Source organism: Cydia amplana, chromosome 5, assembly GCF_948474715.1.
Source record: "Cydia amplana chromosome 5, ilCydAmpl1.1, whole genome shotgun sequence".
NCBI lineage: Eukaryota > Metazoa > Arthropoda > Insecta > Lepidoptera > Tortricidae > Cydia > Cydia amplana.
The window spans coordinates 5,859,829-5,931,535 of record NC_086073.1 but is presented as its reverse complement, the minus strand read 5'-3'; the positions used below and the strand labels follow the sequence as shown (position 1 = coordinate 5,931,535).

The window sequence follows — 71,707 nt, the reverse complement described above, 5'->3', positions numbered from 1 at the left end:
TCAGTGTTAATTGTCTGTACAAAATACTATTTAGGCGCAGTTAATTTAAAGATTTCAAACTACGATTCGGGAAGTTTTTTTTATAACAACGTCTAAGTGCGATGTTAAACTCTACCTCTACTACATTATTAGTATAATTACTGATTTGTAATCAACAAATATGCTAAAACACGGTAATTCAAATTTTCAGACATTAATAAAAATATTAGGTTTTTGCCAACTAATATGACGAGTGAAACGGTAGAATGTGTGGGTTAACACTGGAATATTGTTATTAATAGAGCAAATTTGATATCTACAACGAAATTAAATGCCACAATGGGATCTGCCATAACGTTAATCCCCACCCATTTACGTGTAAATGTAAATCGAAAAACGATAACTATCGAATTGCCTTTTTTATAGCCTAGACATTTTCTTACGCATAGATTAGTACTTAAATATACTTATGTTATTATTCGTACAACTGAAATATTAAGTCCATTACAACTCCATAACAATTTCGAAGGTTACTGATTAACTCAGTATGTGCGAAGTGTGTTGATGGTCGCACTTGACAGCAAAGTTCACCTGAACTTTCGTGTGCTAACATTTTCATACTGTTTGACATCTGCACCACTACCATCAGTTTGACACTGCTAAAAGGCAGTCGTGGTAAGGCTACTTACTAGGTACATCAAATAACTAACGTCGGCCGCAACTAACACATACATTTCTTGTATACATATATAGGTACCTACATAAAAAATCATGGCTTTACAATTTCTCTGATGATTACAGAAAACTACATAGTCAGAGGTTACTCTACTTTTACTAAAATGTTGGTAATGCAGAATATCTATGAGATTCTGTAATAATTTCCAGTCCAGGCGGAAATAGTTGAGACTACCAAATAAACATGCCGCCGCTCAGTTTATGAACACCGCGAGGTTATCACGTGCTCTACGCGCTGAATACTTGGTTAATGAAGAACCCACTGTCATCATGCAAAGCAATCGCCTCAGGAGTTGCCTGCTTATTTTTCATGGCGAAAAGTTGGCAGCGTTAGCGAGATAATATGCTCCATCTAGTAGTAAGTGATCTGAGAGGCTAGTGTCACCTCGGCGTGCGGCCGTAATCCGGCAGCCATGAATCACTGCGAATACCACAATTTATCGCCGCGCGACGCGCACGCCACGCAGCACAGAACATATTAAAGAGGTTAGAATGGCTATCGCGCGCAGTTAGTATCGGAACCGGTGTCGCCGCTCGTTCCTCTCCACATTTCCACATTTCTCGCGCAACGGTAGTAAAAACTTGTGTGCCTGGTGAATGGATACGCCTCCTTTAGACAGTTTTGATGTCTGGCTTCTTAATCTGAACGTTATTGTGGCGCAAAAGGCATGTTTACGTTTTTCGGTCAGCGCGGGCGAGTACTAGCATGCGAGCGTTTGCTCATAACCAGCGGCGACACGTACCCTGCTCGCATCGCCATTCTACTTGTTCTGTGGCCACGCAGCGTGTCTTTTATTATAATATGTGTTGACGTATGACTTGAATAATATGGTGTCTGATAATCAGACTGGATATCCAATCCAATTATGCACTTGATTTATTTGTATTGTAGTTTTCTGGCCTCATGCGAGATTCAGCGGTTCTGGAACACTGGCCCATCGAGCAACATATTAAGCTACCGAAACTTATTCGAAACGAAATTACAACCTACTGCAATGAATATTTCATTATATCTTTAATTGTTTTGCTTGCTCAAGAAGGGCATTGCATTCTTGATTGACGTCTTGAATCGCAATGAATCAGTCACATCATCATAAGTAAGTATAGGCTATAACTATAACTTATTATAGCTACCCCACACTAAAGTAACTTTTATGTACCTCTTGGAAAATTGATTGCTAGTTACAAATATAAAACTTAAATTTAAATTTAAATAAACAATGAGTATAAAATTAACATTATCGAAAATTATGTAACACAACATTTTTTTTTTTAATTAAGTAGATGTTTTTGTTATACATATTTAGGCTGAATTGTAATACAGTATGTAGGTATATTGTCGTGGCCATATCATAGAATTTGATCATTTCATTAAATGCTATTTTAGAATTGATCACTTCGTGATATGGGTTTGATTTTTTTCATTCATGATGTGGCCAACCGATCATTAAATTTCATGACATTATTGCCACATCGTAAAATGATTAATTCTAAGATCTGGCTTAAGACATCCAGTTGTTATAAGAAACTTTAAACAAAAACAAAAGCTCCGATCTCATGATTAAACATGGCATATTTGCTCTAACGCCACAATCGGGCAAGGCGATCACCGCAATAGCGCGAAACGTCTATAGAGCGTCGATTGAAAGACCTCAAACGCCGCGCGTGTCCTCTCCTCTTTGTACCCGCTCTTTTGATCTCGACTAAATGTATAGCTACTTTCATTCCCTTTTAGCTTTTACCAATCTTTTCTTTCACTTTTATTTTCCCGCTACAAGGTGCGAATGTGTGATTTCGGGACCCGTTCAATCACGGTGCCCGGATATTCATCTATCTTCCTTTTACATATTTTTCATCAAATGTAGCAATCAAAGATATTATGTACGATTGAAATCAACAATACCATATAACAAAGTCATAAAGATAATATAAAATACAACGTATCATTCAGAACGTAGAATACAGAAAGTTACTTTTAGTAAAACACGTAGTATTAAAAACAACGTCGCTTGCGTAGGTATGTAAACATCACACATGTTGCATCACACAAAGCATATTTAGCGTTTTTGCAAATAAACAAAGTGTTTATTGTAGCACAGTAAAATTTCTAATTCAGTCTGAGAATAACTAAGAAGATAGCCCACGTAGTTTAAAAAATATTAAATACAAAGCCAGGAGGTTTTTATTGACTTAGCACTGGATTTTATTCATACTGGTACTCTACCTACATAACCTACATACGAAATAAATGTTTCGCAAGTCAAATTCGAATTCTGTTTCAGCAGGATCAGCAGGATGAAGTAACACAGCGCCTATATGTAGTTAGTAATGAACATCGAGTACCTACCTGTTTGTGTTTTTTAAAAATGCAAACTAGGTACAACTTCTACTTTATAGTGTAGCTTGCATACAACTAACTCTTGCTAATGCAATGAGTTAAAATGGCTTCGAGTACGTTACACCTGCGCTTTGTCTGGAGTGTTCGGAGTGTTCCGCAGCTACCAACCCTGGACGTAATTGAATAAGAAGGTGAGATGGGGTGGAGTAGCTGTATAAACTACAGCAGCAACTACGTATAAACAATGGTCTAAAGTTTGTAAGCTGAATATACTTAGTGCATGATCTTGGAAAAGTAACTAAAATGGCTATTATGTACAGTCAGCTGCAGAGATTGTTGATCCCAATGAAAATAACTTTTTATTCAGTTGGGGTCAGTTATCTCTGCTGCTGGCTATACATATGTAGGTATATCTACATACGCCTACGCCTACACGTAGGTAGTTTATTTTAGAACGTTTGTGTAATCTAATCTACGTATGTTACGATATTAAAGGAAAATACAATGACAATAACAACAACATGTAGGTCGGTTTTCTTACACTCATCATGCAGGCTAACCAAACGAGATCTTTGAAAGGAATAATATAAGTACCCCAGGCAAAATTTTTACATGTTATTGCACGAACGAATTTTTGGACAATAAAGTATTTGACCTAGAATAGTTTAAGCCACATTATAATTGGAAGCATTAACGAGGAAGTTTTCCCAGGGCCTCGAATCTTACAAAGGCTGCGTCAGCCGCGCTGCGCTCAGCCTGACAGTTACTTCTTCGCTTAGCAGGAAGCTAAGGCTGGTTTACACTGAGTGTATTTTCATTACAGCCTCTTGTTTAAATTTATTTGAATGGTGGCTTTAGTTGAATGCGGAAAGTTGATAAAAATAATTGTAAATTGCGCTCTCGATGATATTTAATTTGACACTTCTTTTAGGTATATTGGGATTTTGAAAGCGGACACAGTATTTACCTGTAAGTACAGCGAGCTATCGACGATGGTTTTATTTTATGGAGACAATTCGATCAATTAATTAGTTAAAAAAATGTGGGACTAGGTGGTTCGAATGTCGAATCATTTTATTTTTATTCCAATAGTACGAGTACCTACTACCTAATATAACCTCCTTTATGTTACAGAGAATGTGAAACTATTATTTCGTGGTAAGCCATATTATTGTAATGTCAGCAAAATCGACATGCTTGTCAGAACCATTAAATCGTTTTCGGATAGTACTTTAGTTGCCTTGCGGAACATAAATTCTGCACAGATTTTACAGGTCCTTGGCACTAAAACGTGCTTTGCTTATTTTGTTCCGTACAAAGGATTGAGAGAAACACCGTTAACCGTTGTTTAATGTAATTAAACTCGTCCAAGTATTCTGTAGTCTTTATCTCGGGCTTTAATTGAACAAACAACTCCCTTTTATTATCCTTAGTTTGTATGGGACCTTCTAAAAAGTGTTGTTTTGATAATTATCGCGAGTAAAGTGTTCGATGCAAATAATTTCGGTCCAGTTAAGCCGTTCGCGGCGGCTTTACTGGTTGGCCGGTCTTTAATGGGAGTTAGCTTCCCTCAAAAATGTTGATTTTATATTTAATAATTAATTAGCTTGTTACATTGCAGCTGTGCGATATTTTCCTCTTTCAAGTGTTTTTTTGTGCATTTCTTCCATAAATTATGAGTTGAAAGGTTTTCATTTTGCGTATTGGAGATGAATCTTTTAAAAGGCGGCATCGTCAAACAGCGGTCTTGACATCACTACGAGAACCGGGTATAGAGCAACACTATGACGTCTGTCATCTAGAGATCGGTTTTTGCGCGTGATCGGCGTCGCGTATTACCTAAGTCCAAAACTCTGATTATTATTGTGATTCCCTAATAAATATTGTTTAAAATGGTGCTCTGGTGTTTTTACCCTTACAGCTTCAGAAGTGCGATAGTGGATTCCCGCCTACTACGATATAATTTGTCGAAATTGACATTACGAAATTTACCGCGCGTAGTCCTTCCTTGTTTCATTGTTCTGATCGTTAATCTGATTGTAATGAGTAAATGCACCAACACCACTCATGAGAATCATGATTTAGGGACTTAAATATACAAAGTCCAAGATTGGTGTCAAAATCATACCTACAAGAATAGCCTACAAAACTAACCTGTGCCGGCTATTGGCTGACGTATCGTACCTTTGCCGTGTGTTTTGTGTGTTTTGTGTTTGATTTCAGATACCTATTTCAGTTTATGTACATCAGTGATCATGACTGTCAAAAATAATACATATTGACAGTGTAATAAAGCTGCTGGCATGTATGTATTACAATATTCACAGCAGAAGATCACAAGACATAAGCTGACAGATACCATTAGGTACTCTTGAATTTTGATATTGGTATGAATGAAATAAATCCTTGGGATTACAGAGTAACTCAGGTAAAAGTTAACTCAGGTAAGAAGTCTGTGTTGATCCAACACCTAACAGTGCTCCGGGGCCAAAGTGGTAAATATTCACTGCCTCACTTATATGTTGTGTTATTTTGGTAATCCATGTGCTTTCAGATACATAACATAATGTGATTAAGTATGTCTACATGACATAATAACAAAATGCTATAAACATTTTCTAAAGTTTGTGTTGTGGTGAGATTTACATTCAAGTAAAAAGCATATAAAACAAGTTTGGTAATGTAAATTTAGCCTTGATTGATGCTATATGTATGGTGGTATTATGCTTTCATGATTAACAATGAGTGCTATTTAATACTTTATCCTTTCAGTCAAATTAAAATAGATTTCATGTTTTCAAAAACACTGGAACAACGACAATGAGGAGAAATTACTTGTTGTTTCATATGTGTGTGTGTGATATTACACATGCTTATTGCAACTGAAATAATGCTTTGTTGGTATGTTTTTGGTTTGTGTAATTTCCAGAAATTTGACAGCAATGATTCTTGAATTGAACGGCCATACCGTCGTTGAACACACTAGAGTGACTATCGGGTCAGGCCTCTATAATGAACCCGAATGGACATGGGTAATATTTCAAAGTTAATTGGTTATGGATGCCAGGTATATTATGTCCTAGTGCTCATAATTCATATATGGAGAAAATATGTTGATAAGTGGCTAATCTCCGATGTCATGGAAAATGAGGTATTTATTTAGAAATAAAATGTTTGTTCATGTTGTACATGTATACTAACGGTCAGTATGTGTTACATTGACTGTGTGTGGTTAGTAAAATGCGCTTTGTGAATAAGCGAAAGGTGACATTTATTTCAAGCTGGTTAGTAGTATCTGTGACAAATGTAGTCACTCCATGTATCCGGAGCCTCCTCGGACTGAATATTTTAAAAGACAGTTCATATCACATATAACCTCCTGCATCTTTGCAATTAACATTAAGCTGCAGACATACTGATAAATAAGGCAGTAAATCATTTGAGATGTTGAGAAAATTTCTGTCTGTACATATTATTGATTGGTTCTATGTATGAAAAATCTTATGAATGTTTATACAAATTAATTGCATACAGCTTATAGTATGTTGTGGTTGTTGTTTTGTTCATTGGGATGTTGGTTAAAGTTTGCATTGCAAATATTTTTCACAAAATGTCATATTATAAAATGAACCAAAGACATATATTTAAACAGACTTACCAAACTAATGAAAGTTTTATTGGCATGACATTGTCAAGTGTTTGAGTTATTGACAATGATAATCATTTGTGTTCTAACAGTATGTTTCAGATGCATTTCATTATAACAAAACTTTATTACTGATGAAGTTTGATGAATTTCCAAGGTTAAAATCTTGTCAAAGAGATGGACATATTGAACAAGATATTTACTGAGCTGAGTATGACACTGGTAAAGCAGGTTGTTGCTAATGGTAAGCGAGGTAAATACTTTCAGGAGTCAATATGGATATTGACGGTCTACATGATACATGTCTTTTACATACAAGTGCGACTGGACTCTAAACGTTCCAGTCCGATAAGTGTTTTATGGGTGAATATTAAACGAAGGTAAATAGCTTGGTTAAAGCTTTCCAAATGACTATTTTAACCCATTCACTGCTAATGAACATTGACCGAAGAATATCATGTCACGAGCTACTGTTTGAAGTTATTGACGGTTTTCGTCTGAACTTGTAGTGTGTTATGGTACCGTTTGCATTAATAAACAGTACACTTTTATTACTTCTGGGTTTCATAAATCAGAAGTTATAAATAATAATATGTTTCACAAATTTTGTGGGTTCACTAAGTATGTATTTCATTGTTTTGAAAAATGCATAAATTGTGGTTTATTATGTTATGAACTCATTTATCTTACAATGTGTGCTTGCATGGCACATTTAACAAAATTATTTAGTTTTGTGCAGGTATAAGTTAACCTGGATGATGATGTGTTGAGTTATCTACACATAAAATGCACATGCACAGCTGGAGAAAATCAACCATGTGTGTCTTGGGATTGGAAGCTTTATGGTTTAAGCATATGTGCCATGATTTGACTGATTGGTCATTATCAATATACACTTCATGATGGTTGAAAAATACAATTTGTGAAACCTCGATAAGGCGAACCTGGGTAAGAGAGGAACCTCGATAACATGAACTTCTGTTCAGGCTCTACTGTAGTTCAATGTGGTATAGTAAGAGTGTTGCCTTTATTTAGGGGCACGGAAGAGGCAAGCCAAGTTGCACATGATCATTTACAATTGGTTGCATAGTAGCAACTGCTTATTATTTTATATTTCCCATGTTAAGGGCAAATGCTGTTATTTCAGGTACCGTTTTCAGATTAAGAACTGACTACGAGTATATTCTCAGATTAGGAACTGAGATATAATTTTATGAGACACTCGGATTGAGAACTGAGTGATTATTTTATTTATATTACTTACTCTCGAGTTCGGAATCGAGTTGTGATTTTGTTTTATCCCAGATTTAGAACTGGGTTACTGTTGTCATACTTATGTGTTTTGTTAACAGGTTTGCCGACTAAAATAAACACATTGTGCTTGATTAATTTTATTAGACGCTCGGATTGAGAACTGAGTGATTATTTTATTTATATTACTTACTCTCTTCAATGTCTGCTATAGAGCTTTAATTATTATGTGCTCTTTAAGAAGGGCTGTTACTTTAGTCTTGGCAAGGGATGCTATCCTTAATAGGCTACTTCCTGGCGCCGGTAATCGCAACAGAGGCTTTAAGGAGCGGCCTGTTGCTTGTCACTATCCTTGAAAGGGTGGTTGTTGCTGATATTTGCAGTGTAGGCCTTAAGAGGCGGACCATTGCATGTGATATAAGACTATCCTTCAGAGGATGGTTGTTACTGGTATTTGCAGTGTAGGCCTTAAGAGGCGGACCATTGCATGTGATATAAGACTATCCTTCAGAGGATGGTTGTTACTGGTATTTGCAGTGTAGGCCTTAAGAGGCGGACCATTGCATGTGATATAAGACTATCCTTCAGAGGATGGTTGTTACTGGTATTTGCAGTGTAGGCCTTAAGAGGCGGACCATTGCATGTGATATAAGACTATCCTTAAGAGGATGGTTGTTACTTGTATTTGCGGTGTAGGCCTTAAGAGGCGGACCATTGCATGTGATATAAGACATCCTTAATAGGATGGATGTTACTGGTATTTGCGGTGTAGGCCTTAAGAGGCGGACCATTGCATGTGATATAAGACATCCTTAAGAGGATGGTTGTTACTGGTATTTGCAGTGTAGGCCTTAAGAGGCGGACCATTGCATGTGATATAAAACAATCCTTAAGAGGATGGTTGTTTACTGGTATTTGCAGTGTAGGCTTTAAGAGGCGGACCATTGCATGTCATATAAGACTATCTTTAAGAGGATGGTTGTTACTGGTGTTTGTTTGCAGTGTAGGCCTTAAGAGGCGGACCATAGCATGTGATATAAGACTTTCCTTAAGAGGATGGTTGTTACTGGTATTTGCAGTGTAGGCCTTAAGAGGTGGACCATTGCATGTGATATAAGACTATCCTTAAGAGGATGGTTGTTACTGGTATTTGCTGCAATGCAGGCCTTAAAAGGCGGACCGTTGCATGTGAGCTTATTTTATCCTTAATAGGCTAATTTTGTTACTGGTATATCTGCAGTGCAGGCCTTAAGAGGCGGACCATTGCATGTGATACAAGACTATCTTTAACAGTCTAGTTTGTTCCTGGTATCTGCAGTGCAGGCTTGAAGAGGCGGACCATTGCATGTGATATGATATTATCCTTAAGAGGAACATTATTTCTACTACCGATAAATGTTTTATCTATATCGTATCGTACTATTTGTTGTTGACCTTGAGAGGTTGGCTTGAGACCTTGTTTACAAAAGGATATTTTAATGACCTTAAGACTGATGATCTCAAGGTTACCTTGAAAGGGTTGCTTGCACTTATACCTTCTAGGGATCGCTGGCGAAGTACCGGATCCAGTAGAGTTGGAGGGAGTGCCTGTTCGAAATACCCAGTTGGAGCGAGTGCGTGCACCGGGCTCCGTGACAACCTTATCGTGAAGGGCCGACTTCTACGGTCGTTGCGCCTACAAGGGCAGTGGTGTCCTAGCCTAGGCAGCTCCGCACATGCATGAGACGTGTCCCATGTTAGCCTCTCACGAGTTGTACGCATTTTTGTGCGTGCATGCGAGGGAGTCTTACATCCTACAACGGAGAAGCCAATTGTGAGTTTGTTCCAAGTCTTTGCTTTTAAAACGACCAAATCATTGTTACGTTAAGCGGTCAGTATGAACGCACCGCTCAATGGAAGGTTTGGGTTAGCTGCATGGGTATACATGCTAGAAATTTATCAAAATCTAATAAATCCTTCAAAGTTATATGACGTTATTCACAAGAAAATAATTTATGTTAGATGGTGTTACAAAAAAAAGGGGGTGGTTTATCTACCTGCCGCTAGATGTCACGCTCATCGCAATATTTTATTATTTTGCATAATTAATTAATTGGTATTTATATCCTCTTGGTGTCATATGCACGTGAATTAAGCCTTTTGTGTATTTCAAGCAAGTGCTGAGCAGACTTGCATATCCTAACACCTCTCATACCACGGATTATTTGGTACCTAGCCTGGTCATGCTTTCTTACATTTGGTTCAGTCGGCTTAAGCCCTTACTCCAATTCGACTGAAATAGAACTAAATATCTTGGTGTAAGTTGACAATAACGAAATAGACCGTTTCAACGGAACTCAAGTCGAATTACTCAAAAGGACCAAGGCTTGTATATCGGCTGAGCGTAAAAGGTGCTTGTTCAATTCGCAGAATATTGAACTGGTGGAGGCTACATCCACCTGGTGAAAAACCCAGCTTGCTGCGACTGCGTTGGCTGTGGCAGACTTCAGTGGCTGCACTGATGACAGTGACCTGCGGGGCGCTGGTCGGGTCAGGCGATGGCCGAGCTAAAAGGCGGCATCGTCAAACAGCGGTCTTGACATCACTACGAGAACCGGGTATAGAGCAACACTATGACGTCTGTCATCTAGAGATCGGTTTTTGCGCGTGATCGGCGTCGCGTATTACCTAAGTCCAAAACTCTGATTATTATTGTGATTCCCTAATAAATATTGTTTAAAATGGTGCTCTGGTGTTTTTACCCTTACACTTTTTACGAGTCTTTTTTTTTGCTGTTTAAGTATCTTTCAACATTTAGATGGTCCACTTCACAGAATACCTGCTACTGACTGCCTCACAAAGGCCTTCACAATCCCATTTTATGCGGTCACTAATCAAGGATTGCCCCATTAACCATCGATTCTATCGGCAATTGAACTCTAGTACGTACTCAATACAACGAATTTAGTAACAAATATAACAGAAATAAATAAATTCCAGAAGAAAACTTACTCAGGACTTAACCTACACTAAAAAGGTCGCTGTTGAAAGCAGACCAAGAAAGATGCGAGTACAAAGGACTTACTGCCTCTCTATTGCTCTTGCATCTTCAGCGATAGAGAGGTAGATAAAGAAATTTCAAAATTCGTTATTCGCGGTAGGGCCTCCTGGATACACTTTCGTCTATGAATTCCCGCCTTAGATTTTGCGGCCGCTAGCGCTGCCGCGCGGCCTGTCACTTTGATACTAATGCCGTTTAGCATCGCCTCGGGAAACAGACGTGACATTCAAAGTACACTTTAGCTAACGCTGATTCGCAAAGCCGATATTTCAGCCATGAAACGAAGACATTCGTACCCTTGAGAGTCAGCTAAGAACCTTTAAAAGCATTTGGTCGCTCCAGTAAGCAAAACTAAATAAAAACAGACTAAATTTCTGTGTCTCTCTTATTGTACTGTATCATAGAATATTTTAGAATTTATTACAAGACAATTTAAATCTAAGGAAGGTAGTTACGGAAGAAAGCTATCTAAAACCATTAACATTTTAACTTCGAGTAAAAGCTGTGTTTTGGACTATGTTTTGGACTATGTTAGTAAAACAATAGAATAAGTAATCTCTATTTTAGATAAATGTACTGAAACAAACAATAACAGAATGAGGAATATTCATGGAAACAACAGATATTCTGCAAGACTGTCAGATAACGAAAATTTAAGCCAAAAATTTACGTAAATGAAAATTTTCCGTACAAAAATAAACAGTCACTCATGCAAATAACTCTCGCCTTGCAAAAAAACGGATGAAAAAGTCGAGCGAGACAGCGCCTTCGCTTGTTTTAATTTTATAGTGGAGATATAAAGCCATAACTTTAATAGTGCGGTCACGTCTGGAGCGACGTCGCTAAAGACCGCGCGGCTTCTAACTCGGCAAATAATATCCATTTTGCTTCGTAGCCGCTAGTTCCCATAAGTTACTTGCTAAGCTAGCCTTTGTGGAATTTTCTCTTCAAGGTGCTGAGCGTGGTAAGTTCAAAGAGCACGTAAGTATCTGAAAATAGGTAGGTATAATACTTACTTAAATGCTATTGGCGTGGTTTTCGTACCACGTTTGAAAGGTATGCGTCTTGTACCTAAAGTGTAATTCTATGGAACTTGCTAACTATGTAAACAAGAGTCACTAGTAAATTGACATCCAAAGACAATTTTAATATGGCGGTTTGTTTACATAGTTAGCCAGTTCCATAGAATGTCATTTTATCTCAGAGTAGTCTCCTGGCTAAAGGGGTTTAAAATTAAGCAACCTCAATCCCATTTTAAATTATTTATAACGGTTTAAAACTTATTGAAAGTATGTAAATACATACAATCAACTTAAGTTTTATAGCCTGAAGTTGACGTTAATTCCTGTTTTGAATGGTACTAATAAACTACATTTCGAACTAAATATTTATCCAAAAATTGTATAATTTTTTTTAAACCACGACAAATGACAAACAAGCGTGCAGCCTAGTGTACCTAGTAGTAACAAGGATTCTTCCTAACCTAACTGTTCAGGAACACAACACTGCATACCTATACAGAGTAAGAAGTAACAGTGCTATTATGGATGTGGCCTTCTGTAGGGTTGAGGTATCCCTCCACTTGGGCTGCCCCAGATTCGAACGAGATGACATTTCGGTGCACTTTACCTCTCTTTTGGTTGGACCTAGTTAAAGGACATACACAAGTCTGGTAAATCAATTAAAAGTATACAAACAGAGGCATCAGGTGTATAAAAAGTGCGCCTTTTAAATATTACAATGAATGGATCCTAAGGCCCACACGCCAACCAAAATTTAAAATTCGTTATATTATGCACAGTGTGGCGTAAAGGTTAATTGACTTAGTATGCGCCGAGCAAGTTCCGGGTTCGTGTTTTATTACTTTTATGCCACATTTGCTAGCTTCCTAATTGGCCTACTTCACTCATTCTACATTCTACGTAATTCCGTTTGAGAATTGCATTATGTTTTACGCTGAGGGAAACAATAAATGCAAGCATTGCAACATTATGCAAAACTATTTGTCACTGAAGTTCTTAAAAATACCATATTGTATAATAAAATATTCCTCGTCGTTTATATGTCTGCAAGAAACTAAATGGCGGAGTAAATTGAAATACCTTGAAGCTAAGACGTTACAATGTAAATAAATTGTATTGAAGGAAACTTTGTTATTAAGATCTGGCTGCATAATATTTTTAGAAGGCGCCGTGAATATTTCCAGTGTTTTATTCACCAGCTAAGAGAGCTTGAAGTAAAGTGATGAATATTGAAGCCGCCGGGTGGTTAAATAAAACATTGTGGCGTGGCTGAATATTACAAGAGCGGCATACCCTCGGGCCGACCCTTCCGCACCAGAACAATACACGGATTGTAAATAAAATTAAAAATATATCTAGTATCCCAACATTTTACGAAAAAGGCTCATTGTTTTACGGAGATTAATCTTCGTTTACCATAGAAACGTACATGGCTTGTTGGGTCACACACAGGCTGTTTGTGTCAAGTGCACAAGTCACTTTCGAAAAACAAAAAAGCGCCCTTCAAATATTGAGACCATTATAGACACTAAGCGGTGCATGTTAAGGCTGATGTTTCGATGGATTTTATTCTGGATTTAATGTAGTATAGATTTGTATGCCGGCCTATGTGGGGATGTTTTCGAGCCCCGCTAGTGCGGACTTTGCGCTGCCATTAGGCATTCCCTCTCGCTATGCACGTTCGTCACGCTCTGGCGTGGCACGTAGCGGGAAGCGAGGCCGATAGCTACCAACCGTACCATCTCATTTCACATTAATTCGAATTGAATATATTACTTCTAGAGTTAGATACTAAACCACCACTTTATCGTGACTGTATTTAAAGGTTTCTTTCTAATATAGGTTTTGACAGGGGTTTATGAAAATTATGAAACAACAGTAAGTCTTAACTGTATTAGCTATGGTAGGGTGGAAGGTAAGTATAGGTGGGTCACAATCGGAGCTTATTGACTATCTAAAATTGTATATAACATATATACTGTACCTAGCTACTTGTTTTCAGACTTCGTTGTAACACGTGTAACAATAGTAATAAAACATTTCAGACAGTTCGAAACCAATCAAGACGTACAAACAACATCTATCTCACTGTTGAACGTAAATTCCAACACCAACGAAAGAGAACGATAAAGCTCGTGATACTTGCTCCAATACAAATATTTGTCTTTGTACGATAATCGAATCGGATCCATGGGAAACTTTTATAGCAAATGGCTCGTACAGATCTCTATATTTCATTTCGTCCGGGCGGAAAATAAAAACATTATCCTCTGCGACAACCGAGCGTGAATGTAAGTATACCTACCAGCGAAAAAACAAATAGAAGTTAATCAAACTTCGTGTTTATGGTTAATTTCATGAAAAAACAACATACTTAGTTTTGTTTACTTAGTAGGTTCGGCTTTATGTAGAAATAAGACACCGTATAGTAGATATTTACTTCTACTTCAGAAAAAAACAAAATTAGTATTAGGTACAGTCGACGTCAAATATATGTTTACACATTTTATTTTGCCCTTACTTCTTAGTTCCAAAAAATAATATAATTAATGCGGTTATATACCCAACCCATTTCGTACAAAAACCAAGCGGAATAGAAAGCAAAACCGTCAGTCAGCAGCTATAATAAAACTAGTTATGAAACTCCAATTCGATTTAGTTGCAAGCGAAACGGATGCAGTGCATCGTGGAATACCTTAGAAAATTGCTTTATAAATGTCAAATGTTGTTATAGTCGAGCGAGATATGAAACGAAATGGAAGGGAGGCACTGGCCGTGAGCTAGATGGAAATTGCAATATCCGAGCACTCGAATTAGACCGTCTGGAAATGCCATCGAAAATGTGTACCTGCCTTAATCCGCCGCGGATTGAAATGCGCTGGATGACGTCGCGCGGACTGTCAAAGAGAAACACCCGTTTCATCCACAATGCGGTTCATTTGAATGGAGCACGTACGTAGTGTAAGTGTCACTGCGAATGCAAAGCATAGGTAGGTAAGTACCTATACATAGTATGACATAGGTAGTGTACTTACTCAAGTAACTCTAATTTCACTTGATCGAGGGATAATGTATATGTACTTATTTATCGCCCTTTCATATAATTTCCTTTGAACGTATTGAAATTTGACGTATTTAAGGACGTATTTCGATTATATTTATAAAATTAAACTCGAATACTATATCAGATGGTACGTAGTTGGCAGGCAACCTCGGTAACAAACGGCCAGGGTAGGTACCGGTACCGGTCCTACACGCTATTACTAGCCTACCTTGTACCTTGTTACCAACAGAAAGAATAAAAGTAAGTCGAAACCATTGCCAACGCCTCTTGCTAAAGGGCTCGAATGCGACGTATCAGTATAACTTTAGCAATTTAGTCAGCATATCTAGGGGTGCACTCCTACATCCAGGATATTAGGCCTGGGGGGAGATTGGATCCCGAGCCGGCTTAACTAAACTTCATTAGTCAAGTTTGGATAACAGTGCGACGGCGGATTACGTCGTTAGTGTTGCGATGGACGCACGGTAACGTTATCATTAACGACATGCATTATATTGATATGTCTGAACGAAATTTTCATAAATGATAAATTATTGAAACAACGCCTTCTCCGTGACATTTGATACTTTCACATACAGAGTATCTCTACATTTGGGGGGCTTTGAATGCAAACTAAGGGATTGCCGGTCAGGTGTTATGTTATGTTAAACCTTTGCTTTTAGCGAAGTTGCTTTAAAATACAAAGATGGCATATCAGTTCAACCGAAGGTCTTTACCTTTACTAATACCTTTTTTTCTCAAAAATTCCGGGAGATAACATAAAAATAAAAAATAAAATCCAACTCAAGTCTCTGTAACGCATATAAAATTGCTCAAATGTTATATCAGTTTCAGGATAACTTTATGGATACCTAGTAAATCTGTCAGCATATCTAGGAGCCCACTCCTACATTCAAGACATTAGACCTTGTGGGAGATTAGATCGAGAGCCGGCTTAACTAAACTTCATTATACTAACGTTATCATTAGCGACATGTGTTATTTAACTGAACGAAATTTGAATTAATGATGAATAATTGAATCAACGTGCGCCGTGGTGTGACATTCGATACCTCGTTCATCAACACCCTCAGACCCTGAAAAGAGGTGGGAGGAGTGAGTGTGATTGTTAAATTATGGAATTTCTATGATTATAAAAAAAGTTTTGATTAGTACCCACCTATCAATAAGCAGCCTTCAATAGCTAAAATGTTGTATCTACTTTATTAATTCAAATATTTCTTTATCGTTAAAGTAAAGTATAATGCTGGGCAGGAAAGGCTGTACATGTAACGCAGCTTTTTCTATTGAGAACATAACTCCATATTTGAATTTTAACCCTCATGGTTAGAGGAACCTATATACTTGAAACTTTGTTATTGCAAAAAAGTTATTGCTTTTAGCCAGGCATTATCATACTCAACCCTTTCCTCACAGGGGCTAAAACATATATTAACATTTTTAGGATAATTAATGAGAGCGCCAATATGATTTTCGCGCTATTAAATATTTTCATATCATACAAGCGGATTTTGCTGAACCAGCATTGTAACGTGATTAATTGCTGGTAAATTAATTTTGCAATACAATTACCCAGCCGTTGCTAATCTGTGCTTAAAATAACCCCTGTTATAATTTCTATAATAAACTTAACATATCACATATTCTCGGTTAAAGTCGCCAACCTCTTAACTCCCCTTGTATTTCAAACAAAATAAAAAGGTTGAACTTGTCTTTGTATTATCTCTGTATTATTAAGCCAAGGGTTATACATTAAATTGAACATTTCCTTGCCAAACTGCTAAACAGTTAGACTACTATAAGTAACTTGGCCCACGATGCCATATGGCAGGTGAAGTCCGTTCCTCAAATCACTGTGAAACTAAAACAGTGTTAAATCGCGAGGAGGCTAGCCATCCAGATTTCGGACATGTTTATGAATAAGTTTCGAAGATATCTTCAACCATCCTGATTTTGGACACCTCGCAGCAGATGGCGTGGGGGCTGATGTTCATGCAGTGGTCATTCCTTAGGTCCAACATCTTGTTCTTCGGACAGGACTCACTCGTGAGGCAAACTCCCCGCTCCCCGAAGCAGTAGGGGAACAGATTTACAGGTTTTGGGTATGCTGAAGTTTAAAAAAAAGGTCAATGTAGTATTTTTTATAACAAATCCACTGTGAGACACAGACATTATACCTATTAAATATATTAAAACGTATAACTTTCGCATTTTAAGTTGAAGATTGCTTCATATATTTGGATAAATAACGAGGAGCTTCATTGTAGTACTATGTCAATAACGGTAGGTACCTACATGTATCGGCGCGACGTGCAGATATTATTTAGTCGGTGAAACAAGGAGTAGTCAAATGAATTGTGAACAAGTTTCACAACCCCCGATGTTATGATACCTAATATAAAACAAAAATTTGGCTGCCTAGTGCCTATTAGTATACACATTATTTTTCGCCATTTGAATTTACTGAAGACAGTCGTCATCAATAATTACATGTTTTTATATTAATAGCTAAATAAATATATATGTACAGCACAAGTACTCACCCTTGTGTGCATTTCTAATCCCGTAGCAATTTATAAAACTAACAAACATCACAGCATAGGAAACTGCATAAAATGTGTAGGCCGACATTCTCTTTATAACTCATAAGCAAAATCAATTAGGACGTCAAACAAATTGTAAGAAAAAGGCCGTGCAGTTATTTCCCATTACTGTGCAGAAATAACCAATTATATAGAGGAAAATATTCCTTATTATACGGTTGTAACTAGGAGGCATATTCAGGTTTTAAAAATATGATACCAACATAATATTAATCTCTACGTCTCTATTAGCCAGGGACCCGCATAACTATGTGTTCGTCAGATTCGTAGGTAGGTAAAGAATTGTGTCTCGGACAAATTATCAATGTGCCTACGGCGGGAAGGGCACATATACGATGTCTGCGGACAGATCTCCGGCAAAGACATTTGTACAAGAAAGGTGAACACTTGGACAGACTGTATTATTTTGATTACATATTTTAAAATCCGAATAAACCTAGGCAATTTTGACGAGTTTCAGGCGTTCTTTAACTACACATTTAAAATTCTTTCAAACGAGTACGAGTACTTAAACTACACTTAAAGAGGTAGCGTGCTGTGTAAAGTAGGCGGAAGAAATTATATGTAGAATTTATAGAATCATGAACTGGCAATGAGTTACGATTCTCGCCAGTTTACTTCAAAAAAATATTTTAATACAGATGTAGTTCATAAACCTTTACCATCGTATTATCACGGAAACGTACTGTATGTAGGTATAGCTTACACTATAACTTATGACAACTTACAGCTGGACAATACCAGTAGCTGTTATAAGTAAAGGGCTAATTTAGACGATGCGAGAACGCGCATCGGAGTTCGTTACGAGTTTCATTGCGAGTTCGCGCGCCGTCTAAATCAGCCCTAATATTTTAACTGACACTATGGCGCGTTTATTAAAGACTTTGGCACGATCACAGGATTGAAAAAGACGGATTATCGCGAGTTTATTATACGCAATTAATGGCGTGTGAGAGATTCGCCGCATCATTAAATTATGGAATCGGGTTAGTCGCGCGCTGATCTATCTCTTATCACAATATCGGACTTGTAAGTTGGTCGAAATATATATTTATGATCTCATAGCGAAGAGTCTCAGCTGGCACCTCAAGAGACTCTCGTTAGTTCGACTTGTCGGATCAGATACAGAAGGCACTTCTGAACACGAGTGCACGAAGTCAAGACGTTTCCTCTTTCCCACTCTAACCATCGGTTCCTATTTTTACCTACTTTAAAACGACTTCAATATATATTTTTTTACCCTACATTGCACATACTTAATACTTAACAATAATAGGGTGAAGGTGACCAATATAATACATACTTATTTTAAAAGAAAACACTAATTATTGCATTAAATGGCAATAAGTATACTCGTAATTCAAAGTTTGAAAAACAGTTCCAGGTCGCATTTTAGAGGTTATAATGGAGTCATATTGATTATATGTATATGGGAAATAAAAAATAATATAGAGTTGAAAAACGAACACACGTCGGTATTCCGAAACGCTTCATTAAATATTCATCCGAATAATTGAAAATTGCAATCAAACACGTTAATTGAACGCTTAATAATTAATAGTTGCAATAATAAAACCAATTAGTGCGACGTCGTGGAAATGGTAATTTCCAATTATGAGATTCCTGACTAATTCCGATAAACTCACTGTTCTGGAACTTTTGTTCCACGAGCCTAGTGTAATGAACAAAAGGATATCTAGAACTACATACCTATTTTAGGACACAGAACCGAATGAACGCTGGGAACATGGAACGAATATCGGTATTATATTCACACACTTGAACGGATTTTCTCCAGGATCTCGATTGTTGACTAAAGAATATATACCTAAGTATTAACGTCCTATTGTATTTATTTCCCAACTTATTAAAAATAATGGCAGTCTTCTGAATACTCACTTACCTAGTAGATATCTCGTATAAATATTTAATGACTACATTTACATTATACTGCGTCAACCTAAAATATAACTGCTCATTAAATGTTTATTTAATGCGATGTCTATCAGCGTCACGTTTGCTGTAAACATTACCATAATTGTTCCAGCATCGCATTCTAAATAAACGTTACAGTAGCGCTGGAAAACAAACGACGGACAAACTCGCCGGAATTAAATGGTAATGTTCATAAATCCTCTTAAAACAATTTAGGAATGTTTCCGATTCTACGCTGATACAATTAGCAGGACGCCTAATGAATTCCTGATACGTTTTCCCGGGAATTAGATTGTGTTTGCGCAACCCGCATCCACATACCTACACTCTTATACCAGCCAAACATTTGTGTTTAATTTAAACAGATTTTTAAGTCTTCTTCAAACATTTTCTTATTCAATATCAGGTGTGGCTATGGCGAATCTTGTAGACCAGTTATTTTACCGGCAACATGATTATATTGTTTATTATATGGAAAATCCTTACAATATAACTAGCACGTACTGTATATACATACGTATACATGGCACGTACATAATTATGGTTGGAGTAATCGTATATTTTCATAATGGCATATAAATATGTCAAAGGGCATATGCAGAACTATTAGAAACTAAGTTTATAACTCTCTCTTAGTCTTAGTTTTGTCTTATGCGCGTAGATGTTACTTTACTCAAATTTACCCAGCCACAAGTCGGAGAATAATGGAACCGTGACACAATTCAAGTGATGCATGATAAAACTCTCTTAAGATAATAAAATACTTATTCCAATTATTTATATTTGGCGAGAACCGTCGCGTTCGTGAATATATTGCCACTCCAAAGTCTCTTTCGTGGAGTGTTGTAGGTACTGAAATGGAGGTCCCTCTAGCCGATAAAGGAAGCCAACACGAGAGCCTCCTTTATTAAATTGTGACTTCAATCCTAAGCACCCCTTAAGTCATTCAACAATATCCCCCTTACAAACCCCTAATTTGAACAATTACCTGATACTCTGTCTTATTTGCTCGACTTATTGTTATAAGTAGCAGGCAAAACTACCTACTTATATCTCGACTCAAAAAACATTTTTAATAAAGGTAAAATTTTAGACTCAATAAAATTATCCCTTAAAATTAAGTAACTATTTCTTAAAAAAAAATCCATAAATGATCAAATGAGAGAAATCACAAAGGACAAATATTTAACGAAACATCTTGTAGAGAGGCTCGTCGGGGAAGATAGATGTGGTCTGGTCGCCCGTACGGGGCTCCGTAATACGCACTTAGCAAGTTCTGCCCGACTCGACAAAGTTGCGGCTTTTATAAGTTGGATATTAAATTGTTATTTAACACAAAGTTCTCAGTCCTATGGTTTTCGCCTAAGGCATAATAATAAATTCATTTACCAAGTTTAGAAGGGAATACTTCTTATTATGAAATTCCTGCATAACTTTAAGGGTCAGAAATGCAAGTGGAATGGTTTATATCATAATATACCCACGAATAAAGGCAGGTAGCCTTCATTTCAGGGGCTTTCTTAAGGTAGGAATGGTTAGAGGGTTTGTTTAACCTCAATGTAATTTAAACAGTAGGTATGTTAACAAATTTTCAAGCATTTTACCTACCTATCCTTTTAGCCATATTACGAGTAGGTGCTAGGCACCTACTAGCTACTAGGCTTCCGCTGTACGTCCTTTTACTAATACTTCTGTCTGCTTATTGTTATACTTATACACCTGACCTGTTATAAATATCTACTTCTTAGTTCAAACTGTCGCGGAATATTTATTTCTACTTTTGATATAACAAAAAAACTATAGAATATGTCTTGATTTTTTTAAAAGGGGACAGTGGCGAACGTGTTTATTTCGGAAAAAAATTGTATGAAGAAAATTAATAGGCACATCTGCGCAATACAAAATGCATTTAACGCACGTGGAATAGTGACGCTGGTAGGGTTCTATACTTAGCATAAAATAGGCGAGGTATATAAAGGTGCTTGAGTCTAGCGACGCGAGCCTTGCAGGGCGCAACGAGGCGTCCTCGTGGATTTGCTGGCGCGAGCCGCGAGCGCCGAGCCGTGGCCACACTCGCACCATAACTAAAGAGACTTAAGACTATGACAGTAACCTATCTACGGCCGTTCATGTGGCCTTAGCCAACTGACAATCGTAGAAAAACGCCAATAGAAAGTTTCGTTCATATCTGTCATCATATTAGTTATTACATTCGATTTTAATTTCAAACATTGCAACTACCTACTACTAGTTTACACACTTACTTTCTTCATAATCATTTATTTGCACACAAAAGGGGTTTTACATACAAGTGTTATAAAGTTACAAGTTACATGTCCAGCCTTTTTAGCTGTTTTTGACAGAATGCAAATGGGTCCTTATAATACACTTGTACTATATAAGACCACTTAATTACTAACTACAGTAATTTAAATTAAACTTACTTTATATACTGATGCGTATGGTGTATATTGGCCTTAATTCAAATACTTAACTTTAAAATAGCTTAGTGATACCCTGCGTGTGGCACAGGTCAACCCCATAGCGGCCTGTGCATGTGTGTGTTAGATTTGATTGAAGATAGACTACCACTACACCTACCTACTCTGACATTACGCTACTAAACGTAACCGGCTACGACACAAAACTCTTTTGCAACGGCAGGTAAGTAAAACAAGTCGTTAACCGTGCGTTAGTAACTAAATATATTATTTAGCCTACCTACATATATGTAGGTAGGCTAAATACTAGTGCTTTACCTTTTACTCTTAAGAAAATACATTTCCAACACACAGAAGTAAATTAACTAGGTACATAAGTTTGTTTATTTACATAATAGATATATACAGACGTATTACAGTACAGTAGCTGTACAAATCCGAAACATTTACAAGATTTATACCTAACCAACCCTGAATCAAATAAAGATGTAAAAAAATACCTGTTATCATCAAGTAATTATGAATATATTTTATACAACGTAACTTTAATGTAACATGTGTACAATTTTATAACATAAGTACCTATGTAGTGCATTTAGTCCGAACTCTAGCTGTAAACAAGCCATTTTTGGCTTAGCAGTAAAGAAACATGAAACTCTGCGATTCATTTAATTGTTTAGAACTTTAATAAATAAATAAAAAATACTAAAATAAATTAATAGCCAGCTTAAATCTAAAATAGGCTTTTGAGGCATTGTACCAAGGATGCTGGCGGCATTTCTTCGTTGTATCGTAATGCTGATACGTTTTGCGAAGGCCGCCAGCTCTTCGGTTACCAGTTACGTTAACCAGACGCTTCGATAATTCTGCAAAAAAAATCTTGCGCGCTGGGACCCATGGACCTAGAGTTTCAACGCCAAATGGTACAAAATGGTACTCTCTACCGAGGCCCTTGTATAAATACTTATAGTAATTTAACTAATGTTAAGTTGTGTTATTTTGTAGGTACTCGTATTTGTAGTTTTTTGAGAACTGGAACACTTTGATTCAAAGAAAGTGAGAAGACAATTCACACTTTTTGTGACTTTCAATTTGTAGGATTTTTTTAATCGTTTAAACTGTAAGTTTCAGAAATAACGAATCAAAGATCAATTCGACGCAGCTCGTAAATAATAAAATTCGTTGAATAAAAAAGGTCGCAATTTAGAGTAAGATATTCAATCCGCACAAGTTTGAACGAGTTAGATAGGAAAGTCGGATCGAGAGAAAACGGTTCCATTCCACTCCAATAAACAGTCAAGTCAAATGGACATGAAATAAAATCTTTAGAGGTGTTTTGAGATTTGTTTGCTAATTTGAGTAATTTCTAGTAGTACTTACCTCCTTACAGATTTATCTGAACGGTGCCTGAAGATAAACTTACAAGACCCCTTTGCTCAGTTGTTGAATTGCGTAGGTAAGTAAAGTGGTTTCAGAATTACAAATTAGAGCAAACTAACGATTGCGGACGTTTGTTAAATGAGACAGCCGCGTTGTGTAATCCCTTATTACAGTTTCCGCGTTAGTACACCTACCTATATTGATATGAATATACATACTTGAATTGGTAGGTACCTACCTAGTGTACTGTCAGCTGCAGAGATAGTAGATACCCCTGCAAACAAATTTATATGCAGGGTCAGTTATCTCTGCAGCTGACTGTCCCTACCTATAGTGATACTAGAATAATATTTAATTCAAATCCAGTAACTGTAATGCCATACGATAAATAAAATATAGTGATACTACCAATTCGAACCGTACCTAAAAATCTATGAAATGCTTGGGTAATAACCTACATTGAAAGCTTATAAGAGCTCGGGGGGCTTAGCCAAGATGACAACCGTTGACAGAAAACGTTCAAATAGTCATGTGACTTTTCGAAGTATCCCGATATGTTTTTACTTTTCGTTTGGGGTTTGTCGATGTACGATTATCATTGGTCATCCATTGCCCCTGGCCCATTAAGCTACTATTTACAGTATTTACACTCTGCACGTTAAAACAAAATTAACCTATAAAATTTCATTATAGCTCATTACGGATTTTTGGGATTCCACCCGCGTCGGTTCATGGAAATAAAATCAAGCGTGAACTTTACATTCAGGAGAGCCACGAATTTACATTTTACGTAGTCCTTATTTTAAGTCCGCGAAAAATAATGCAAATCGCCGCTTAAGGAGTGGCGACGCGCATCGGAAAACGTAGCTTTACACACATTACGATAAAACCAGCCGTTTCATAGTGCTTACCTTGGAATTTTTCATAAGGAAATTGTCGGGGGAATACTACCTATACTGAGCCTTTATGGTGAAAATAACACACGCGATTTTTAAAACAAATTGTGTTATCCTCTCACATGTTAGCAAGTCATAAGTGAATTAGGTACACATGACACGACGCTAGGTTTAGGCAGATGTCTACTTTTAAATTCAGCCAGTGAGGCTGTAGTAGGGCCACCAGCTCGCCTGAAATATTCAGTTCGGTCGGCTGCCATGTTTTATTTAAGGCCCTGCGCAGTGCGCCCCCGTTCAAATTTTAACTAACGACCACTGAGACGAGGCGTTACCTCCGCAGGCACTATTACTCCCATGGTGCACATCTTAAGACACGTGTAACTTAGAGATTGAACGTCATTCATTCTTCATAAATCACAGAAAGCCAGTATTGATGTCTGTTATTATTATCTTTACTACGCACTCGTATCGTCAATACATCTTGATACTTTGAAGAATAAGCTTAAAAAATATATAAAATGAATGCTTCACAAAATAGCAAATTTTTTGTGGCAGCTATCTGCGTTTATAGCGTGTGTATAAAATGGCAATGGCAGATTTGTGGGCTCATAAAGTCTAAGACAAAAATATGGCTCCACATTGTGGTGTAACATTGATTCGTGACTTTATCAGGCTTATTCTAGGTTTAATATAAACCTGCAGGCGTATTATGTATGATTTTATCAACGTGACATGATAAAATAACCGTTAAAGATACTCTTTATCACGCTGTCACGTAGACAAGCAAGAACGACCTTTAAATAGATCCTGAAATAACTGCTCAAGCGAAGAGTAGAGCTAATTAGCAGAATAAAATTAAAGTAGTAGAAATAGAATAATTTTCCACTGCTACTAATTACATGCACGTCCTGATAGCGAGGGTCTGAGCTGAGCCTAACTACCTCTCTAATTACTTTTTAAATGCAAGAAACTTTGTCTTAGAATATACACATTGAGGTATAAACGAAAAGTCAAATAATATAATTTAAAAATTATCAAAATCAACTCAACATGCTTTAATCATTGATTATCTCCAAAATGGAGTTAATTAGAAATTTAGAATACCGGTTTCTTTAAGAAAGTTACTTAATTTAAGCTCAGGAATGCACCCTAGAAATTAACGGACTTTAAAAAAAAACACCGTGTAAATTAACACTATTTAACAGTAAAATCTTATTTTAAGTACTTACCGAAGTAATTGCAGAGCATATTTATGGACCTGAAAAATAAACAAAAAGCATAGGAGAAAAAAACTACCGCTATATATCTGAATATGTGAGCAACCAAGGTGTTCACAAATAGCTGAACAAATGTCTAATATTATCAAGGCGTTAATGATCAGACCGATATTTCAGCACCTTGGCCGGTTCAGTTAACTGATACCGACTGTACCTACTACAATAACGTCTTCGTTGTTTAGAATATAATGAAATTTTGAAATGATTATCGGGTATAGTAGGTACCTGTTTTAACTTTTTATACTTTTTAATGGACTTTTTAGTTTAAGATCCTCTCAATTAGGTACCTGCATCAAGCTCAGGGCTAAATTGGTATTACACGGGCCACGTCCCACGAAATGCAATAACGGAGGGAGCGCCATCGCCATCAGCCCGCAGCCTGTTATTTAATCACTGTGTCGCAGGTACCTACCTAACCCTCGATGCTGTGACATTTATTTAGGTATTTTAGGTTATTATTTAATTATAATTTAATTTAAGCGGGAAAATAACTGAGTGAAGACCGTACATCGTCATATTTTTTGGGGGCTAGCGCGGCGTGCGGTGAGGGCCTGCTGCGAAAAACGAAAATTGAAATTTACTTAATTTTGCTGTCTAGAGGCCAGATATTATTAAAACAAAATTGTAGTAGTAGTAGTAGTAGTAATCACTTTATTGTACACAACACAGGTTTACATAATATTCACAGAAATAAAGGTACAAAGGCGAACTTATCCCTGTAAGGGATCTCTTCCAGCTAACCTGTTGTAATTGTTTTTAATAACATTATTTTTTCACGTAGCACATACTGCATTGTTCAGAATTGAGTGATGCATGAGCTCCTTATTTCAATAAAAAGCGGCCAAGTGCGAGTCGGACTCGCCCATGAAGGGTTCCGTATTTAGGCGATTTATGACGTAGGTATAAAAAAAAAACTACTTACTAGATCTCGTTCAAACCAATTTTCGGTGGAAGTTTACATGGTAATGTACATCATATATTTTTTTTAGTTTTATCATTCTCTTATTTTAGAAGTTACAGGGGGGGGGGGGACACATTTTACCACTTTGGAAGTGTCTCTCGCGCAAACTATTCAGTTTAGAAAAAAATGATATTAGAAACCTCAATATCATTTTTGAAGACCTATCCATAGATACCCCACACGTATGGGTTTGATGAAAAAAAAATTTTTGAGTTTCAGTTCGAAGTATGGGGAACCCCAAAAATTTTTTTTTTTTTATTTTTGTGTGAAAATCTTAATGCGGTTCACAGAATACATCTACTTACCAAGTTTCAACAGTATAGTTCTTATAGTTTCGGAGAAAAGTGGCTGTGACATACGGACGGACAGACAGACGGACAGACAGACAGACAGACAGACATGACGAATCTATAAGGGTTCCGTTTTTTGCCATTTGGCTACGGAACCCTAAAAAGTACCTAACGGCTTTTAAAAACCAGCAGTTTAAGAAATGTACCTACTGTACGGCAAGTTTTCAGCCAAGTAAATCTATATCGTAAGTTAACCAAGAAGATATTAATCAAAGTTTCATGTTAACGTAGTTGATCAAGCTCATCGATAAATGGGGTACCTATTACACGGGTTGCGTCCAGCGAAATGCAATAACGGGTAGCGTCATCACCTGTGACATGTTATAATCACTGTGATGTGGTTATTCGGGTGTCATTCTGAATCCCTAACAACGTTTGTCCTAAAGTCACTTGCCCTAACTGGTTTGTCCTAATGGGCACATGCCCTAACGATCAATTGTCATAACGATTATTTTCCATAATGTAAGGTTCTGAAAAATGGTTAGGTTTTAGAACTTGCTGCCACAAAAGTGGGTTAGGTTAGGGTTAGAACTGCGACCCTCGCAAAAAAAGAAAATTAGCTTAATAACATTAGGATAAGCAATCAATAATTAGGGAAACCAAAATTAGGGATTTTAGTGTTAGGACAACTGATCATTATGACAAACAATATTAGGGAATGCAAAGATAGGAGAAAAGACTTTAGGGATTCAGATATAGATCCGTGTTATTCGCAGGCATGATCTGGCAATTTATCATGTGCACGGGTTTTTATAAACGACTAACTTAAATAATATATAGACCCGGCTAGACGAAGGTGTCCATCCGTTTCAACCTTGGGCAAAATTCTTAGGGTCTCAATAGATTTTCGTGAAATGTTGTATGTGGAACGCGTAGAATGTTAGTTACCTAATAACTATTATAATATAGTTTTTTTGCTGTATTTTTTCTAAATAGCGGTGTATATTAGTTAGCTACCACAAATAGTCAAATATACATTAAATATGGCCGTTAGTTAGTGTGTTATTACTTATTGCCGATGTCATAAAGGAATCACTTTCTTGCTCAAAATATATTCAAATTAAATATATTTAAACTATAGTTCTCCAAATCGACTTACAAGGCACTGGCAATACCTAATTGAAGTAGGTACGTATACCTATACTGACCAATTAGGTACTTTTACACTTTTCTCAATCTATGTACGTTTCTGCACTATAAAAGTTTCAGCATTTGATGTGAATCTGAAAACCCCGTTAGAGTATCGAAGTTTAAATTAGTTTAAGGTTAGTGGGAAGGTAACTGCATTATCTTCTGTAGAGTGCACCTGGTTGTGGCCAGCGTTTTATCCATTTTGCTACACTGATGCAGTAAATTATTAGCAATTTTAGGTACCTATACGGAACCAAATCGTAGCTATAAAGCCGTCTCAGAATTTGTAAAATCAATCTGGTTGCAATCGCTCATGAACATTAGTGCATACGTTGCTTGGGTACCTACTTTAGCCTTCTGGCTCATGACACGCCCCGCAATTATTTGTAAATGTCAAAATAGTGGTATCTTAACTATATGCACTTTTAAGTTTCAATTGTCTTCGGGGCATACGGGGCGGGGCATACCTACCAACGGAGAGATAGACGACCAAGATAGTGCGATCTGTCTACGAGGCGGTTAGCGGCTACGATTACGGCGGCGTAGCACTTGCAATGGAAGAGTACCTACAGCGATTCACCGTCAGCCTCACATAACATAGGACTTTTTAATAACTGCGTGGCAGGAGGTCGGTTCTAATTTAACAATTTGTTACGGGTTTGAACTGGTTATACGACCTTGACGACCTGAATCGGGCTCATATGGGATTTAAAATATTTCAATATATTTTAGTTCTTTCATTGCGCCAAAATTTTAGTTTCAAGTATAAACTCATTAAGTCGGCAAAGATAATCTGAGACACATTTATCTATTATTTTGAGTTTGAATATATTCGCAGTCCACGTCCCAACAAGTTTGTCAATACTGTACCTAAAGTAGGTAACTAGATAGTGTCAGTGTCTGCAATACCATCGCTTGGGGACGCGTCGATGTCTGGGACGTAATAGCACGGATGGCTGCATCCGAAATTCGCTCTAGCAGCCATGTATACTGTATGTTCCAACGACGTATAATCTCGTACAGGTACGATAAACTTTGCCCGTGGCACATAGTCATTATATAAGCCATTGAGTTTCAGTGTATACACGTCAGCTTCCTCCAGTCTCCCGGCGCTTATGCGCATAGAAGTTTACATCGTAATTGCTAAATGTGCTATTTGTTCTGAATTACAAGGATAGGATGGTGAGTAAAGTTTCCAGTAAGAAAATTGTTTGTAAACTTGTAGGCTCGTTAATAACGCGCGTGTAACTCCACTAGAATTGTAAGTGCCCATAGGTTGCGGTGCCTGCTTAAAATTAGGCGGACCGCACGCTTTAACTGTGCGCACATTTTAATTGCGAGCGCGTACTCGTAAGTAGGTAAAATCTCAAGTCTTGAAAACATTTAAAAGACACATTTGACATATTTTTGCAAATAACTGCTCAAATATTTATTTTTTTGTGTATCAAAGTAAATCGAGTTAGTTAAAATCGGTCTCGTTCTCTACCGAGTATTATAAAATAAATGATCAATACGTGCAATTTGAAAACAAAAATAAACGATAGCCTCGTCGAGCGGAAGCAGTGAGCACAGGGCGAGTGGCTCTAAACCCAATCATGCGCGTTATTGGGCACCGGCCTGTGATGCGTCCCGGGTAAGGATAGCCTTCCGTTCACTCTAGTGAACTAAACTAGAGCGTGGGGCCTAAGGGCGGGTTGCATCACGCACAATTGACGAACGGATTATTTTCAATATGGAATCGGCTGCTCTCATTTTGTGAAGGACTGCTGAACGTACAATATTTTTAACGGGGTATGATTACCATTTCGATTGGTATGGCGCGCCAGACGATCGAGATTGCTAAGCGCAACCAGTATAAAAACTTCTTAGAAGTTGGAGTTTGTAGAACTATCCACCAAAATCGATCCGGAGGACACCCAAAGTTCATTTAAAAACCAACGCCTGGAAGTTTAGCTACAACGAATTATAATAGTACAATGTTTTTATAGGTATTTGATACTAAGCACAGTCGTCAGAAAATAATCTTTATGAATTTTAACCCCCGCAGACCACGATCGCGGGAATCTAAGTCTCTCCTGTGGCGGCGATTTTTACTTATCTTTCGATTCAAATATTGTAAGTTCGTTAGTAGGCGATTTTTCAGAATAAATAATTAATTTAGCATAGTACCTAATGCATTCTTAGGTACTGCCTATTTCCCAATATAATTTGAGACACCGCTGCCTTTTAAATAGACTAGGTTACTTACGATAGAATCTCCCATGATGTTTCATTTGCTTCAAAATAGCCACACATAGTTAAGCTCACAGCAGAAGTTCTCAAAGCGGATTGTTATACCTTGAAGTGAAACGAGTCGTGTCCTCGAGCGGCGTATTGGCTCAAGCAGCGCTCAACTTCGCTAAGTAGGGGCTCGCCTAGGCATCACGAAATTCACAAAGCAACCCGGAGAATAACTGCTTCGTAGAAAGAATAAACAGAATCGACTTGCAACTTTTCCGTGGGAGTTTCCATTTGAAAGTTGTTTAGGCATATAAGTTTGTTGCTGACAGAATAAAAAAAACTCAGGTAGGCAAGTTAGGTAAGTATTGGGAAAATCGCAAAAGCGAAGTATGTACCTACCTACAAAGTTTAAGAGAAGCTCCAACGTTAATTGAAAATTTATTCGTACCTAAAATACACAAAATAATATCTAGGTAACAAAAGTAGAACCGGCTGGATTCATATAGGTATTAGGTATATGTGCCTATTATGGCATGCTGAAGGTGTATTCGTAAATGTGAAATTTAATATTCAAATCAAAGTGGTGTACCCACCTATTTTGTGTTAATACGAATAAATAAACACCTCTTTGATAATGTAAGGTAAATTAATATGAAATAGCGTAGGTATTTATTGTAGGTATCTTGTGGGTTCAGATTTCGTTCGTTAGCTAGATTCAAGGTGGTATTAAGTAGGTAGCTGTAGGAGCCTAAACCACACTATAGGTACACGCTTGAATTATCTTTTGCCACAAGAGAAAAGACAAGCAAATAAATTATTAATTAGTTTATATTAACACAACGTGAATAAATTAGCGAATACGATGCGTGTCAAGTACCTATTTAACTAGGTAAGTGTAATTCGAATTATTTATTTGAACAATAATATTGTCGAATAAATGTACTCATCGCAGAACGAAACAGGCGGCCTAGCCAAGGTGACAATCGCTATCGTTTCGCCATCGAATCGCTTTGTGTCTCTCTATCACTCTTCTATATTAGTGTGACAGTGACAGTTGCGTTTCGTTCGCTACGTAGCGTTAGCGATTGGCACGTTGTCTACGCGGGCTGGGTAGAGTGGATAAGCAGGTCGGACGACGAAGTGCCGCTACCTACGTCAATATTGTAATTTAGAAGACTCGCTTGAGGCTTGGAAATGTAAATGAGTTGTATACATAGACTGCGGCCGCTCTCATCGGGCACGTACATCTATCTACCTTTAAATTTATTGTTCCAGCAAATGACTGCGAGCGACGTGGCGGCACGTCGACTATAATTTAATTTTAAAATATTGCTCGTTCAGCCGAAACTGAAAGGCGAATATTTCTTGTTCAGCTGTATCGGCTATGCTACTGCGCTTTTCCGGAAATTGGAATAATTGGATAGATATGTCTTCTTTGTAAAAAATGCATGTTAAAATAGTGGTTAAGATTACATAGTAGTGGAAATAAGATTAAATAGCGGCTACATTCATTTGTTGACAAGATAAGAAGAAATTAGAAATAAGTAAACGTAGCTAAAATTATAATTTATATTGATATAATAGGATTTAACTAAAAGAATTATAACCTCTTAAGGACAATTTTCCCATTTTTAATTTGAACCTAGTTGTATAGTCAAGTAGGATGAACTTCATTTGTTTGAGAAAGCAATGATATAAAAGAAATGTTGCTTTATTTGGTTTATGACAGGTTCTATTTAGATTGAAACGGAGCGTACATTATAATGCACATCGGGCCTTATGAGGTATATTGTTGTAGTTTCCGAAACAGGCATGATATGAAAATATTTGATTTGTCAAACCTTAATTTTTGGATTAGGTTGTTGCAGATAATATATCCGTGTCGTTTTCAGAAGCATTTACCTTTAGCGCCAAAGAAGGTACAGCCAGCGATGCCGTGTTAGGAAAGCCATATTAAAATGTATGGTTTATAACATGATATGGGTCCCTACCGTCACTATATAAAAGACTATGTTAGCAGAGTTAGAGTTGTGTCGAATGCCGAAAGACAAAAGCAAAGTTTGCAGACGCGGTGATTAATCACATGCCTACGACGCGCAGATATAAGATTTATTACATGCTGAGTAAACCGAATAGGACCGCATGAGGTTCATTCTGTTTAAACAATTTGATATGGTTTGGCCTAATGGGTAGTTAGTGACCCTGCCTGTGAAGCCGATAGTCCTGGGTTCGATTTAGAATCCCGGCAAGGGCATTTGTTTGAGTGATGAACACAAATATTTGTTAGGTACTAGTCATGGGTGTTTCCTATGTAACAGTATGTAGGTATATCGTCGCCTAGCACCCATAGTACAAGCTTTGCTTAGTTTGGGGCTAGGCTGATCTGTGTAAGATGTCCCCTAATATTTATTTATTTATGATATGATACGACTTTGAGTCAGCATGCGCCGCTGCACCAATGAGCTGCAAACGCTGCATGGTGCTCACGAAATGCAATCAGGTAGTCTAACCCTCTCACCTCATAAGCAGCATTCGCATTTCGCTCGCACTTATTGATGCGCGTGACATGCCTGTAAACACGACTCAAGGTCGTATCAAAATAGGATCAAAACTTTATCCCATTCGTTAAAACAGAATCGGCCCCTTGGATTAGAAACGATGTTCGTGAACTTTATCGACTGAGATCCGCAAAAAACAAGGTTTAATGTAATTATTTCATTTTTTGTTCGTAATTGTAAATGTACATCACACACAAGGATTACTTACGTTAAGGCCACACATGTCACCGATTATTTACATTGCGGCATTCGATCAATCGATTAAATGCGTTGCACCTACTTAGCCAGCAATCATCTAAAATCGCATGCAATTTGTCGCAATATAATTGAAGCCCTTTAAGTAACTAGATATTACAGAAGCAACTGCCATAAAATCAGATTCAGGCCGAATTAGGCTTAGTAACTAAAATCGCATGCGAGTTCACGCGCCGTCTAAATGAGCCCTTAAGCTCCATTTTAACGGTTCAAGAACTTGCATGCAATATTCGATAGATTGCTAACTACAGAGGGGCTACCGCGAAAACCGAATTTCGCAAATTGCGGGGATCTTTCTCTTGTACTCCAATGAAGGCGTAATTAGAGTATCAGAGAAAAATACCCGCAATTTGCGAACTTCGGTTTTCGCGGTAGCCCCTCAGAGTACAATGAATACAGTCCATCGACCAAATACCGGAAGGTAACGATAATCGCATGAAAGTTCTTAAACCGTCTAAATGGGGCTTTAGGATTAGTCAAGCTAGCAACTTGAATTTGAGTGTTGGAACAACATGGGCCTTGCCTATGGCTTAGGGCTCTTACAGACGAGCGACCGTCGGCGATCCATGCTCTATTTTTAATCGGCGATCATCGGCGACCGAGACGCGTCTTTCAAGTTAGACACAGATACACTCTTATCGTGTTCTAGTGACGTGTGAGCGGGTGATTCCAGCTATTATACCCTATTCCACGACAGCTAGTATCTACGTACCTACCTACCTATAATCTACTAGGTCAGTCAGAATGAAGAAGTTTTCCAGTATGATGTAGGTTAGTTTAATACAAAGTCAAGTTTAGGTATTTAAAATGTACTTATTGAGTATACTCAATATATAACAAAAAATAATTTACACTGACAAACTTACAACCACACCACACCATAGTCAACCACAACAACTTAGACACTCACAATAAAAAAAAGTATGGAAAAAATTCCACATTATTTGCTTTTCTGATCAAACCATATCAATACATGAACTGTGTTACTTCAATTTATCTTAGCTATTAGCCTGACTGAATATAACATTTATCTTACTAGTCTTTTTACAAGAATATTTATGCAAGTCCATTTTTTCTCAACACATTAAAATCGTAGACCTAATTCACAACTAATATTGTGTGTTACAATACTAACATTTTCCAAATCATGCTGCAGCTGGTTGGACTCATTTCTTTCTGGCTAATTCTTCTAACGCACTGGCTATCCTGAAAGCAAATAATTTATACAATTAGTTGTCATTGTCAATAATCAATCAATCAATCAATCAAATCTTTTATTTCAGGCAATGATACCCATACATAAAAACATAAAATACGAAAGTCACAATAAATCATGTGCTGTTTTAATAGTGTAATTAACCCATCAAATATCAAGTTCTTCATTTTTTCATGTAGTTACTTAATTTTATATATTATTAACCTTTTGAACGCCAAACGGCGCATCCATTTGCCGTGCCACTGACGCCACGGGGGTAAAATTTAGTTTTGTGAATAAATAATGCCAACCTAAAAGTGGGGTTTTTCAGTAGATTTTCATCAAAAAACGATCGACGGCAAATGCCGTTTTTGTCGTTGTTGTCACGATTTTGCGTTGACGTCAATTGCCGTCTGTGGCGTTCAAAAGGTTAAGAACCACGGTCTCACCAATACATAATGAGTTTAGTTAGCTTTCTACCAATCAATAAAACTAGTATTTTAAACAATGGGTCAAGCTTTTCAGTCGAGTGCCATGTTTGGGCCACGAAGCTTGCTGAGTGGCCTTAGTAAGGTGCGAGGTTTTGCCCTCTTGATTATGACGAGCCGCGATTGGTCAAATTCATTAGATTACTAAAGTGTTTCGTAATGAAGTCATTATAGTTCAGTCAGGAGACCATAGTGAAAAGTATATGGATTTAAGTCCTAATTTAACAAGTTAAAAAAATACATATCTCACCTTGAAAGGACTTCTATCTTCTGGACTTTATATTCCCTTTCCACTTCCAACTTATCTCTTTCTATCCTCAGAATTTCTTCATCAAATGAAGCTGAAAACAGGGTTTTAACAATTACATTTTTTTATAACAACATAGTATATTTTTAATGTCAGCAAAAGCAACCTCCTCACTATGGTACAGAAATACATATATTATATTTTAGATTCAGTTTTCTGTTAATTTTTTGTATGCCTTGTCCCATATCCGTACCACACAATTTGGACTGTAATTCACAATTTTATTAATTCAGTAGAAAATTTTTGACAAAGGCATACAAGGGGTTCAGTATTAGTTTTCATAATATGTACTTTGATTATCACTTCTGTACATAATATTTTGCCTTGATAATGACAAATTAATTTTACTAAAATCCAAATTTTGTGTAATAATATGTATTTTGTTTCCCATATTAGGCATGTAAAAATTATTTAAAAAGCGAGAACAATTACCAAATCTTTTCTTCGGAGGCATGTAATCACCATCACTGTTCTGACCATCAGCATGTAAGTTATCTGAACTAGGTCCTACACTAGTATCACACAAAGAATGCTGCTGCTTCAGGGCCCGCTTCTTTGTGTTTGATTTCAGGTCTCTCCAGGTCTGAAAATGTTAAGGCTCTGAGACAGGCAAGAGAGGTTCACAAGTATGTTTAGCAGTAATGTATAGGTTGACCAATACACCAAGAAATTAAACAAAAAATTACAGAATAAGCCAATATACAGGACTGTGAGACATGTTTAGCTCAGATAATATAATAAACACTGCTGGTTTAAAATTAAACAAGGAGAAAACATGGTTCAATTTTCTTATTAGACTTGTACCTTTTTTTGTGTCAAATAATTTCGTGTTTTTATACATGTACAATACATGTAAGTACGAAAATGTTAACAAAATAACTATAAAACCAATATGTCTGGTAGTAGAAAAAAATTGAATAGGAATTACCAGTAAACCTGCAAATAACCAGTTTACTTGTTGCATTCCTAAAATAATTAACTATATCCGTTTTACCTGTTTCCATTTTTCCGTAGATTTAACAGCGCCGCCCATAGAGTTCAGCATCGAAGTGAGGTCTCGCCACTGAGCCTCTATGTCTTCTCGCTCAAGCCCTGAACTCATGCCCTTGGCCACTTCTGAATGTTCTTGCATGTAGTCCATCAGTGCTGTCACTTGGGCAGCGGTGGCATGCCTCTTTGTAGTATCCATTTCTCTTAATAACGGCTTATCATGTAAATAAATATCTAAATCATCTACAAGCCGGATTGAAGGTCGGTGCTGATTGTTGATATGGTTCAAAATAGTAGTCTGGTTTTAGTAGACCCTGCACTGTATTTACCAGATTATTATGTCGTCGTGCACTGTATTTACGTCCCGTACATCGTTTAGTGTCTACATGATGTGTTAGTGTACTTATTATCTAATATTTGTAAAAAATACTGCAAAACACACTGGTTTCCTTATCAATCAAACAAAAATTTGTTTTTTTTTAACGTCCACAGACATGTAAATTTTATGGTAACCACGAGATACTATGAAGGCATATGAAAGTGATGGATAATCATACAAAATCATGTTAGCCAACATTACAACTATTAATCAACAGCAAATTGACAGTCAATAAAATATGAGAAAAATACATCTGCCTTTTGTCAATGTCAAATCATTCATATGATATTTATTCAAGTTATCAAATTGTAAAATAACTTTACTGAGTTTACTGTCTTTACTAAATAAAATGAGAAGTGCAATTGGTGACTAAATCCATTATTTATCTATTTGTCTTTCAGTTCTCAGTCATTGAACATGTCACTTTGGTCATGGGTAAGAAGAAACCTTTTTTTTTATTAAGTGCGATTATATTTTTATCAGGTTCTAATAATTTACTTTATTTTAAAGGGTGCCAACTCCCACGGTCAATTAAGCATCGGAGAGACTAATGAACAAGTTAAAACTGCTACCAAAGTAGTATATGAATGTTGTAACAGTCATGGAGTGCACCAAGTTGCGTGTGGAGGTGGTCATAGTCTTTTGCTAGACAAAGACGGTAAACTGTTTTCTTGTGGCTGGAATATAAAACTGCAACTTGGGAAGGAAAATGAAACTGAAATGTTTGAGAGGGTATGGAAATTGAGTGGCATTAAATTCACTAACATTGTATGCGGTTGGGACTTCAGTTGTGCTGTAACTGATGACAATTTCCTGTTTGTATGGGGCTCAAACAGTAATGGGCAACTTGGGTTACCAAAAGAACACTTTACAGATGTAGTGAAGCCGATTAGGTTACAAGTTAATGCATGTTCCGTGTCCATGGGATTGAGGCACACAGCTATTGTCAACTCCAAAGGTGAAGTGTGGATCACAGGATGTGGAAAACATGGACAACTTGGCTTAGGTGAAGAAACGTTGCAATCTGATAGATTTCAAAATGTTCAAAAAGTTGGAAAGATTACTCACATTGCATGTGGGCAAAACCATACAGCTGCATGGTGTACAGAAGAAAACGCTTTATATGTTTGGGGTGACAATAAGCATGGGCAACTGCTACTCAGCCCTGAGAAGTATAAAAAAATATACACTCCACAAAAAATTGATATTGATGTGAAACAAGGAATTAGGAAGCTTCTAAGTGGCTGGACTAACATGTTACTGTGGCTTGACAATGGAACTTTACTTTGCTGGGGACGGAACAGTTATGGACAACTAGGGACTGAGCAGCCTTTTGTGGGGAAAATCATGAAGGTCAACTTACCAGGTCAGTTTTCAGAAAACATTGCCTACTATCCTAAAGCATACCTAAGATTTTCATTGTTTACTTCTTGTTTCAGATAACAGAGTGGTTGGAGATATAGCACTAGGATCAGAACATACAATCTGTTTGGCTACTGACAACACCCTGTGGGCCTGGGGTTGGAATGAACATGCCAACACAGGCACTGACTCAGGAGAACATGTGTTACAGCCAACTCAAGTGCTTTTAAACATGGAACCTAGTGAAAAAATCACACAGATTTATGCTGGCGGAGCTCACAATTTCATATATATTGAAAATACTAAGCAAGGGGAACAAGTTACTGAAAAATCATTAGATTGTGATTAAAGTTCTATAAGAACATACACCAACTGTCTAGTCATACTTTACAAGTATTACTTATTTTCATTTTTATGGTGCTAAACCAGTTTTAATTGAATATAAGTGTTATAATAATTGTCACTTGTGTAAAACCACATACACATCAAATTATCATAAATAAATAGCATAATGATTAAGATGAAAATTAAAATGATAGTTATCGAAAGGCCCTTTTTGCCTTGAAATAAAAATGTAAATTATTTTTACTATATGACAATAAATAAAACATTGTTTACAAAATGCAATTTTTATTACAAAATATTACACATGTTTCATTATTGTATATAATATATAATAAATAACAACTATTAAGAATAATGAAAGCACTACAATCCAATTATTTTATTATTTTTCACTATTAAATACAAAGGCAAAATACTGTAAGTTACAGAAGAACTGGTTAATCATACAAATAATATAAAATTAATGGCTTAATACAAACTCTTGACAGGAAATAAATATCATTTACTGAAATGATTATCTTTGCATATGTAAGTTGAAGCATTTTTCAATGTCAGTAGATGCTAATCTAAGCATTTTTCAATGTCAGTAGATGCTAATCTAATCATAATCAACTTTATACAGACATTCTCAGAGTTTTCATAAATGCAATTTGGTAAGACTGCAATAGGGTATTTGACAGTATTTAAAATCAATTATTTAACACCAAGCATGAAATAAAGCACTAAAAAACTAATAGAGAAACATAGAGTCCTTATTTTTAAACACAATTTCCGTTTTAAAACCCATATAAAACTATAAAGAGTAGATAATTTGATTTTGACGTCACATGCCAGTGTTTCATATTAAATTCCATAGTAGCAAAATCGTTTTGACAGTTCGAAAAAGAAACTGATTTGACTAGTAGTCAAATACCCTATACAAATCATACTTTTTACAAAAGTAATATGTCTTGGAATTATATAGTAGTAAAATACAGTGAACATGTAGAAGATACTTCTGTCAATGCATAACACCTTGGAGGATATAATCAAACGGAGACGCCATGTCTGTAATTTTCTGTACAAAACAGTCTGCCGATTTTTGCGTCAAATGTATGCGTAACGTAAAAATAGCCATGTCAGATAAACGTCAGTCCATACATTGTGTATGACCGTTGGCCGCCTATTTTCGACAGAGGGGAAAGCCTGTTAATGGCTACTCCGTTTAGTTGTATCCTCCAAGCATAACACTATTTGTTTGCTTACTTACAAATACTCTGACAAACTCATGAAGGCAGCTAAAAGATAATTCCAATACATTTCAATATGTAGTAGCTTTATCTATTACTATGTAATTTGGAGCACCCTAACAACAAACACTCTGTAAACTAAGAAGTTGCTACCTCTTCCTCTCTCCCTTTTGTGTTTTGCGCTTTTCCTTCTTGTCTTCCTTTAGTTGTTTTTGCTTTTCTCTGAAAACAATATGTGATAAATTCAATATTAGTTCTTAAGTCCACCCTGGACTACAAGTTCTTGGGAGAAAGTTACTAAAATTATTTACTAAAGTTGTCACATGCTAAACAGCAACTTTAATTTCGTTGAAACACCTGATACTAAGTATGGTTAATGTACGAGTACACAAACTATGGTGGTGAATGTTAAGTGGCTTCTCACAAGAATTCCGAAAACTATAAAACCCACCTATCCTCTTTATCCTTTTCTTTTTTACGCTGTGCATCAAGCCGTGCTTGTTCCCGGCGCTCCCTGGCAGCAGCTGCTACATCCAAAGCATTGGTGTTCTTGACTAGGTCAGGACTCTCAGTTTCCTCCACATTTTCTGCATCAGCCTGAAAGATAAATGCAAATTAATAACGTTTATCATTTAAGTATTTATAAGTGCATTTTTACATAATAATGATTTATGATATGCATTGCCACCTACCTCAGTATCTGATAGCTGGCTATACTGCGACAATATGGCTTCCCGGATCTTTTTCTCTTCATCTGTGTATTCTCGTCGCGTGGTAGTGGCGAGGGACTGAGATTCCAACATCTTTGTTAACTGAATGTCTACATCTGTCGCCTGTTTGGGAGCTTCTTCCAAAGGGCGACTTGATTCCCATTTTTCTAATATTTCAGTGACATGGATTGATATATCATGCTCCTGTAGATTACATCAGAATATAATTGAGACAATTATTTCATTAAAATAGCTGAAATAACCCGCACGAAGTTGAAAGTCCACGACTTACCACAATTTCAGACAGAAGACCCTCTAAAGCATCTCTTTTTTCATCAATGGTATCTTCGCCTTCTAAAATTCCTGATATATAAGATCCAAATACACCTTCATCGGTTTTTAATGATTTTAATTTATCATTTAACCACGGCTCAAAGTCGGTAACCGCTGCCGCCATATTGACTTGACTAAATGTCAATCATCAATGTTGTCAATTTTCGATATAAAAAAACTGGACATCACAATTTATTTCAACGTACTTAACAATGTCTTGAACAGCTACAGATTCCATAGAAGGTATGTACAGATCAAAAACCATTTGAAATATATTATAATGCAGGTTTTTCACTACAAACTTAATTTAATTCTTAAAATTGTTTAATTGTGTCTTAAAATGACTTTAATTAATAATTAGTGTATTAATTTGTAACGGAAAAAAATAACACCTTTTATTAATTCTGAACGCCTATCATTACTTGTCAAAAAAGCTTGCTTCGAATTTCTCGTTGTCATCTTCGTTTCGTTCGCAATCGCATTACGGTGTTGAAGGTTTTGTCATTAAATCACTATTATTTTTGTTATTACTTAAAATGTCGGCTAGATACGACCGGGCTATTACTGTATTTTCGCCGGACGGCCATCTATTACAAGTAGAATATGCGCAGGAAGCTGTACGCAAGGGATCTACTGCAGTACGTATAGCCTGTATATTGGTTGCCTGATGCCTCTTAATATTCTTATAATCTCATTGTTCTATGAATAATATTACAGTAGTCTTTTATTTCGTAATCGTTACCAACTTAGAGTGACTTAAATTTGTATAATTATCTTTTTGTGTCCATAACTTTTAGGTTGGTGTTAGAGGTACCGATGTAGTAGTCCTGGGTGTTGAAAAGAAATCTGTTGCGAAACTGCAAGAAGAAAGGACTGTAAGAAAAATATGTCTACTTGATGATCATGTTGTCATGGCTTTTGCTGGATTGACTGCTGATGCTCGCATCCTGATCAACCGGGCTCAAATAGAATGCCAGTCTCATAAACTGACTGTTGAAGATCCTGTGACATTAGAGTACATCACAAGATACATTGCTGGCCTTAAACAAAAGTACACTCAGAGTAATGGTCGTAGACCTTTTGGAATTTCTTGTCTGATTGGTGGCTTTGACTATGATGGAAAACCGCACTTATTCCAAACAGAACCATCTGGTATTTTCTATGAGTGGAAGGCGAATGCAACAGGACGATCTGCAAAGACTGTACGGGAGTTCTTAGAGAAGAACTACAACACGGATGAGGTTGCCAATGAGAAAGGTGCAGTAAAGGTAATTATCTTCTTTTACTTATGTTATAGTTCTAAATTTAATCTGATATGATATGATATTATCATCTAAAAATCCACTTGACATTGACACTGCTTATAAAGTTACATGTTATTTAAAACTTGGTTCTGATATTAAGGTGCTAAGTAACATACTCATATTGTATTGTACTCTTTCAGCTTGCTATCCGGGCTCTTTTGGAAGTTGTCCAGTCTGGCCAGAAGAACCTAGAGATTGCTGTAATGAGACGTGGAAAACCTATTCAGATGCTGGACGCAGATACAATCAACTCTTATGTATCAGTCATTGAAAAAGAAAAGGAGGAGGAAGCTGAAAAGAAGAAGCAGAAGAAGTAATAGAAAAAGCATTTTTTCTTACTATATATTATTGGTTTCTAAGTAAATATATTTGAAAATAATGAATTGTCTCAATTAACAGTTAAGTAAATCTATAGTTCTTGAGATCTGGGAGTAGAATTCCTTCATATCAGATCCGCATTCAGGACCAGAGCTCTTGTTGCTTATTATGTCATTAAACATTTGATCCCACTCTCCATGGTAATGGTGGTTTGGGTTATCACTATCTTTCTGAAATTGAAAAACCACAATTACTTAATTATTTGGACCACCACATCTTGCATTTGGTTGTTCCATTGGCTTTTTGTTCATTTCTGTATTTTCTGTACCATAAACCTGCTCAACATTGCCTACCATGGCCATACCAAAAAAGGACTTTATCAAACACTTGTCTACATCCAATACCTAATAATGGGAAAATAGCAACTATTATTACAAATAGATATTGACAGCCATACATCGAAGTTTTATGGTACTCCTATTCTATATTTTTGGTTCTAAGACGAATATCACATAGAATAAAATCAACAACAGGTACAGGCAAAATTAAATGATCAGAAATGAGTTGTAAAGAATTTCGAGTTGGAGAAAAAAAATGCTAATAAATTAAGAATACTGTAGCAATTTACCTCCACATCATCAATTGGGTCATTGCCAATAGATGGCAGTACACAGTTTAAGGAGTTTAAGTCATTCTCGTTTCTCACTCCTTTTTTAGTGTCTATGCCTTCATCATTGTCATTGTTAATATTAAATTCTGCAAGCAACTCCACACCAGAGTCTTCACATGGTCCTTGATCGTCAAGGTCTGGCATGGATAAAAATTGGTTCGGGAAGTTATCAGCGTCGCGTTGAGAAGGTGCACAATGATTACCATGAAACACTATCAAGCTTTCTTCACTTATATCTCTGAAATTATAAGAATTAAGGACTAGGTACGAAAGTAAGTATTTTTTTAATACCACGTCGGTGAAAAACAAGCATACAACTCGCCTAGTAAGCTGTTACTAGCCTATACACTTGTTTTCAGGAACCATATGCCTACATACTGTATTCCCTCGATAAAACTTTGACAACAAGCTCATTCCACAATCACCTCGGTTCTCCTACGGTGACTTGGCATTAGGTAAGTATGCAGCGATGCAATAATTTCGCTCTTCGATTGTTTTTTTTACAACCCGCGAAATAATACCTATAGGTACCCTCAGTGCCGGCCCGAGCCCTTGATCAGGGTAGAGCGAAATCGGGTTTTGGCACCCTTCGTTGAAGTTTTCAAGCGCCTCGCCCAGTAGCGTAGCGTAGTGGGGGCGGGGGGGGGGGGGGGGGCCCGCCCCGAGCGGCACTTTTAGGGGGCGGCAAAATTTCAGAATAAATACCAATAATATCGTATAAATATTTGAACTATTTCAGTCGCACTTATTATATTGAAATACGTAAGCTAGGGGGCGGCAAAATTTTCATCCGCCCCGAGCGGCCGAGACCCACGCTACGCCACTGCCCTCGCCACACTCGCGTCTTTTAAAACTTTTTTTTTCATTTGCCATTTTGGCGCCCCCTTGCCATCCGGAGCCTAGAGCAATGTCTCTGCCTAGAGCGACCGCTCCACTCGCTCTACCCTAGATTCGGCCCTGGGTACCCTACTCTTAGTTTTTTGTTTAACCGTTTAGAATAAAGATTTCCTGAAAAAAAGTTGAATGAGTAAAAATAGCACTTACTCATAATTATCATTACTTCCCGTCTCAATGGTACTTGCTCTCACATCCTCTGGTTCAGGATCTTCATTGGCTAATTTATGAAAAGGATGGATTAGATACGGAAAAGGAAATAAAGGTTATTAAGGAACACAATGGAAAGGAAATCATGACAAAGGAAAAGTGGACGGAGAGACCTGGTGTAGAGGGTTCTTCAACCATAGCGTTTTCAGTGGTGAGCCAGTCGAACTCGATGTTTTCTTCGCCTTCAAGGTAACCTGCGCCGTCATCTGGAAGATGTTTTAAGTTCAATGAAATACAATGTTCCTTAGTCTGACATATCATGATTCTCGTCTTTGGCTCTTGTCATGGGTAGAAGTAGAAGGAGACTGGAAGCCCACTGCGGTGCGTGACTAAATTTAATTATCCCGCCGTTTTGCTCTGGTAAAGTTGGTATTCCACCTTGTCAAATTTCTTTGTCTAATATACATAGCGTCTCACTCTCTCACTAAGCAAAATGTGAGACAAAAATACACATCATGGACAAAGAAAGTGGACAGGTGGAGTACTAGTACCACCCTAAGATAAAGCGCGCGCTGAGCAATTTTGAGTGTTGACGTGTGTATAATAGGATAGGAATAACTAAGCGGACGAGTGTACCTGATTCAAAATAATCTGACCAAACTTTATCTACTTACACTTACCTATATCGTATTGAATACCTGATCCGCTTAGCCATTTTTGTTGCTGACTGTAAGTACTACCTATAATATTAATATGAGTACAGTCAGCAGCAGAAATTGCCAAGCGGTCGAGGTGTTCAAAATTACTTTGACACGCTCTTATTCTCTTAACAATAAAGTCGCGTCAAGATCATTTTGAACACCTGGCCCGCTTAGCAACTTCTGCTGCTGACTGTACTAAACATTAAATTTTGATTGTATCGTTATAACAAAGTTATAGGTACAAACAAAGCGCAAAGTAGCGTGCAGTAGTGTAATTATTAATATTCCAATTCTTGGCCTTCTTGAATATCAGAGGTAGCCAACTATTAGGCATAGCCTACCTCAGGTAGACAAGGCAGGGCATTGACATATATACATCTCCGGACTAGCCTTACGGGCAATAAGAATGGAGCATGAATGGGACCACTACAGCGGTGTGAAAACGCTGCAACGCGATTGGTTGATGAGTTCGCATCACGCGCGCGCGGCCGCGTGATTGGTCGCCACTAGTTGCGTTAGACTACACGATTGGCTCGAATTCGTGAGTGACACCGTTGAACTAGTACCATCTTTAATGCACGTAGGTAAGGCCAGTCCTATGAGGCAGGGGCAGAGGTAAGCACTGGTTTGATGAGTTCGATGACCATAGATAACATTGAAATGAGTCTTACCGCTGGAGCCTAAATGGAATGTACATAAGTTTGGAGAATGCTGTGTGAACAAGTCCTGGGCCGCTTTTTTAAGGGCTAGGCGTAAGGCGCGGCGAGCTTTTTGTAATGGAGTCAGTATGGTTTGGTCTGCATAACTGTTAGGGCTCTGAAAATATTTGCAGTTCTTGTTAATTCATGTAAGGAGCATTCGGGTAATTCCGAAAATGGACTCTTACTTAACTAATGTGATGGAATTATTGGTGAAAGAAATTTACCTTAGGCTTGAAACTTTTCTTCATAGTCAATGCTTTCCGTGTTATTTTATTCAATAACTCAGGCATCCCAAGTTGAAAATAATCATGTACATATTCATGCATGTAAGGATTACTTGAGTTACACAGCGGATCTTGGAGATGAGAAGTTACCTTTCTAAACCCATACAAATTTAACTGCCTGACAAAACTTGAAATATTCGTGGTTTTGAATACCGAGTGGTCGCATTGTAAATAATTATGCAAAACTCTATAATTTAATAAAATCGTCCGTCCTGTTCCTCCCCATAGAATTGCATCTGTATGTAAATTAAGCAAATACCATAACTTTTGCGGAAATCGCATTTGAAAAATTGCACTTTTATCATCTTGCATTTTCCTATTAACTACTCTACGTCTACGGCGTACGCTACGCGCACCAAATCTAAATCCTATAAATTATTTTTAATTTTTACCGCCATATTGCATATAGATATTTTGGAAATGATTTTTTAACCCCTTGTCTATTAAAGACAAAAAAAAAAGGTTTGATTCACATTCAGTACTCCTTAGGTTACGAGTACATTATAAATTTAGTGTCAATTTTCATAAAATTTAACGGATATAAATTATACTGCTTGTTTTGAAGTGATGAATATATAAACATAACATAATATTTAGGAGTGTATTGTACATAAATGATTTATTGTACACTTTAGTTTGACTTTCCATACACCAGCACCATGTATGTAACTAGCCTAAAATGACAATTTGAATCTTTCATCTCTTTTTCGCATTAGAATGCGCGCCGCGTTAGAGTGATGTAGACATACATTTTTTTTTTGTTTGTAACCTTATTCGCTGTCACTGCTGATGCTGTCAGTCAGTACTGTCATTGTCAAGTCAAAATAAAGCGCCTCCTGAGCCCGAGCCAGCTGCTACAAGCCTTTCATTTTGTTCAGACGGAAACGAAAGGAAATCGAAGTACATAGAAAAAGTAAATACCAGTTTGTTATTGTGGAAATACTTTTGTAAATGTTTATGTTGCAAATGACTAAAAAGCGTTAATTAAAACTGTACTGTCAACGAAAGATTAAGAAGTTCATCGTGATTTACTAAAAGTTTGGGTGCTATATAAGTTATGGACAAATCAAGGTATTTATTTCACGTATTCTACTTCTCTTTGTTACTGTGACTCATAAAATTTATTACTGAATTGATGCTGTACGATTTACGATATAGTCTACTTAAAAAATTGTCTTATTAAATATTGTTTGTATTTGTCATTATCAAGTGTAAACTCTCTTGCAGATTTTCGATGCTCCTTTTAGAGCCTGGTGAAATTTACTTTGAAGATTATTCATGTATTTTCAATGATTTTGAATCATTACATGGTGGTAATTCCAGACAAGGTAGACTGAAACTCTGCTCAAAGTCCCTTGTGTTTGAGCCCACAGACTGGACATATCCATTAATTAAGTTACACTTTAGAGACTGCATGAGCATAGATGTGATAAAGCCCCAGACTCCTGAGAGCCCACAGAATGTAATTAAAGTAGAAATGAAGCAGTTTGCAGAAATGCTAGAGGAGAATATATTGGCCCCATACAAATTTCAATATGAAAAGAAAACATTTTATATATTTTTCGATTTTGCTTCGGCAGAAGAGACATTATATCAAATGCATCAGTTGCAAAGGGCATCCACCTTGAATGCACCGGAACACAACAGCATGGTAGCTACTATTCTGCACTCTAGGTACATGCGGATGGTTTTTGACCCGGTGATGATGGATGACTTCACTGAGGAGATAGTTTGTGAGCTGCAGGCGGAGAAAATATCACCCCTAGTTAGACATCAAGGCAAGCTGGCTTTAACTCCAACCACATTATATTTTCAACCCTTCAGTAATGTTGAAAGTGTGAGTATATTTATATGATTCATATTTATTTTGATACTATAAAAGCTAGGCTGGTGTAAATATTATGAAATTTAGTTTGTTTGCCAGATAAGATAGCTGTGACTAATCAAAGTAATCATTAACTGTTTGTGGCTGAAATGAATGTTGGCTACATCTGAATGTTGATTTGAATACACATAGTCTTTGACACAGAACATTACTAAAGAGGTTAGAATGGCTATCGCGCGCAGTTAGTATCAGAACCGGTGTCGCCGTTCGTTCCTCTCCACATTTACTAACACTCACTCATTTACAAAATTTGTGTGCCTGGTGAATGGATACGCCTCCTTTAGACAGATTTGATGTCTGGCTTCTTAATCTGAAGGTTATTGTGGCACAAAAAGGCATGTTTACTTCGTTTTCGGTCAGCGCGGGCGAGTAGCATGCGAGCGTTTGCTCAAAACTGGCGGCGACACGTACCCTGCTCGCATCGCCATTCTAACTTGTTTTGTGGTCTTTGAGTATATGCACACCTTATTGTTTAGCTGTTTTTGTTTGTCATTCACGGGGAAATTTAAAGTGATTCCACATTTAATATGAATTTAATTTTTAAGTAATTGTATTTAATGTAGATTTAGTTTTTACTTAGTTCTTGGTTTTATTTTGTATCATTATTTGTATTTATGTGTTCGTTAAAAGACTCAACATTATAATTTAGCAAATTTCACATTAACTGGTGTGATTTATTTATTTTCAGAGCCCAATTTTGAAATTAAAGCTAAGCCACCTGAAGCGGTTGTACAAGCGCAGATTTTTACTAAGGCAAGTTGTATGTATCACTCAATGTTGTTCAGTTATTCTTTATCTACTAAGCTATATTTGCAAAATATATATCGCTTTATTCAGATAATGTAGTTATTGCATCATTCACTTTATCAGCTTTGTATCCTGTCTAGTTGGAAAAGATGCAATAATTTCATAAAAGTTGTGTTTATTTTTTTGTTATTACTAAGAAAACCGTACCAGGAGACCCCTAGGTAAAATGCTAAGTTTTGTTAGTTAAATTTGGACAATAATTATATTATTGGTCACTGTTAATCACTATGATGGCAGTCACTATTGTTAAAACTAGATGCCAAGCGGACCCCAAGCTCCCATGAGTCGCGGCGAAAAACCGGGACAATGCAAGGAAGATAATGGTCATTCTAAATCACATAACTATAGTGTATCAAAGGTCTGTTTGATTTCAAACATAGACAGAGAGAATCATACTATCTTTGTCTAACACTAGTACTAGCACCCGAAAGAAAAGGATGAGTATAGTTTTTTTTGTTCCTATTTACTGACAAGATTTGGTTGACCCAGTATAGTTTATTTTTAAATTAACCTTAACTTATTTTTTTTTTATTATTATGAAACCTATTTCTAGTTTTATTAAGTACAAAAATTAAGTATGTTGTCAATGCATCACCCACATGTTTTCATTTTACTTTGAAGTATAGGTATATTTTATCCTAAATCGCCATGAATGCTTTTCTTTTATGCTTTGCTGAACAGTAGCTTTTCTTTTATGGAGTGTGACCTTCATGGTCACTCACTGTAACTTGCAATTATCGCTGTTTACAAATGGAGGCTACCATTGTAGTTTGTTGCACAACTTCCTTATAATTACGTATTCTTAACACTCCATTACTACAGATGTAGGTTTTATTTGGATTGTATTTAATTTAATTCATTATATACCTACTTAATTAAGTAAGTAGTAGGTCAGTAATAGGTAATTGACTTTTATTTTAATGTAAACATTTTATATAAAGTAAGGTATTCAGAATATTAATTCAATTAGAATTTAGGTTGCTGTTTTTGTAATTGTTTATTTATTTTATACTGAATAGTTTGGTTGCAAAAGAATGCTATGTATTTTATTGCCCTCGGCATTTCCGGGCCGATAAACGACCTTCAAACAGTTCAAACCTTCAAGAAAGGAGCGCGCTCCCGCCTAAAACGCCGGCAATGCACTTTCAACCCTTCTGGAGTTGCAGGTGTCCATGGGCGACGGTAATTGCTTATCATCAGACGATTCGTCTGCTTGTTTGCCACCTATATCATAAAAAAAGTAATTTGATGGAAATTTAAAATACTATAGGGTCACTTCATATGCTAATTTACGTAGGTAATCAGGAATCAGCATATCGAAAAAATTTGGAATTCAAAATCTAAATCATATTGTACATGTGCCATGTGCACCTCTGTATTACAGTTACATATACTTGTATTTACGTACACGAGTCATCGATATTGATATGAATTTGATAATGATAAGTTGATAACATATGCTACATTTCTGAATATACTCAATGATTTAGGTTTTTTTTTTCACAATACATAAGCTCACAAATGAATACATAAATAAAATAAAAACAGACAAAAGGATATAAGTACCTACATATATTTCCAACAATGCTGCATTATGACCAGAGATCGGACAAATTTGCGACATTGCTCGCAATAATGTGGACATGACTCCAAAATTGATTAAATAATTAATCATTTAATTAATTTCTTACCTGAGGTTTAATTTTGATTCCTAATCAAAAAATAACGCAAAGAGTTCTTATAATGTAAATTTATTTAAAAAAATAATCAGTATGTTCTCCAAATTTTCTGTAGGTACTTATTTTTTTATATCAAAAATATATTTAAGTGCTATTTATTGACTAGGGAACAAAATTAAATCTCAGGTAAAAAATTAATTAAATGATTAATTATTTAATCAAATTTGGAGTTATTGCGAGCAATGACGCCAATCTGTCCGATCTCTGATTATGCACACTTGCACAGTATTTTTTATAATTAAAAGGATTAGGACTGGCTAAATGTGGTTTAGATTTCAACTTAGATATCTTTTGCGGTTTTGAGTTTTAGGCATTCATTGTAATGTGTAGTACGAGTACCATATGTTCGACGATTTTATACAAAAGGTTCCATTATGAGTTGTCGATAAGGTTGGTTTCTTATTGAATTTTTATGACAGAAGAACCTTATTAACTACTGATTTTAAGTTCTTTTTGTTTGAAACGGCACTTAGGCTTTAAATTATACATTTTATACACATACGTAGGTACAACTTGGAATATGTCAGGATCGTAGCAAATGAAAATCCGTGGTCTCTGCCTACCCCTCCGGGAAATAGGCGTGATTATATGTACGTACAACATAGAGATCTTTATATAAAACCAAGTACAACACATTAGTATCTCAGTCCAACAAATTAAATGAAACGTAGGTACTATTATTAAGCGTTATACATATATCTATTACAGGGCTTGGAAATCTACAGTGCAGATGAGAGTTCAGTAGCCCACATCTACCTAACCTTTCAGTCCCAGGACGACAGAGACAGAACCTACGATATGCTGGGGCAGTCTCCCAGTGTAAACCTAGAAAGAGTTCACGCTGAGGAAACTACCCTGCAGTGGCAAAATGGAGTGGTTTCTAATTATGACTACTTGATGCATTTAAATTGGTAATTATAATTTCATCGGTTTACCATTCGTCTGTTTAAGTACTGCCGAGGACTGCCTGACCTTTTATTTTTTTAGATTTACGGTCAGATATAGGTAGACTATAATGCCTATTTTGATAAGGACGGGAAAGAACCAAGAGGGGGAGTCCCTTTAATGATTCACTTTATTGTCATTAAATTATTTTTACAGTACATATGGGGCTACTTTTCCGCACTAGTGCGTAAAATAGCACTTTTCGTGCGATGTCGAAACTTTAAAGTGCCATATGTACTGTAAAACGTTGTTCGATACACGTGCGAATAGGTAATTCGCAACTCGTGTCGATTTAAAACACTCCCTTCGGTCGTGTTTTAATTTATCGCCACTCGTTTCGAATTTCCTCTTTTTCGCACTTGTATCGAAAATAGCTATTACAGTACATATGGTGCTACTTTCCCGAACTAGTGCGGAAAATAGCATACCTATTCTGAGCGTATGTCGTTTAAAGTGCCTTATGTACTGTAAAATGTTGTACGATACACGTGCGAATAGTTAATTCGCAACTCGTGTCAATTTAAAACACTCCCTTCGGTCGTGTTTTAATTTATCGCCACTCGTTTCGAATTTCCTCTTTTCCGCACTTGTATCGTTAATAAATATTGTAATTTAGTGGAAATGGGCGGAAATCAAATACCAGTAGACAGATATTATATTTAATTATAAAACAACTCGTTTCATTGAGGGAATTTAATTTAAGGTCCGAGCCGCCATCGCCAGGCGAGAACTGATATGAGACGAAGATAAAATATATTTAAATACTTGAGTTACACATACTCAGCTCCATTTTTTAAGTCGATTACAAATTATTAATATGTAATTTTTCATTTGTTTTTCAGCCTCGCAGACCGAAGTAAAAATGATCTCACTCAATACCCAGTATTTCCATGGGTAATATCAGACTATACATCTACAGAGTTAGACCTAGATAATGTCGATGTGTACAGAGATCTGTCAAAGCCCATGGGGGCGTTAAACCCAGATAGGTTAGAGAAATTAAAAGAAAGATATCAAGAGATGTCCCATCCCAAATTTATGTACGGCTCACATTATTCCGCTCCAGGATTGGTGCTATTTTATCTAGTAAGTAAAGATTATATTACTTCTCTTAAGGGCCTACTGCAGCCGCGTCTGGCGCTTCGTAAACCACGCCCGCTAGTTCTTCCCTCCCCGCTAACACGCACACATGGAAACGCTTCGCGCCGCACGTGAAGTTTGTGTGACCTTTTAGCACCATCTAACGTTACAAAAGGTAACTACCATTATACGCGGTCGCTGCAGTCGGCCAGAAACTTAAATTCGGAAAAAATTTAAACAGATGGCGTTGTTACTTGTTCATAATAGCAAACAATAAAATAATTAATTAATAAACCTGAATATTTATTGTTGTTTTGGAAGATGTTAACAGCATAGAAGCAGCAGCGTATATAGCATATAAGTTAAGAGTATTGATAATAAGAAAATAGCACAAGAACAGAAAAGAGATTATTTTTGATAAAATATGATGAAAACAGATTTACTTGATTACGCTCACCTGACTTTGCGGTCACTAAATGCAAATTTCAACCTTATTGTTACTATGGACGCCTGCAACCCCAGGGGTATTGTAACCCCTTACAATACCCCTGGGGTTGCAGGCGTCCATAGTCGTTATTATTATAAATGCTTTGGTTGAAATGCTTTTTAACCCTCGAATTTTTCATAGGTACAGTCACCTGCAATAATATGTTACTCTTCGACGGCCGCAAAAATATGTGACACGCTCTTATGGCTCTACAAATAAGATCTAACATGATCTACCGCAAAACGGCCTTCGGTGTGTAACATATTATTGCAGCTGACTGTACTCGTACTCATTGTTGTATAGGTAGGTATTAATATCTTTTATCCGATCGATTTGCATTTATTTGAAATAAATCACAGTGTTTAGTAATTATATGTTTTATTGAATAAGAGATTATTTAGGTATGTAAGGAATACAGGGTGCCTTTTTGAAACACTCATTTTTAGGGTTCCGTAGCCAAATGGCAAAAAAACGGAACCCTTATAGATTCGTCATGTCTGTCTGTCTGTCTGTCCGTCTGTCCGTCTGTCCGTCCGTATGTCACAGCCACTTTTTTCCGAAACTATAAGAACTATACTGTTGAAACTTGGTAAGTAGATGTATTCTGTGAACCGCATTAAGATTTTCACACAAAAATAGAAAAAAAAAATTTTTTTGGGGGTTCCCCATACTTAGAACTCAAAAAATTTTTTTTCATCAAACCCATACGTGTGGGGTATCTATAGATAGGTCTTCAAAAATGATATTGAGGTTTCTAACATCATTTTTTTTCTAAACTGAATAGTTTGCGCGAGAGACACTTCCAAAGTGGTAAAATGTGTGTCCCCCCCCCCCTGTAACTTCTAAAATAAGAGAATGATAAAACTAAAAAAAATATATGATGTACATTACCATGCAAACTTCCACCGAAAATTAGTTTGAACAAGATCTAGTATCAAGTAGTTTTTTTTTAATACGTCATAAATCCCCTAAATACGGAACCCTTCATGGACGAGTCCGACTCGCACTTGGCCGCTTTTTCTGGATAATTTTGAATTTCAATTGTCAAGGGTGCCTACATTATTTTTTAATACATTTTACAACGACAACAAACAAAAGTTCAAATTCGCCGTATTAATAGAAATAGTAAAATAGAAAATCATGTTTTTCAAATCTAAGCGTTATTGTAATTTATCTCAAATAACCAAAAAGTCAATCTGACTAGAACTTAAAAACGAACTGAATTATTTTAATATGTCGATTTTTCTTGGTGACCCTGGAGATTTTTTTTTGTATCCCATACAAAAAGAGCGTATCCCAATCGCGTATCGGTTTTGGTTTTTACTTATAAGTGTGAAAAATATATTGTACCATATACGAAGGACGTGTGTTTTTTCATGTTTTATGTGTCTTTTTGTACAATAAAGTGTTTTACTGCTACTAATATATCATATTAACGATTAACTAAAAAGGTATTTACGTCTAATTTAACTGGTAAATTATTAAAGTCAGCTAAAATTAATATATATTCAAAAAAATATTTGTTAATATGTCCCAAAATCATGGCTCATTTTTTAAGTTTCCTGACTTACCAAACATATCGCAACGAAGGCAAGGGTACAACGCGGCATCGTGAACCTAATAACGTAACGTTTCAGTTACTTTTTTAGTCGCCGACCATTTTATCCGGGGTACGAAAAGAGGTATTAGATCTATCCTGGGTCTAATATGTTATAAAAACATAGTTTTTTGAAAAATGTTCGTAGGTAGTACACAAAATTTACATTTTCTTTTAAATGTGATTTGGGTCATCGTTCTCCCTGGTGACTTTTCTGGTGACCCAAGAGACATCAATTTTATTATGACTCAGGAGACTTTTTTTCTATGCACTTTGATTTTTTTGATGCGCTAATTTTGTAATCTAAAATAACTTTAAACTGCTGATATACTTATATCACTTTGCTGATGAGTGGAAGTGGAATTGAAACTTAATTTATTGTTCTCTCCCTTGACAATTTGGCATACATTTGACATGCTGCAGTGCACTCCTAACGTTAATAAAGACATAATTTTTAGAAAAAGCTTTAGGAAAACTCACTCTTGAGGTTAAAACGATTAAGTCCTTATCATATTATGTTAGATTTTTAGAGCCCAGACCCCAAATCAGTGAAAATGTCTCTTAGCCAACTAAATTTGTCTCTGGGAAAAGTACGATATCCCTAAAAATTGTACGTACATTTCGCATTTTTCTGAAGGAACGGAATTCATAAATTGGGTTATTATTATTTTTTCAGATTATTTGATTGCATTGACATATCACCAAGATAGATAGAACATTTAAGTTACCAGAAGAAAAGCATTTGTGTTCTTTTATACAGTGTGGAAAAAGTAGGTTCGATTCCCGGGCGCGACTAAGCGAATTTAAAAAAAAACAACGTGTTGCATTCCGGGAGTGCCGACAGAAGTGAAAACTCAATGACTAGTCCAAAATGTCTGCAGCACTATGTATAATTGACCCATCCTCCTTTCTATTGAAAACTTTTGGTTCCGAAATTGCTGGTCAGTGAGCTTGTTTAAAATTAGAAATTCAAATTTATAGCGTTAATTGTTTAAAATTCGAATAGAAATTGTAGTTACCTTGCAGACCTCGCATCTAAATATATTTGGTCATGATATTTTGAGTTTTATTCACCAGTACTAGAGTTCACTTTTATTAGCGATTTCATCAAGATGTAGCTTTATTGAATTATATTTGAGTGATATAAAGTTATAATACTGTGAGATCCTCGTATTTCAGCCCGTACAAGATTATAACCTTTTTCATGTAATGTCATTGAGTTTTCTTTATTGATTTAAATGCCATCTAAATGATTGGCCATCTAAACCTTACGGTCACATGATCGCGTTACGCTGTCTCGAGTTTATCATTTTTTCCCCACCTCAAAAAGTGCCTAGCGCCGCTAAAGAAGTTTTCACTTCAAAAATCTTTGAATGCAGTTGTTTCTTTAAAAAACAATAATGTTTCATTTAAGTAAAATGAGCAAACTTAAGGTTTTAAGGCACTTTCCCTCCAGGGCCCATAATTTTTTTCCACCCGGTAGTAGACAACTATTTTTTTCGACTAAATGAAGTTTTATTAGATAAATCGTTGATCACATGGTTCGTTTCACACATCACATCAAATCGTTTGTCATCACAATCAAAATTTGTCAAAAGTAATGAAATTTATGCCAAAAAACATAAATAAAACATATAAATTCAACACATTTTTTAAATAAAAATCTTTCTCGATTATATAAAAAAGAACATCGACAAATGATGTTCAAAGAATTAATATCAAAACAGATGTCATAATTAGGATTGGCTACTTTAAGAAAGGGACAGAGAGATTTAATCCTCTCGCTCTGCACGTTTTTCTCATTCCTCCTTGTCAAGCCAAAATAAACTATAAAATGATAGTAACACAGTACATTGTAATATTCACTTTTTCTACGGTATCATGTCATTGTAAATTACTTATGTGAAATTGTAGTGGCGTGAGACTTTCAAACCGGAGGTCACGGGTTCGAACCCCGGCCCGTGCAAGTGAGTTTTTGTAAGTAGGACCTTTTTTTAGTGGTACTTAAATATAATAACTTTTCGTATTATTGAAATAAAATATTTTATTCAAACAAACTTAATAATATAATAATTAAAACGAATAATATCAATTAGTTTTTAATATTTATTCAATTATTTTAAATTTTTTGAGCATGAAACATACTAGATTTATTTTTATCATTACAATAGAAAAAAAGCAAAAAATATATTCTTATAGATATTTTATTTTCAAACAAAAATAAAGCAAAAAGTTACGCTTAGATTCTGATGGCTAAATACCAAACAGCTACCGATACATTTCAATATCTGTCGAAATTTCCTAACCCGTTGTAACTGACAAAGAGTATAGATTTCGACGTAGCATGACGTAGCTAAGCAAACACGCACACATGCGTAACGTATAGCCCTGTAAGAAGGCACCATCATAGGTTTACCTCCGATTCCGTTACTACTCAATGGAGTTACGACTCAACGTTTATTGGATATTAACATTTTACGTAATTCGGAGCGCTGCGCGAAGTGACATAGGTCTTACCTCTTTGAGGCACGACGGCCATCTAACATTACTGGCATAAAGGATGCATTTATGACTTTGACGCATGACAGAAAGAGAAACGGAACTGCGTAAAATGGGCGTTTGCTGTTGAATTCATAAAATCAAAAATCGATAATAAATCCATCGGTAAAGGATAATAAGTTAATATTTAGTTCTTTGAAAGTTAAGACGAGATGAAAACCTTTGCTGTAAGGTGGGTTGTGCTGGATATGGATGTGTTTTCTAGTTGCACGAAGCTAAAACCGAAAAATGAACACGTAAGTTTGGATTTATTTTCTATCGAGAAAATTTTAAGCATTCGTGTTTCGACTACTACGAAATCTCTTATCATATAGTCAAGAAACATATATCCGAAAATCACTACTGTTTGTTTCCGGGGCTAGCCACTGCCACCTTTCTAAGATCCTGTTATTTTTCGATGCACGGCCTTAAGGCTTCGTCACACAGGCGCGTTTTCCGGGCGGCGCGTGAGCGGGGCGCGCCGCTTTTACATATAAAACGCTCACGCGCCGCCCGGAAAACGCGCCTGTGTGACGAAGCCTTTAACGTAAGTTAATTTCAATGGGAGTAAGTGCGCATACCCCAGAAAAACGATAGAGTAAGATGCACACGCACGGTAGCACGTATCCTTTTGGTTGGGAAAAAATCGCCACGGTTAAATACAGTCAGCATCAAATAGATAGTAAGTTAGTAACACACCTAATATATCGTAACACACCTTTATTACCATAGAAATAAGAATGTGTTTCGCTATATTTGGCCACTTTGACCGTCACTGTACTCCTATTTTAACCAGTATAATAGTATTTACAACTTTAAATTAGGTACATATATATTGCACTGTTATATTAGGCATATATACTAGTGGCTCTGTGAGCTGTAGTCCTCCCGAACCCTCAAAGATCCGCCATTTTGAAAAATTGACCTATATCAGAATTAACAAAATAATCCATACCTAATTATTGCAACTTGTTCACAAAATATCACGAGAATCGGTTGAGAAATATGACATGTGGAAGAGAACAGCCGCACACATGAAATCATTTTTGCCCATGCTAAAACGCAGACGCTTCGCTTCGCTTGGTCAATATTTAAGATTGCATGAAGGCCCATTTACACGATACAAGATTCTTGAACATTCAATACAATAAAATTGAGGCAACAAAAAACTTGCACTATCTAAACATACGTGACATTCTTGTATTCAAGTAGCAACTTGAATTCAATACTGGCATACGTGTAAACGAAGTCTAGTGCAGTTAATTGAATACAAGAAGTGCCAATCCATATTTTATTTTCGGCATGAATTCCGTACGCGAAGGTGTGTTCCTTGTCGCTGCTATAGTAGCAACTGTGTTACGAGAAAGACTGTTAGAAAAACGTAACAAAAGAAGCGTTAAAAATGCGTCCATCAAATTGTACCACACAAGTTATTAATATGGCTTATAAACATCAGCACTGCTAGATCCAGTTCCCATTGAATCCTTCACTTTCTTCTTTTGAGCTTGATATTGCGTTCTTATGCCCTTAAGTTTCTTCGTTATTTCTTTGGGACCAAAACCTTCTACCCCAAATTCTTTTGAAAAAGCTGCAAGGGCAATCCCGCGAGCCTCGCGGTTTTTATAATTTTTATTCTCTGTGTCCCACGAACATTGATGAATTCTATAAATTTCTATGAATTTAATTATCTCCGAACTACCTAATTTAAAATTATTTTTGCTCATTTTATCAGTTTTACCACCCACAAAGAACGTTCAATATTGAATGAAAATCTGCCAATGCAAATCGGTTCAATTCTTGCTTCAATATGGCTTCAATACATCATACTTGATTCAACTTGAAGTTTAGACCTGTCAAGACTTGCATGCAATTATTGCCGTTCAATAAATGTCTTTGGTGTAAACGAAATACGGTCAAGAATATTGCCTATCAAGAATTGTATACAATAATTGCATTCAAGATTTTGGTTATTGCTCATGTGTAAACATTTTGTTTCAATTCTTGAATTCAATTATTGAACGGCAAAACTTGCATACAATTATTGCCGATTCTTGTTCAAGAATCTTGTATCGTGTAAATGGGCCTTTAATGAACCGACGACGTCAAAGATACGCAATTTTCTCCTTATTAGGAATAAGGTGTAAAAATGTTAATATATCTGTGAAGTAACTGTACCTAAACATGTGATTTTCAGGTCAGAAAATATCCCGAATATATGCTTTGTCTCCAGAATGGAAGATTTGACCATCCTGATAGGATGTTCAATTCAGTGAGAGACGTGTATAACAACTGTTTAAGGAATATGTCGGATTTTAAGGTAAATTTACTTCATTTCATTTTCTTGTTTCACTTCTGTATAAACATAAGCGAAGTAAAATGACACATGAGAGATTTAAAAACGTTTCATAATGTAATGCACCATTATCGACATAAATACTCGTAGATACCACACATACCAATACATACCTATAAGGAAAAAAATAGATACCTGACAATGGTGTAAAGGTTAATACCCTTCAACTACCGGGGGTTAATTCACCAATTTGGCAATAATTGAATTTCTGAGTTATAAGTAACGATAGTACCTACACAACACAGGATTCATGTTTACTTCTTGGACCAGCAATGTACGCTGCATTGTCATTGTCAGGGCGGCAATTATTAGGATGGTGAAACAGGGACCACAAACACGACATTGTAGTTTAAAATTTACATTTGAATTTTATTCTCTTTGCGAATTTTATTCTATTCGATCGTGGGACGCGAGGTGTCAGTGTCATCAGTCAGTGTTTCTTTTACTGTCTATTTTTATGAAAACACTTGTCATTCATTACAGGAGCTAGTTCCCGAATTCTACGACACCGATGCTAAAGGCGACTTTCTAGTGAACAAATATCAAATAAATTTCGGAGATCGTCACGACGGGACCAAAGTGAACAACGTGTCGCTTCCGCCCTGGGCAGACTCGCCGGCCAACTTCGTGGCAAAGCTTCGGGAGGCGTTGGAGTCAGAATATGTCTCTAGGCATTTACATTTGTGGATCGATCTCATTTTTGGGTACAAACAAAGAGGGGAGGAGGCTATTAAAGCTAATAATGGTATGTGACTTTCTTGAGAGTGTATTTTATTTGTGCTTGTTAAAAGTATTTTGCGTTATTTTTAACCGATTATTAAAATACGGCGATAGTAGCTTGTTTTGTATATTTGCTGACTTCTAAGTGCAGTAACTTTAAGATCACCATTTTTTTTTCGAATACTCTTTTCCATGCAAATTATTGTCATTCGTGATCGGAACACAATGGTTTACAATTTTGTAAATACAAAGTTTCGCGCGCTGGTCGCCTAGCGGTAAGAGCGTGCGACTTGCAATCCGGAGGTCGCGGGTTCGAACCCCGGCTCGTACCAATGAGTTTTTCGGAACTTATGTACGAAATATCATTTGATATTTACCAGTCGCTTTTCGGTGAAGGAAAAACATCGTGAGGAAACCGGACTAATCACAATACAGGCCTAGTTTACCCTCTGGGTTAGAAGGTCAGATGGCGTTCGCTTTCATAAAAACTAATGCCCACGCCAATTACTGGGATTAGTTGCCAAGCGGACCCCAGGCTCCCATGAGCCGTGGCAAAATGCCGGGACAACGCGAGGAAGATGATGACAAACATGTATATGTTCTGCCTTTTCAGTTTTTCATCACGTATGCTACGAAGGCTCGGTTGACTTAGATGACATATACGACATGAACGACAGGCATGCGCTAGAAGTGCAAATAATGGAATTTGGCCAAGTACCAAAACAGCTCTTTACCAAACCCCACGTTCGAAGGGTCACGCACGAAATACCGAAGAGCATAAAAGAAGATTTGGAAGAAAACGATATTGTTTATAAACTAGAATGCATTGACAGTATTCAACTACATAAAGAGGAAGTCACGTGTGCATTAAGACAAGGTCCAAGACTGATTTCTGTGGGTAAAGATGGGACCCTAAAAGTGTATGATACGTCATTGAAAAAGCAAATAAGAAGCGTCATACTGTGCGCGACGCCGCTCAGCTCGTGCGTCATGGTCGATGAAAATATTGTCGCAGCTGGCTCGTGGGACAATGAAATGTGAGTAATTGTATTGTGTACTGCAATTAATCTTGGTTTTCGGTTTCTGATATATTCTTCCTTGGCATTGATATTGGTTTTTGGCACAGAACATATTAAAGAGGTTAGAATGGCTATCGCGCGCAGTTAGTATTGGAACCGGTGTCGCCGCTCGTTCCTCTCCACATTTACTAACACTCGCGCAACCGTAGTAAAAACTGTGCGTGGTGAATGGATACGCCTCCTTTAGACAGATTTGATATCTGGCTTCTTAATCTGAAGGTTATTGTGGCGCAAAAAGCATGTTTACTTCGTTTTTCGGTCAGCGCGGGCGAGTAGCATCCGAGCGTTTGCTCAAAACCGGCGGCGACACGTACCCTGCTCGCATCGCCATTCTAACTTGTTCTGTGGTTTTTGCTATATGTATGTATTCTGATTATAGAATAAATATATTTTTTTAGACTAGATATATTAGTTATAATTCTTTTTTTTTCTCCAGATATTTGTACGACGTGGATTACGGTAGAGTGGTGGAGAGCTTCCGAGCGCACGACGACTGCGTCAGCTGTTTGTTGTGGTTAGAAAAAGGTAATTTATTTCATATTATATTATCTTTCTCTTCAGTGGCGGAGGTGCTCATAAATATCTGAGCACGCCTTGTCAATAGAGGCGTGTTCAGATATGGTGACTGTAACCACCTCTAACAAATTACTTTGTAATCTTATGTGAATACGTTTTAGCGTATTCCAGTGGTTACCCCAATTATTAACAGCAAACTTCTAATATAATATGAACTGGGTTGCTATTGCTACAATTATTCAAAAACAATGATTTATAACTCAAGATAGGTTATAGGCATTCAAAAATTGAAGCGCTTAACTTGTGACAAACCGGACAAGTTGCCTTTAGTCGCGGCTGGACAAGCGAGAAATGTGCACGTGCTAACGAGCTCCCGCACACCGAAAGAGAAAGAGACGACCTTATGTTTAACAACGAGTGTGACAAAGATGGATGGAATGTGAAAATTAATCAAAAATAACAGATTTCTTCGTAAGCTCAGAAATAAATATGGAAGTATTTTTTGTGCTCCTCAAGTATGAGTATAACCTATCTATGTATAATATCATTGTTCAAAAAAGGCTATCCCAAATTTTTTTGATATTTACCTGCGTGTGGCTACTCGCTCTGACCGCTCAAACAAAACCACGTTCTTGCAAGGTTACATTTTTCGACGGGCTGAGGTGGAAGAAGGATTAAATAGTACATTATTGTCGAGGTTCGGAAGTAGCTACTTGCAGGCTGAGGATTCGTTTTAAACGGACGACCTTGGGAGTCCGTTTAATTGAATCCGAAGCCAGCAAGTAGCCTTCCAGCCGAGTCATATATAATGCTTTTCTCAAAAATGGTGCAAGAAATAGAAATATTTTACAGAACTTACAGAAGCAACGTTCTAATTTTCACAGAAAACAATACAACCATTAAAAAGATTTGCTTGCCGCCTTTAAAAAAAAAAAGAAGCGTATTTTTCTGCAGAAAATACGCCAACGTATTTGAGACACCTAAATAGTCGCGGTACCAACATTATAATAATAAGTGCTGATCATCTGTTTGGCTGTTTAATGGACCTATGCCTTCATTTGATATGGCCATTTAAAGTTTTAAAAAGTTTGGAACTCGTTAAATAATGGAATTTGTATGCAACATTGCAGTGCCGAAATCGAGACTGCAATGTTTTTAACTTTTAAATTTTTTGAATGACCATAAACCACGCACTTCGCGACCAATTTTTTAACCGGCAACGTCGACTTTGCCGTCCATTTTAGAGAAAATACTCTATTTTATTGGTTTGGCAGAGCGACTCCTGATATCAGGCGGCCATGACGGCGTAGTGCGTGCTTGGGGCGAGCTCGGCCGCACGGGGCAGGCGCTGCGCGGGCTGCGCGCCGAGTTCGACCACGACGGGAAGGTGTGCGCCGTCACCTTCAGGTATGTACACCCTGCTGCAAAAGTGCATAGCCACTTTATGAATTATCATAATGTGTCCAGCTCGCTGAATCGTTAGACAGAAAGACTGAAGAAGTAGGCACGACATTCCATTCTATTTCTCTTCGTAAAATTTTGAAACTCATGTACACTGATAAAGTTGCCGTCATTAGAACTTGCGAACTATGTAAACAAACAATGTAACTTTGTTTTGTGACTGTTTCTCCTTGAATTTTCACACTACCCCCATCAAACACAATTCAAACTATACACATATACACTATTGAAACGGTCCGTTCCGTAAAATACATAAATATATAACTGTATCTTGGATATTTAATTAAAAGTTTAAAATGGTTTCATAAGTTAGGTTATTAGGACCTGATGGAATGACGTTTTTGTTTCTTTTAAATTCTACAATTGTCTATGATGGGTAGTGTTGTGACTAACTAAAGTTTGTGATATAAACCCGTTACACACTATCCAACTCACGCTCTGTACCTACCGCCGCGGTTGTAAAATACATCAATACATCATTCTTAAGTACCAATTTGTCTTCTGATCGTGATTAAACAAATTAAAAATAAGTAACTACTTGTTTTTTAATTTTGGTATTTTATTACTCGATATGGTTTGACATTAGTAAAGTAGTAAGTAAGAGTCTTGCCCGTCACTAGTAAATTCATCATTCAGAGACAATTTTAATATGGCGGTTTGTTTACATAGTTCGCAAGTTCTAATGACGGCGACTTTAACCATGCCTACTGGACGTATTAGTCTAGTCAAACACACTATTAACTAAATGTTCTTTGTTTCAGACGTCGCCGACACAGTGTGGACATAATCGCCGGCACGAGCGACGGCGAGCTCTACGTATGGGACCTAATAGCGCGCGAGCTACTCGCCAAGATGTCCATCCACACCTCGCCCATCGTTGGCGCCTGTTTTATACCGGCTGGTGATCGCATAGTCACCATCGCGCGCGATACGGACATGAGCGTCACAGATCTACTTGTATGCGACTCGGTAAGCGTCTACTGTCTACTCTACGTCTTCAGTAGGTGACAACGTTATCGATCTCGTCTGACACATTTGACTGTGTGGTAAATATTATGGTGAAGCGATTGCCCGCGACCAACGAATCTATAAACGATGTGCTCCATATTGTGTCATTGCCCGGACATTGCTTGCCCGGCTCGTACGGCACTTTAAAGGGGCCCACAGATTACCTGTTCACCGGGCGATATCAGCCTGTCCAGTTAAACGCAAAAGGTGACATTTCCGAACAACTGACTGGGGAACTGATAATCTGTGGGCCCCTTTAGGTCAGTTTGTTTTGAAGGTGTTTTTAATAGGGCCGGTGTCGAACTAATGAAGTGTTTTGTTCACAGGTGTACCACGCTCAGCTGGCGGAAGGTGCGGCCGCGCTCTGCTGGCAGGGCCCTCGCGCGCTGTGGCTGGGCGGGCGGCGCGGCGCGCTGCTGCAGTGGGACATGATGCGCGCGCAGCCGCGCGCCGAGACTGACGCGCACCAAGGTACGGACATAGAGTAGATTATAGGTAGCCACATACAACCTCAACTACTAGACGTAGCACAAAGACAACCACCACAGATAAGCGCTTCCCTAGAAATGTTCTGTGGTGGCGCGACTGCTCATTTCAGTTGCGCTTACAATTACAACCAGAACTCGTATAAATTAAAAATATTTACAAATATTCAACTTTAGAGTATACAAGCTTGTCGGATCGATCTGAAAACCGAATATAGATACCGCTTGACTGTGACGCAGGTAGTCACATAGTACGTTCAGTTCCAGACCTGCTGCTGGTTGGTATGTACTACATACCTACCTACTACAATAGCCTATTCAGCTAATTGCTATTGTTTCTGTTTACTTTACGTTCTCGCCTTTTATATGGTCATATGTAGCCACGTTTTAGGGCTTTTTTAAACGGGATCTTACATATAAAATATGTGCCATGTTCCAATCCAATGAGAACTTAAGACACGTTTTAATAATATTTGTAAGTTTTTTTCTTTCACACATGTTTTACATTTTATCGTCGCGTGTAATACTCTATTTTATCGTATTATTAACGTCCGTGAATTCAAAAGTAGGACTGAAGAGGAAAGTACGGACTTGTGAAGAATAACAGGAAAATGAAGATTGCAAAAAGATTTAATGGTTAATAGTACATTACTGCAGACGCCGGGAAAGAAGGGCTTGCCGACCGTAGGGAGGCCGGATAGTGATACGAAGCCGGCAAGACCTTTCACGGCTAGGCATGTATAGTGCTTTTCTCAAACATGCAATGAAATAAAAAAATACACCACTCAAAAAAAAAACAAATTTATAATCTTTATAACAAAAATCTAACTTCACAACAAAAGTTTTTTAATTTTCCTTCCAATCCCGCCATAATTGTTTTTTTTTTTTACGGAAGTCGTCCGTATTTTGCGTGTGTTCGAATAGACCTTATTAGGGCCATTATACACAATCTGATAATAAGAATCTCAATTTCAATAAATAAAATAAATGCAGAGGATTTTAAATATTGTCTATGGTCTCTGATGACTTATGTATAGACAAAATTTTAAATTTATTCATCAACACATTGAATCATACAGATTCGTATTCTTAATATCAGTACGTTCGTGTATAACAGGCGTTAACACGGATATTTTGGTCCGATAACCATTCGTTCACTAAAAATGTAAAAAAAAAAATTCGGCTGTTTAGCCTGTTCATGGACACAGACCCCAGATTTACATTAGAATAAAAAAAAAATTACTTCCCGGCCTAGGCCTTCAATTTCGTATGAAATTCCTTTACAGTTCTCTGGAGTTGCTCCGCCCTAAACGTGATACTTCGAAGCCTGATATAACGCCCGGAGCGACGACATTTCATTGCATGTTTGAGAAAAATTATTTATTTATACTACGAGCTTCGTTAGGTGAAACTAAGAGAAGAATGTTGGGTGATTATATTTTTTGTGTAATTATCTATCCCCTGATTTTTGTTGTATTTCATTTTGATTTATTTATTTATTTATTTATTTAGGAGTAGCCAAGCTGAGATAGTACTTAGAGCATTAGATATTACATTGAAATTATAAATTAAAGAAATGTATCCCGCCGAGAAATTAACAGTTAATGCAGCGTGTAAAAATATTGGTGGACGAACCTGTGCTACATGACTATATCCCTCAGCTTCGTAATACTGCGTAAGCCAATTCGCCTAATCCTGCGACTCGCCCGCGCGTTTGAATTTCACAAATTGATTTCATTTTAATATCTCTCGTAGCGCAACTCGCCAAATAAGTCCAAGCAAGATGCACTGCGGTTTATGTCAAAATGAGATGAAATTTTGACAATCTTGGCGATTTTGAATGCCGCTCTAGTGCTTATAAAAATCTCAACAACATATTTGCATAAAAATATACTTTACGCCTTTTCCATCTAAAGTAAGAACGCTGAGCACGAAGAATTCTGTACATTGACCTGCCTGTTCCTATCTCTATCGCACGCGCATACCTAAATATATTGCTGTTCGCCCTTGTGCCGGCGGTAAATGCCACTGTGCGAGCGGGAAACCAAAATAATTATACGCATTCGATAGATTTAGGAAATGGGGGGTCGATGTACGAAATCCTTCAAGCTTAGCGACCATATTTAACCTGTGCCCCGTACTTTCACACGAGCACTATACTTACTGCAGAGGGAGAGGGCACTACTAGATGATAAAGATGTAAGGTTGTTTCATATCGTCATGATTTTTTGACATCACAATCCAGTTCTAGGCCAAGAGTACCTACTGGATTGGACGGCGTTGTCTGCTTAGTGTAAACGTGCCCTAAACAAACGATTAAGTGTAAGGCCTGAGTGGACGCTCGAAGCGGAGCCTTACACTAAGGCCTGAGTGGACGCTCGAGTTGGGCGTGCAGCGGGGCGGGGCGTGCGGCGTGCATGTTAAACAAATGCAAGCGTATAGGAGCGGCCTTAGTGCAAGCTGCTCAAATTACTTGTGAGCCCGACGCCACGCTGCACGCCCCGCCGAACGCTCCGCTTCGAGCGTCCCCTCAGGTCTTACATTAATGCTCCCAACATTGTTTCAGACGTGATCAACTGCGTGTATTACGACGCCGCTACAGAAACTATAGTAACCGCCAGCAAAGACAAAACTGTGAAGATTTGGAAAATGATCTCAAGATCCTGACAAAAGAGGCTCAATATAGTGAACAGTGCTATTAATTATACTTTATTATTTTTTCTATAAATTATAGTAGTGATAATGTTAACTTAACCCCTCGTATGCTGCCTGTCAAATTTGATCATTGAAAAAGTGACCTTGACATTTACAACAATAGATTAAAATTCCCACGCACGGATCCGTGTCTAAGCATACGAGGGGTTAAGTTTTGCAGTCAATTCTGGTGACTTAAAATATTCAAAACAATAGATTGATTAGGAATCGAATTCCGTAATTTAAGCTTTTCATTAAACCATTACTTTTTTTATCTTGAACATTCATATTTTTAACCTTCATGAGGCCTACTGCACTTTAATAACTTTACGATTAAACTTCCGTATTTTTAGATACAAAGTGCGCCATGTTTGTGGAAGTCTGGGTTCCCATTTTTAACCCTCCACGCAAAAAAACGTGCAGTAGTTATAGACACCAGTTTTAACGAAGGTATAGGCCGTTTAATATTGCGCATACAAAGATACCAGGATTGACTATTTTCCAGTCAGTTTTAAGATCGTGAACAGAACAAAATTGTACTCATGAATTTATCAATATTTTTAGAGTCGAACTAGCAAAATAGATTAGTAGGTATATACGAATAATATAAATACGGAAGTAACCGTCTGTTACCCTTTCACTCCTAAACTACTGTACCGATTCTAAGGAAACCTGGCAAGTAAAAGCTTACGCCCTAGGGATGAACATAAACTACTTTATTTTTTGGAATCATCCTTTTTTTGGGGAAAGTTAGTCACGGTAGTCATACTATTATAAAACGTCCAATCACTCCTAGTAGGTATAATGACTAACATTGATAATGAACGATTAATTTTAGCAATCGAATAGAAGTTTCAAAATTTTAAGATGTGATAAATTTCAAGGTTGTTTTAAGAGTTATTTTAAAGTAGCGATTTTGCACAGCGTGCTAGAGTTTGCTTTTAAAATATTTTATTGTATTAAATCTACTTGTGATATGCTTAAGGTACCTGTATAAGATCCATTTAAATGACAATAAAATGTATCGTATAAAATCTATTTCGTGTATTTAATTAACACGACTACGCAAATAAAAATAATGTTGTGTTTCACTGTTAGGTACCAACTTTTTAAATTACGTAGGTAGGTATTATAGGTTTTTATAGGTATTATATGTTTCATATACCTTTTTTTTGCCAAGTCAGAAAGAAATAATTGCTACATTTATGACAGAGACACCTAATTAGCTTCAGCCACTTGACAATTAATCTAAGGTAAGGTGATAACGACTAGGAACGAGGGAGCGTTAAGAGGATAGAAATTATAATCTGCTGAATAGTCCAATATAATTAAAACTTAATAACATGATAATAAGTAAGACGTTAAAAGACAACAAGAATTCCTCTACACAGTAACAGATTCTACCATAGTTTTCTTAATTAATTCACCGAAATTGTCAGTAGTCTCGGTAGCATTGGTCTCGGCTAGCGGCGCCGCTGCCTGCTGCTGCAAATCCGACGCGTCTTGCGTCGTCTGGTCCGAGTGGTCCAGGTTCAGCAGGGTATTGTGACTGAACCAATTCTCATCGTTCTCCTCCGTTTGCAATTTATTGCTAGTTTGATATGGCAACATCATGTTATAATGAGAATCTGGCTTGTTCTCAGTATTCATACACTCCGTAGTATTCTTGTATACGCCGTAGTGGTTCTGAGACAAAGGATACGGCATTGAGTCATGCTCGTGCAGGCTTGTGCTCGGTTTGTGGCTGTAATCGGGGACGTACATATGGCCGTAGTGACTAAACATGGAAATATGGGAGTTGTGGGCGAACTCTTCGAAACTTGTTGCAGAGAAGCTCGTTTGCAAGCCCTTGAAATGATTGTTATCAGAATGCTGTCCATAAGCGTAGTTGAGATCGTTGTGAAACCTTTGTACATTGCTCGACATGTCGAACCCCATACTGTTAGGCATAGAGTAAGGGGGACCTTTACCCTGAAGTATGTTGCATGTATAAGAGTCCGCGCGGTTGCTATGCAGATTCTCTTCAAAATGCATAGCACTATTTTCATTTATATTTCTATGGTTTAATGCATTGTTTGCGTAATTGTAATTTTTGTTATCCTGCATGTTACTGGTTTGAATGGGAACATTGTTCATGTCGCAGTGCACATTGTTAAAACTTCCAGCGTTTACACACGATTCAACTTCTACTCTCGGAGTTAAGTTGACGTCGCGTAGTAATCCATCTTCATGCGTCAGACAGCGTTCTCTATCGTATGATGTGTTTGAAACACAAGAAGCTGTATTAGTACTGTGAGTTTCGGCCCATTGTCTTTTTGCTGCTTGGGTTTCTTCGTTTTTCTTCTCTAATCCCAATCGCATGAGAGTATGAATAAAATGTGTCCGAACTCTTACAGGATTGAACTCTATTCGCCCTGTGGTATTGCCACACCCATCTCTAGTACAGCCACAGGGGAAATTTAATCTATCAACCTGGCATTTTATGCCAGCCAAACTACACGAGCAATTCTCTGGATTGCAGACTCCTTTGCAAGCACATCCACAGAACTCTCGCGAAGTTCTAATGTCCCTGCACTCGTCTTTTTCATAGCCTTCAATTTTTCGAACTCCGGCTGCGCGTAAAAGAGCTCGCCTTTGCCGTGTGGGTACTGGCTGTAGAAAGTAATAGCTATCTAAATCTAATTCAGATTCAGAGATGTCGCTTGCTTCTTCTTCCGTGTCACTATCCTCGCTAGAAGATAGCGCCGCTCCTTGCAATGAATGACGCTCACTTTTCAATTGTTGCAAAATTTGCCTGTGTAGCCTTCTTTGTTCTAAAGCATGTTCAGCCAGAGTAAAGTTTTGCGAGTGAGTGTGTTCTCTTTCCATCCCTAAAGTAGAGCCGCCTTGAGATGGAACACACGTGAATCCTTGAGTTCTAGGGAAATAATAAACGGTAACGTTATCAAATTTAATGCCCTCTTTTCTTTTTTTCATCGGTGGTTCTTCTTGACTTTCGTCGCTACATTTTCTTTTAAGACTACTTCGAAGGGGTTTCTGGCTTTGTGCTTCAGAATTTTCTTCCGTGCATTCATTTTTAAAGCTGTTACTTAGACCGGCTGATAGTTCGTGACTTTCAGCATTATTTAGGCCGCTCGTACATGGCAGTTCAAGATTAAACTTTCGTTCTTCTGTAGTTTCCGATCCGATACCAGAGTCACTTCCATCTGAACGGTCCTGGACCTCTTCGTCCCGATCATTGCTGGTGCTGTCAGGAGGCAGGCTACCGAGCGCCGAGTCTTCGCTGTCAGCTGACGCAGTGTCTGTCTTAATATCGTCTATATCACTTAATGTATCATTATCATCACTTTTAATAGCGTAATCTGCTTTGCTATCGCTATTCTCATAAAACTGAGAGTTATTGCTGCTATCAACATGGCTTTGTTCATCATTAGAGCTAAGATCGTCACTGTTAACGTCACTATCACTATTTTTTTCGTCCTTTATCACAAATAAAGATTCTTGTTCTACAGTTCTGAGTTCCATTGTGTCTGAAACAGCTTCTTGATCACTAATGTCCTTTGTTGCGTCTGGATTTTTGTCCAGCAGATTTTCGGGTAATGTTGTGTCAGCCATGGCGATCTGTAACAACATAAGCAACTAAATTAGTTTTTTAAATTTCTTTTGGTAGTTCAGCTTCAGAAAGACTCAATTTAACCAAACTGGAATAAAGACTTAATTTGAAATTAAACGTAGAAATTACGAAGGCTGCTTATTCTTGGAAAAACTACTCTTAATTGGTCGAATTTAGAGCAAATGATAGGTACGTTATTTTCAAAAACCATGAACAATGTTTAGTGACAAAGTGCAACAAGGCGCCTTGCACTCAGACGAACGAGGCAACATTATAAATCAAACAAAATGATAATTCAAAACCGGTACCTGTTCAAAAGGCAGCGGCCTCGACGAACTTCACCGGTATTGGCGGGCTTGCCTTCGAATTCTCCAGTCCATGGTGATAACGCTCACTCAACTCGCGATAACACTGCTCACCGCTCATCACCGTCCGACATACCTAAACTATCACCACTGTTCCAACTAATCATAATTATTTATTTTCATAATTCGGTCACCAACTCCAATTGCTTTGTGCGAGATTCACTTTAACGCTGCAGTACAATAAGGTTCACTTTTAGTCACAAATCACTAGGCGATGTAGAGTTTTAACCCTATTTATCTATTTTCCGCCTTATTGTGACGGCAATCCTCTGCTCAGTTTATGGCTGCCTGTCCATATCTTCACCAAACGTTATTACTGTACTAGGAGATGGATGTCGTTGCTAGAAACATTTATTTACACGCAGATCAACAGTCGCACTGAGCCAGCTACTTTTACTACACTGATCTCGTTGTTCCCACCTCGCCTAATCGCGTTGGACGACTCAGCCAGCGGGCGGCTCGGACGAACGACGCAGGCAAGTTTGCAGCCGACTAAATTGCGGTGCGCGTTCAAGATGGCTGCCGGTGCGAGGTGGAGGGGTGTTTTAGATTTAGCCGTGTTCGTGCGTTGTTCGACGTGACGTAGCCCCGCCCCGCCGCGCGCCTCACTCCGGCCTTGCGACCCTCCGCGCCGCTCCGGACTATTATTATTATCGCGCTCTTGCAATCGCTTCAGTAGAATCGGTAAAAGTGTGCTCTCTGACTACGAATACTTGCTGCGAATCCCAAGGTCCTACTTGTATTGGTTTGCCCGAGGAAAGTGCTCGGTGTGTGATGAAAATAGCGGTCCTGCGTTCACCGTTGGGCTCGCGCAAGCGCGTTCCGTCTTTCGAATGCTGTGATACCATCTTCTAAATATACGTTCCCGTGTTATTCCATTTAAGATTGTAAAT

At 37.2% G+C, this 71,707-nt stretch overlaps 7 protein-coding genes across 7 annotated transcripts; 3 read left to right on the top strand and 4 right to left on the bottom strand.

The window, feature by feature from the left end:
• Positions 1-34,184: 34,184 nt before the first annotated feature.
• Positions 34,185-36,306, bottom strand: LOC134648433 (uncharacterized). Its single transcript, XM_063502952.1, has 4 exons — positions 36,067-36,306; positions 35,505-35,655; positions 35,016-35,106; positions 34,185-34,288 (listed from the first exon to the last, which is right to left on the bottom strand). The coding sequence occupies exons 1-4, from the start codon at positions 36,259-36,261 to the stop codon at positions 34,249-34,251; spliced, it is 477 nt and encodes a 158-aa protein (XP_063359022.1). The 5' UTR covers positions 36,262-36,306; the 3' UTR covers positions 34,185-34,248.
• Positions 36,307-36,791: 485 nt separating this feature from the next.
• LOC134647853 (secretion-regulating guanine nucleotide exchange factor) lies at positions 36,792-38,326 on the top strand. Its single transcript, XM_063502185.1, has 3 exons — positions 36,792-36,876; positions 36,952-37,807; positions 37,881-38,326. The coding sequence occupies exons 1-3, from the start codon at positions 36,859-36,861 to the stop codon at positions 38,150-38,152; spliced, it is 1,146 nt and encodes a 381-aa protein (XP_063358255.1). The 5' UTR covers positions 36,792-36,858; the 3' UTR covers positions 38,153-38,326.
• A 1,096-nt stretch (positions 38,327-39,422) lies between these two features.
• Positions 39,423-40,545, bottom strand: LOC134648432 (coiled-coil domain-containing protein 43). The gene is made up of 4 exons (XM_063502951.1): positions 40,380-40,545; positions 40,070-40,291; positions 39,829-39,974; positions 39,423-39,599 (listed from the first exon to the last, which is right to left on the bottom strand). Exons 1-4 carry the CDS (start codon positions 40,542-40,544, stop codon positions 39,527-39,529), a joined length of 606 nt encoding a protein of 201 aa, XP_063359021.1. The 5' UTR covers position 40,545; the 3' UTR covers positions 39,423-39,526.
• A 296-nt stretch (positions 40,546-40,841) lies between these two features.
• On the top strand, positions 40,842-42,103 carry LOC134647852 (proteasome subunit alpha type-7-1). The gene is made up of 3 exons (XM_063502184.1): positions 40,842-41,058; positions 41,218-41,688; positions 41,865-42,103. Exons 1-3 carry the CDS (start codon positions 40,957-40,959, stop codon positions 42,039-42,041), a joined length of 750 nt encoding a protein of 249 aa, XP_063358254.1. The 5' UTR covers positions 40,842-40,956; the 3' UTR covers positions 42,042-42,103.
• A 13-nt stretch (positions 42,104-42,116) lies between these two features.
• Positions 42,117-45,819, bottom strand: LOC134648175 (uncharacterized). The gene is made up of 6 exons (XM_063502656.1): positions 45,383-45,819; positions 45,129-45,273; positions 43,930-44,022; positions 43,757-43,826; positions 42,671-42,950; positions 42,117-42,272 (listed from the first exon to the last, which is right to left on the bottom strand). The coding sequence occupies exons 1-6, from the start codon at positions 45,752-45,754 to the stop codon at positions 42,117-42,119; spliced, it is 1,116 nt and encodes a 371-aa protein (XP_063358726.1). The 5' UTR covers positions 45,755-45,819.
• Positions 45,820-46,291: 472 nt separating this feature from the next.
• LOC134647860 (protein FAN-like) lies at positions 46,292-66,890 on the top strand. Its single transcript, XM_063502200.1, has 13 exons — positions 46,292-46,513; positions 46,670-47,279; positions 48,016-48,087; positions 50,582-50,784; positions 51,661-51,904; positions 58,715-58,837; positions 59,357-59,618; positions 60,207-60,630; positions 61,109-61,197; positions 62,463-62,595; positions 63,411-63,618; positions 63,984-64,128; positions 66,709-66,890. The coding sequence occupies exons 1-13, from the start codon at positions 46,500-46,502 to the stop codon at positions 66,807-66,809; spliced, it is 2,628 nt and encodes an 875-aa protein (XP_063358270.1). The 5' UTR covers positions 46,292-46,499; the 3' UTR covers positions 66,810-66,890.
• Positions 66,891-68,142: 1,252 nt separating this feature from the next.
• On the bottom strand, positions 68,143-71,275 carry LOC134647851 (uncharacterized). Its single transcript, XM_063502183.1, has 2 exons — positions 70,758-71,275; positions 68,143-70,457 (listed from the first exon to the last, which is right to left on the bottom strand). The coding sequence occupies exon 2, from the start codon at positions 70,449-70,451 to the stop codon at positions 68,220-68,222; it is 2,232 nt and encodes a 743-aa protein (XP_063358253.1). The 5' UTR covers positions 70,452-70,457; positions 70,758-71,275; the 3' UTR covers positions 68,143-68,219.
• Between the last annotated feature and the right edge of the window lie 432 nt (positions 71,276-71,707).

Coding starts and splice junctions, on each gene's coding strand:
- LOC134648433 (XM_063502952.1), bottom strand. CDS start 36,261: ATGGATACTACAAAGAGGCATGCCACCGCTGCCCAAGTGACAGCACTG. Junction 35,107..35,504: donor GCCTCCGAAGAAAAGATTTG/GTAATTGTTCTC, acceptor CCCTGTTTTCAG/CTTCATTTGATGAAGAAATT. Junction 34,289..35,015: donor AAGATAGAAGTCCTTTCAAG/GTGAGATATGTA, acceptor ATTTGCTTTCAG/GATAGCCAGTGCGTTAGAAG.
- LOC134647853 (XM_063502185.1), top strand. Junction 37,808..37,880: donor CATGAAGGTCAACTTACCAG/GTCAGTTTTCAG, acceptor TTCTTGTTTCAG/ATAACAGAGTGGTTGGAGAT.
- LOC134648432 (XM_063502951.1), bottom strand. CDS start 40,544: ATGGCGGCAGCGGTTACCGACTTTGAGCCGTGGTTAAATGATAAATTA. Junction 40,292..40,379: donor GTCTTCTGTCTGAAATTGTG/GTAAGTCGTGGA, acceptor TGTAATCTACAG/GAGCATGATATATCAATCCA. Junction 39,975..40,069: donor GCCAGCTATCAGATACTGAG/GTAGGTGGCAAT, acceptor TTTATCTTTCAG/GCTGATGCAGAAAATGTGGA.
- LOC134647852 (XM_063502184.1), top strand. CDS start 40,957: ATGTCGGCTAGATACGACCGGGCTATTACTGTATTTTCGCCGGACGGC. Junction 41,059..41,217: donor TACGCAAGGGATCTACTGCA/GTACGTATAGCC, acceptor CATAACTTTTAG/GTTGGTGTTAGAGGTACCGA. Junction 41,689..41,864: donor ATGAGAAAGGTGCAGTAAAG/GTAATTATCTTC, acceptor GTACTCTTTCAG/CTTGCTATCCGGGCTCTTTT.
- LOC134648175 (XM_063502656.1), bottom strand. CDS start 45,754: ATGCAAGATGATAAAAGTGCAATTTTTCAAATGCGATTTCCGCAAAAG. Junction 43,827..43,929: donor TGAAGAACCCTCTACACCAG/GTCTCTCCGTCC, acceptor TTCATAAATTAG/CCAATGAAGATCCTGAACCA. Junction 42,273..42,670: donor ACCCAATTGATGATGTGGAG/GTAAATTGCTAC, acceptor TTTCAATTTCAG/AAAGATAGTGATAACCCAAA.
- LOC134647860 (XM_063502200.1), top strand. Junction 47,280..48,015: donor CCTTCAGTAATGTTGAAAGT/GTGAGTATATTT, acceptor ATTTATTTTCAG/AGCCCAATTTTGAAATTAAA. Junction 63,619..63,983: donor ATCTACTTGTATGCGACTCG/GTAAGCGTCTAC, acceptor TTTTGTTCACAG/GTGTACCACGCTCAGCTGGC.
- LOC134647851 (XM_063502183.1), bottom strand. CDS start 70,451: ATGGCTGACACAACATTACCCGAAAATCTGCTGGACAAAAATCCAGAC.